This window comes from Hibiscus syriacus, unplaced genomic scaffold (genome assembly GCF_006381635.1).
Source record: "Hibiscus syriacus cultivar Baekdansim isolate YM2019G1 unplaced genomic scaffold, ASM638163v2 tig00010865_pilon, whole genome shotgun sequence".
Lineage (NCBI taxonomy): Eukaryota > Viridiplantae > Streptophyta > Magnoliopsida > Malvales > Malvaceae > Hibiscus > Hibiscus syriacus.
The window spans coordinates 29,149-90,096 of record NW_024062233.1 but is presented as its reverse complement, the minus strand read 5'-3'; the positions used below and the strand labels follow the sequence as shown (position 1 = coordinate 90,096).

Genomic DNA, 60,948 nt, shown 5'->3' with positions numbered 1-60,948 from the left:
GGTGACTGTTTTTTGGAGAGTCTAAAATGAACACCTAAAGGTGTACTTACTGGTTTAGCATCTTGTATGTTGAACCTGGAGAGTACTTTGTTGATGTACTCAGCCTGTGATAATATCAAAGTCCCCTACTTTGTGTCTCTCTTGATCCTCATCCCAAGAATTTGCTTTGCAGCGCCCAGATCTTTCATTGCAAACTGCTTCGACAATTTTTGCTTCAAGTTTATAATCTCTTGCATGTCTGAGCCTGCAATGAGCATGTCATCAACGTACAACAATAAAATAATAAAGCTATTGTCGAACCTCTTGATGTAGCAATAATGATCTGCTTGGCAACTGGTAAAACCATTTCTACCCATGAAACTATCGAACTTCTTGTACCACTGTCTAGGAGCTTGTTTTAAACCATACAAGCTCTTCTTCAACATGTATACCAGGTTTTTCTTGCCTGCCTCTATGAAGCCTTCTGGCTAACAAACTACAATTTTCAACACCAGTCTAATTGTAGATAGCTTCACTACTGGAGAGAAAATTTCATTGTAGTCAATACCTTCTTTTTGCTGAAAGCCTTTGACAACCAATCTTGCTTTGTAGCGTTTGCTCCCATCGTGCTTTTCTTTGATCCTGTAAAGCCACTTGTTATGGAGCGCTTTCTTGCCTAGTGGTAATTCAACTAATTCCCACGTCTGATTTGACATAAGCGAGTCCATCTCATCTTTCATGGAAGACTCCCACTTGACTGAATCCTCCACCTGCATTGCTTCATCATAGCACTCTGGTTCACCATTGTCAGTCAACAACAAGTAGTGGAAAGAAGGCGAATAATGTTGGGTTGGTTTAGGGATTATGGAGGAACGTCTCAGTTCTGATGTGCCTGGTTCTTCTTGAACTGCTTCAGGACTGATTTTAACATCATTTCCAGAAATCTCCTCGAACTCAGCAAATTCTTTTTCTTCAACTTCGGTATTGGAGCTACTTGATTCTATGGTTGCCCTGTCTTTGTACATCACATTCTCATTGAAAATGACATCTCTGCTTCTGATGATCTTCCGATTTTTATAGTCCAAAAATATGTAACCGAACTCATCATCACCATAACCAATAAAGACATATTTGTTGGACTTGGCATCAAGTTTACTTCTTTCAGCAGAGTCTATGTGTACATAAGAAATAAAACCAAACACTCTTAACTGTGAAAGGTTTATTTCTTTCTTGCTCCAAACTTCTTCTGGTATTCTATCATCCAAAGGAACTGAGGGTCAACGGTTGATCAGGTAAGCTGCAGTGTTGATAGCTTCAGCCCATAGAAATTTGGGTAATCCGACATGTATCCTCATGCTTCTGGCACGTTCATTCAGAGTTCTGTTCATGCGCTCTGCTACGCCATTCTACTGCGGTGTCATGGGAACTGTTGTCTCCATCTTGATCCCATTGTTTGTGCAGAAATATCTGAATCTATGATTTCTGTACTCTCATCCATTGTCAGACCTCAACCGCTTGACTTTCAGACCAGTCTCATTTTCCACCATGGCCTTCCATTTTCTGAAGGTATCAAAAACTTCTAATTTTTTCTTTATAAAATAAACCCACACCTTCCTTGTAGAATCATCGATGAAGGTGACATAATATAATGAGCTTGTAAGAGATGGAACTGGAGATGGTCCTCATACATCAGTATGAACCAACTCTAACTTTTCTGCCTTGGGTATCTTGCCAATCTTTACAAAACTGATTTTCTTTTGTTTGCCAAAGATGCAACCTCGCATAGTCCGAAATCTACATTCTTTAGATCCGACAACTTCCCTTTTGATAAAAGTGTCTTCATCCCTTTCTCGCTCATATGACCAAGCCTTTGGTGCTATAGGTTTGATTTTCCATCAGTATCTGTAGTAATGATATTCTCTAAATGTCAGGTTACATAGAGAGTACCAGTCTTCTTACCACGGGCAATGACGAGTGCTCCTTTGGTAATCTTCCATTCACAGCCTGAAAAGGTTGTACTATAACTTTCTCCATCAAGCTGTCCCACAGAAATCAAATTTCTTTTGAGGCCAGGAATATGTCTTAATCCTGTCAGCTTCCAGGTGGTTTGGTTTGAAAACTTTAGTCGGTTGTCTCCTCTTCCGACGATCTTCAAGGTTTCATCATCAGCTAGATGAACCTTCCCAAAATCACCACTGACATAGTTCTCCATGATTTCTCGGCATGGAGTGGAGTGGAAAGATGCCTCTGAATCCAAGATCCATGATTCAATCGGACAGTTGACGCTTAGAATCATGGCATCACCTGTCTCCTCTGTCACGTTGGTAGATTTCTGTACGCCGGTATCTTTCTTCAGTGCTCGACAATCTCTTTTAAAGTGACCCTTCTTGCCACAATTATAACAGGTAAATTATTTCTTTTCTGTTATTGATTTTCCCTTCTGGATTTCGATCTGCCACGATTTGAATTTCTTTATGAAGTTATCCCTCTAGACTCTGTGTGCAAGGCTGAGGAGGTTGATGCTTCATCCGATTATCTCCGTCGAATTTCTTCACTCAATACCAGATCCCGAACATCGTCGAATTTTAATTTGTTGTTTCCTGACGAGCTGCTGACTGCTGTAACAGTAGCATTCCAACTGTCTGGTAGAGATGATAAGAGAATTAAAGCTCAAACTTCATCATTGAATTCTATTTCCATTAAACTCAACTGGGTTGTGATTGTTTTGAGTTCATTTAGGTGTTGAGCCACTGATGCCTCTTCCGTCATCCGCAAATTGAATAATCACCTCATCAAATGAACTTTGTTTGAGGCCGATGACTTCTCATACATACTGGAGAGAGCCGCCATAAGACCCGCCGTGGTCTTTTCCTTTGCTATGTTGAAAACAACATTACAAGATAACGTTAGTCGGATAACTTCGAGGGCTTGTCTGTCGAGAAGAGCCCAGTCTTCATTCTTCATGCCCTTTGGTTGTTTTCCTGAGAGAGGTTGATATAGATTTTTCTGGTACAAAAAATCTTCAATCTGCATCTTTCAAAAGCCAAAGTCCGCACCATCGAACTTTTCAATTTTCACCTTCCCTTCGTCTGTAGCCATCGCTCCCACTCGAATCTGGCTTTTTTTGGATCGTTTCTGACAATTTCCGTGAACCGTCGTGTATTAGAACACCTCTGTCGACAAATTCGTATCGCCAACAAAATTTCACTATTCATGAAATTTACTATTCACATCAATAGTAATAAATACTAACCTCGCAAAAAATTGACAAAATTCACAACCAAAAGCTCTGATTACCAGTTGTTGGGAAATAAACCGAGTAATTTCCCTATAACCATATTAGTGAGAATACAAAATAAAAGCGGAAAAATAATACCCGAAATTGATAACGGAGTTCAGCCAATTTTGCTTACGTCTCCGGACTGCTGCAGATCTTTTACTAAGAGAGAAAATTTACAAGTGTTTACAAAACACTCACTACTCACAAGAAACTCTCTAGTATTGGGAGAAAGAAATGATTTGGGATTTTGGGATGATTTTGAAGCTAAATGAGCTATGGTATTTATAGTTGAAACTTAGGGATTAATCTTTGAAAATATCCTAAAGTCTAATGAGTAAAAATAATTAACCCTTGCTTAAATTCAAAAAATATGGGATGCCTAACTTTGAAATTTAAGGCAGCCCCCTACCTTTGAAATTCAAGCAGCCACCGGCTGCTATTATTTAACCAACATGATTGATTTGTAAGTACAAATTTATGGTGATACATAATTATGTATGCTCCTTTCAGTGAACTTATTTCCCTGTTTCAGACCAATGATTCTTATAAAAATACTGACAAATTAACAATTTCTATCACTGTGTGCTCATCTTTGACATGGATGAAAAGTATATTTTATATGTTGTTAATGATCTGTTGACTAAACTCTTATGACATTTTATGCATTAGCCTACAAGCAACCTCTTCATTATAAGTCAATATTGCAAATAATCTTAGCAGATTCATTCTTGTGAAAGGTCTCCCCATAAACTATTGCTTAATGGATGATTAGTTGTGGATTACGGCAGAAAATGGAGATATTGATGCATTGTTTAGAAGGCTTGCCCAGGATCCATACATATTGGATCATATCAATCGATGTCGTTTATTGAATCACCCTTGCACCAAGCTGCCAAGGTAGGGAAACCCCATTTTGCAATGGAAATTGCAAATCTGAAGCAATCACTTTACTGCAAGCTAAACCATGTGGGACGTTGTCCTCTCCATCTTGCTTTGCAGGATAATTGCAGTTTAATGGTTAGAGGACTAATCGTCAACGATAGTCAGATTATCCAAGTCAAAGGAAAAGGGTCGATTACACCTCTACACTATTTAGCCCAGACTGAAGGTGCTGATCCTTTAGTTGAATTTTTACTTGCTTGTCCATCATCTATCGAAGAAACCAAAGTTAAGTTTGAGACTGCAGTGCACATTGCCGTGAAAATCCATTCAGTTAGAGCTTTCAAAGTTCTTTAGGGATGGCTAAAACGAGTTGACAAAACATACATTCTAAACTGGAAGGATGAAGATGGTAACACTGCTTCGCATATTGCGACATCTAGTAATCAGCCAGAGGCAAGCTTTATAGATATTAGTATTTGATATAAATGATTTCGAAACACAATTATAGTTAATTAAACACAATGATAGGCTTAAAAACCGGGTAGACTCAATAAGAGGAAACAAGGTAGTTGCCTAACTTAAAACATGAAGAACAACAAACCTATGTACTTGTTTCTTATATCATATATGTTGAAATCAGTATGAAATTTGAGTGAAATGACTCATCAAGCAAGCAAAGCATTTACTAGTATGGTTAAATGTTGTCATTGTCAAGCTAATATGACTTTGTTATCCAATTTTTTAATAATTTCAGTAAGCTTCTTTTTGGTTTCAAACCAAGTATTATCAGGATGAATTTCCATGGAGAAACTCGAGTTAAATCTTTGAATAATACTAACAAATTAACAGTGCCACCTCTTTTGCACATGTATATTTATATTCTTTTAGCTTACATTTTATGCATTAGCCTACAAGCAACCTCCTCGTAATAAGTCGACCATATTCAGCCCAGACGGAAGATGCTCATATTTTAGCTGAATTAACTAACAAACTCAAAACTAATTTTCTATTCTCAACACTCATCCTCATGTTATGGCTGAAATTTAAGCCCAAACTGAAAATCAAGTATTCATGTCTCTAGAACAAAAAACACAAAAATACGAAAATAATGGCGCACGTTTACGAAATTCTCTGGGTGCACGTTAGCGGGGCTAATGGAACCAGATATTTCTACTGACTCGCCAGTGAGATTTGTCCAATTTCCACATCAAGATCTCCGTTGTTGTTGTTTCTTTCCTAGTATTGCTGTTTTTTCGCTTGATGGACTGGCGTAAGCTTTTTGGAGGTCCTGAAACCCATGACCTAAAATATTTTCCCCCAAATCTTCGCAATGGAGTTCCGACCGTCCTTCCACCTCCTGAAATCTTTGAAGCCGGCTCTTCTGATTGGAGATTGTCCCTTGTTGGCCAATTCTCATTTAATTCTGAGACTGCTAGGGACTGGGTAATTGAGAATGGCCCATGGCATATTCACAATAATCCTCTTATACTTAGAAAATGGGAACCCAATATGAGGAGATTGAACTTTAGCTTATCTAAGATTCCAGTGTGGGTACACTTGTTCAATGTACCCTTAGAGCTTTTCAACCGTTCTGGCCTTAGCTATAATGCAAGTGCCACTAGAAAACCTCTCACAATGGACACTATAACTGCTTCAAAAACTAGGCTAGAGTTTGCTAAAGTCTGCGTTGAAATTGGAGCAGAGGATGTCATTCCTAAATTTATATATGTAATTATTAATGATGGACAATCTACTTCCATCTTCGTGGAGGTTCCCTGGATTCCTCAATCTTGCAAGAAATGCAAGGTTTATGGCCACAATGATAAAGGTTGCTCTCTGAAACCTTACCCTGCTTCTAACGTCCCTCAAGTCTGGAGAATAAAAGGCGATCATAAAATCAACCCAGCTCCTCCCTAAGTAGGTGGAGTTGAAGTTCTTCATGAGCAGATTTTAAATGTTTCAAATGTGGCAGTTGTTGCTCAGACAGTGGAGATTGAAGCCACTATTCCTGATAATCATGAGATTAACACATCTTTAGATGCTATTGTTGCCCATGCAAGAATAATATTAAAGTCACTGCTCCAGACATTGACATTTCTGTTAACACAGTTGACCTTCCTACTATTGCTGCTTCTGTTAGCAATATTCCCTCTACTGAAATTATTGAATCTTCAAATAGTACTAATACCATTCCTGTAGTTTCTAAAAAGGGTAGAGAAAGACCTCTAAAAGAAAAATCTAAGGTTTCTCTTTCTACATCTAAGAATAGATTCGACCTTCTAAACTCTGTAGAATATGACATTTCTAACGTTGGAATCAACTCCAGGAAACCTCGGGTTGCCTCACTAGGAGTTGTTGGTTTGGTTAATGAGCTAAAATCTAAAAAGAATGAGAAAATTGACAAGGTTAAAGGTATTCCTGATGAAAGTAAAGGGGGTACTGGGGGTTCTTCTTCTCAGTGATAGTAAGTTTTTGGAACATTAGATGACATAACAGTCCTCTAAAATAGAAGAAAGTGGTTCAAAGAGCCAATCTTCTTAATTCTGATGTTCTTTGCCTCATGGAAACCAGAGTTAAAGAAGACAAATCTGAAGCCATCCTCAACTCTCAATTTTTAAATTGGAATGCTTGTACAAATTATGACTTAGCTACTAATGGTAGGATATGGGTACTTTGGAGAAAGGGAATAGACTTTACTATTATCCAAATCTCAGACCAATGTATTACTATCAAAGGATCTTCCTTGGGCTCTCCAGTCTTCATCTCGGCAATTTATGGGAGTAATGATGGGAGTGCCCGAATGCGATTATGGCAAACTATTAGAGAAGTAGATCACATTGTCAACCAATCTCCTTGGACCTTGGGTGTTGATTTCAATATTTTCCTTCACTCTGAGGAAAGTTCGGATCATGAGCTTCTTGGCAACTATGTTACCCCTGACATGAAAGACTTTCAAGATCTTTCTCAGGATATTGACATTATGGATCACCCTTATTTCGGTCCAACTTTCACTTGGAGCAACAAGCAGCAAGAGTTTTTCCTTGCTAGGAAACTTGACAGGGTCATGATAAATTCAACTTGGGCTTCTTATTTCCCTCACTCTTTTGTTGAATTCCTTTCCCCTAGTATCTTTGATCACTGTATGGCCACTATGTGGCTATCTAAAGACTCCCCAATTAATAGGCCTAAACCATTCAAATTCTTCAACTTCTGGGCTGCTCATTCTAATTTTTTGAATGTTGTTAGGCACTCTTGGCTTCCTACTATTCATGGAAATCCTATGACTACCCTTATTACTAAGCTCAAGAGACTTAAAATCACTCTCAAGAGCTTTAATAAAGACAATTTTAGCAACATTTCAGACCGAGTGAAGCTTAAGAGATTAGAGCTGGAGCAACAACAAATTCTTACATTGAAAGGTGAGGAAAGCATTGTTAAGGAAATTGGCCTGCAAGAGGATTTAATCTTACTGGAGGAAGCTGAAGCAGAATTTCTCAAACAGAAAGCTAAGGTTCAGTGCATCCGTGACGGAGACAAAAATTCTAAATTTTTCCATTCTATAGTTGCCTCTAAAAATAAAAGAAACATCATTCGTGTTCTGGTGGATGATAGTGGATGTATATTAGAATCTTTCGACTCAATGTCTCAAGAAGTGCTTTCGTTCTACTCTAATATGCTTGGTTCTGCTGATGCTTCTTTAAAAGAGGTTGATCCAAATCTCCTTAAAGAGTTGATTGACTATTCCTTACCTTCTGAAGCTTCAACCAATTTCATTAGGGATATTACTGATGAAGAAATTCATAATGCTATTTTTTGTCAAGGAAACGATAAGGCCCCGGGACCGGATGGCTTCACGCCCTTATTCTTCAAGAAAACTTGGCCTATCTTTGGAAGGGATATCATTGCAGCTGTCCGTTATTTCTTTTCCCACATCTTTATTAATCCTGCTTTTAATTCCACGATTATTGCTCTTGTGCCTAAAATTCCCAACCCAAGCACTGTCAAAGACTTCAGACCAATATCCCGTTGTTCAGTAATCTATAAGGCTATTTCTAAAATCCTTGTTAGTAGGCTAAATTTTTACATTCCAGATATTGTTTCTTTGAATCAGTCTACTTTCATCAGAGGAAAAAGTATTATGGATAACACATTCCTCACTCAATAAATGGTTAAAGGTTATGGTAGGAAAACCATTTCCCCTAGGTGCTCTATGAAAATAGACCTCCACAAGGCTTTTGACTCCCTTGATTGGAGGTTTATTTCTGTTGTTCTCAAAGCTATTCAACTCCCTCACCAATTTATTGCTTGGATTGAAGAATGTTTTACTCAAGCCAGATATTCAATAGCTTTCAATGGTACCTTGATTGGTTATTTTAAAGGGGCTAGGGGGCTTAGACAAGGTGATCCACTCCCCCTACTTATTTGTTCTAGCCATGAATATCTTAACTAGAATGCTTAACTTGGCAGCAAACAAAAGAATCTTTGGACTTCATCCTAAATGCAACAAAATAGGCCTCACGCACCTTTCTTTTGCGGATGATCTCCTGATTTTTTGTAAAGGTAATGTGGAATCGGTTGTTGGTATTCTTAGTGTGCTTGATCAATTCCATCAAATCTCTGGTCTTAAACTTAATTCCTCCAAATCCGAGCTTTTTGCTGCTGGTATTCCTAATGGCATCATGGACAAAATCAAAAGGATTTCAGGCTTTAAAATTGGATCCCTTCATGTCAAATATCTTGGTATTCCCCTTGTTTCTCGCAAGCTCACGGATAAGGACTGCGAAGCTCTAATCACTAATATCAAACAAAAACTACAGTCCTGGTCATGTAGGAATTTAAGCTATGCAGGAAGACTTGAATTGATTAAAATAGTCCTTTATAGTGTCTGTAACTATAGGTGTAGACAGCTAATGCTTCTAGCCTCTATTTTAACCAAGGTGGAGCAACTTTGCTCCCGTTTCTTCTGGAAATGAGCTGATAGAAAGGCTACTGGAGCTAGAGTTTGTTGGGCTCGTATCTGCCTTCCAAAGTCTGAGGGAGGGCTTGGTTTGAAAAACTTAAAGGACTGGTGCAGGGTCTGTAATTTTAATCTTATCAGGAAGATCCTTGCTGGTAACGACTCCCTCTGGGTAGCTTGGCTCAACAGTTTTGTTCTTAAGAACCAAGACTTTTGGCTTTTTCAAGCTGGAGCGAATGTAAGTTGGAGTATAAAACGGATTTTAAAACTGAGAACAACATCTTCCCCTTTTCTCACTGCTGGTTTGCAACCCAAAGAAATCTGGGAAATATCCCGTACGCATGAACAAAAGGTTTCTTGGCATCGTTTAATCTGGTTTCCGCTGCATATTCCCAAGCATAGTCTGTTAGCTTGGATGGTTCTTCCCGATAGTCTTCCTACCAGAGATCACCTCCAACGAATGGGAATCTGCTCCGAAGGCATTTGTATCAACTACAACCTTTTCCAAGAGTCTCGTGACCATATTTTCTTCCACTGCCCTCTAGCAGCTGAACTCTGGAGTTCTATTCTGCAGCTTACTGGTATGAACTCATCTTTCATGTCTTGGGATGACTTTATTGTTTCGGCTTGCTCTACTTGGAAAGGGAAATCTCTTATCACTGTCCTTTTGAAGCTTGCGTGGTCTGCTTTCATTTATTTTTTGTGGCAAGAACGCAATAACATAATTTTCCTTGGACATCGGAGAAGCGTTGAAGCTTTGCTCGAAGAAATCAAGAATGTTGTAGGCATTCGACTAAGGGGCAAATCCATTAATAGATTAGATAGTATTAACCTTTCTCTTTGTAGTGCTTGGAATATAACCTAACCAATCTTTTGGTTATTTTGTATGTTCATATTTCTTTTGTTGTATCATTGGTTGATTGATTGTAGCAAACTTTGCTAGTTGGGTAACAAAATTTGAATTATCCAAAAAAAAAAGTATTCATGTCTCAAAGCTTTTGTCATAACATCAGCTAAGTAACAGTATATTCAGTTTGAATAAGACCTTATTTAATCTTGCCTTCTACAAAATGACAAAGTATATTAATATGTTTGATTCTCTCATGGAAAACTAGATTTGCAGCAATCTGTAAAATTGACCTCGTAGTATGAACGCCAAGCTCCCCTAACATCCCTTTTAAGCAAATGAACACTAGAAGATCTTGCCATAACATTAGAGCATGGTTTTCAGAACCGGACCGGTTAACGAACCGGTCCGACCGGTCGGAATAACCAGATGATGTCATAATTATTTAAAAAATTAAATAAAAATACCAAAAAATTCTAATAAAAAATAATTTTTTATATCACAAGTCATATTCAAAGCAAGTCATAACATATATAAGTTAAAAACCATAAAATCAAGTGAAACAAAATGATTCAAATTAACTACAACATAATATGTAAGGTAAAACATATTAAATAATAAATATAATTATATAACTATAATTAAAAAATAAATTTGGGGCTAAAAAAATCATAACAAAAATGATATTGTTTGGTTTAATTTTTTTTAAAAACAATCCCACATGGCTAAGAAACATAGAAGAGCATCCCAACTAACTTCTATAAATAATAGAGGTAAATTGACATTCAAAATAATAGAGCCTTTTGGTGAGCATTGAGTGAGCTATTCTTTCACTTCAATAAAGTATGAATTTTAGGCTTCAATCGAGCTTCTATTTTTTTTTGAGTTCAAGCCTTTTCGAGTTCAAGTTTCAATATTATATTTCGAGTTCGAGTTGAACTTGATAATTTTTAGCTCGTGAGTTTGAGTTGAGTTGAGCTTACTTTTAAAGTTTTCAAGTTCGAGTGGAGCTCAACAATCAAGTTCGACTTGGCTCGTTTAACAAACGACGTCGTTTGGTTTAATTTTTTTTAAGAAAAACAAAATGGCGGTTTTTCGATTTTTTTCGGTTTCGGCCGGTCCGGTTCGAATGATTCAGCAGTTCCGGCCGGTGCACTAGTAGCGGTTCAACCAGTGTAGATTGAACCTGACTAGGCAGCGGTTTTCGGTTGAACCGATTGAATCGATCGATCCGATTTTCAAAACACTGCATTAGAGTCCAAAGTCCTTATATTTTTATATATTTGAGAACTATTGTTACCTGATTTATTGTAGGTTAGAATATGGCCCAAATCCTTATACTCTTAATATATTTGGAATTTAGTTTCTTACATTTACTTTTAGGAATTTAATGTATATTTTTTAGATTTAAATATTCAAATTCAATTGTTAAAATTTATCAATTAAACTCAAGTCCATTACAATATTATTCTTTATTTTCGTGATTGCCGAGTTAGTAACTTTTAATTGGCTTGATACAAAAACAAATACATGAATTATACATCGAAGTGTCTAATTTTTTTTTCGCTAAAAATATATGTCTAATATTTTCTCTGTTATATTTTTAGGTGTCTACCATTATATTTTTTAATAATAAAAATTAAAAACTCAAATTTTTACTAAATTATAAAAAACCCAAAAGATTAAAAAATTTTCATTTCAACCCTATTACCAACTATCGCCAACATTCTCAGGCCATCATCGTCATCGTCGAACGGTTGGGTTTTGATCGGAATTTTAGGGTGGTTCGAGTGGTGGTGGTAGTGTGGCTTATGGACGTTGGAATTGGTCGGAATTGACGAAGAATAGCGATGATGACTTAACATCCGACGAACATTTGAATGCTTCTCCATGTCAAATGGTTGAATATTACGACGAAAGGCCATCGAGGGTTTGATCAGGGGCGACGTCGGTGCTGATGACGGTGGCGGTGGCGGTCACGACTGGCTTGTCGGCGGCTATGGAAGGGGGAAGGGAGAAGGGAGGGAGCAATGGCGGATCTAAAAATATTTTTCAGAGTGGGCATACATACGTTAACAACATAAAAATTTTAAATGGTATTGGTACAAATAAAGTTTCAGGGAGGACACCGTACGTAAAATAAGTAGCTAATCGAAGAAAACTTAGATTTCAGAGTGAGCACAAAAAATTTCAGGGTAGACACCATCAGTAAAATAAGTAACTAATCAAAAAAAATTAGGATTTTAGGGTGGGCACGTGTCCACCCTCACCAAGTTGTGGCTCCGCCAAGGGAGGGAGCACGGCCACGGGTTGTTCCTTTTTTTAATAAAAAAATATTTTTAATTTTTTTAAATAAATTTTCAAAATTATCAGAATGTGACACATGTCACTTAATGAAGATTTTTAACGACAGATGACGGCCAGACACCTAAAAATATAACGTTTGAAACATTAGTCTCATATTTTTAATGAAAAATTCTTTAGACACTAAAATGTTTTTTCAATAGATAATTTAGAGACTTATTTTTGTATTAACACATTTTAATTTAATAACATTTCAGCTAGGCTCCCTCGACCCTCATGCTCTAACCTTTCGGACTTGAAAAGCGAAAAACATGAAATTTTTTAGTTTGTTCGACTGATGTCTTTGACTGCAACATTGTTCTAGTTGCATATGTTTATGTTTAAGATGATAGTAGTTGATTACCTATGCAATTCCTCTTGTTTTTGTTATTATATTTTATATTTTTACTGATAATTTATTCTCACCCTCTGAAATTTTATTAGTTCACTCTCTTCTAAAATATAATGTTTATTTTATAATAAATTCATTTTATAACTTTAAAAATTAGAACAAGAAGAAAAACCGTTTAGTGTGTGTCCAATTTAGCTAAAATATATTATGGGTTTAAAGATAGTATTCTACGGCCGGTTAAATCAGGTGAAAATGTGGGATTCTTTTGATTGATAGGTGGAAGAGGAATAAGAATACCAAAAAAAAACATCTTCTTCTCCACTGTTATACCTTAATGGATGAATAGCAATTATAGCATAAACAAATAATATAATATAGCAATTTGTCAGTACAATTCATCTTAATCCTACCCCATTAAACCCTTTAGTCTTGATTAGTGGAAGAGAAAAGGTATAGCAATTAGCTCAACAGCGCCCTCTTCCCCTACAAATAGGACACTCTGATTTCTCAGCTTCTCATTCAATATCTGTCTTCTCTTTGTAGCTGAAAACATGGGGTATTCATTTAAGTTTCATTGTTGCTTTGTGTCGATCATCGTGCTTTCGTCTACACTGTGTTACTCTCAGGACGATTTCGTTAAGACCAGACCAACTTATTATGGCAGCCCTGACTGTTTAGGGACTCCAAGTACGTCCATTGCTCCTGCATAATCTATTCATGTTTATTTATTTAATTCCTTCGTTTCGCTCGAAATATCCATGTCCGACACATATTTGAACTGTGATAAATTTCAGGAGGAGCATGCGGGTATGGAGAATAGGGAAGGACTGTGAATGATGCGAATGTGGCTGGGGTTTCGTACAGGCTCTACAAAAATGGAAGTGGCTGCGGTGCTTGCTATCAGGTTAGGTGCACAAACCCTCAGCTCTGAACTGATGATGGGGTGAACATAGTGGTGACCGACTACGGTGAAGGCGACAACACCAATTTCATCCTCAGCCCCCGCGCTTACTGTAGGCTGGCGCAATCGGACAAAGCAGGCGAGCTGTATGCTTACGGAGTCGTCGAAGTTGAATACAAGAGAATCCCCAGCTACTACGGCGGTTACAAGCTGCAGTTCAAGGTTCATGAACATAGCAAGTACCCCAATTACTTGGCCACTGTGATCTTGTAACAAGCCGGCAGAACCGAGATCCTTGCGGCACAAGTTTGGCAGGTAATTGAAATGCTGTAATAAATTCAGTAACTTTGAAACATTGGAATTTGTTGTGACGATACTGATGCGTATGAAAATCGATCAGTGCAGGCGGATTGTAAGGAGTGGATAGACATGAGGAGGGCATACGGGGCGGTTTTCGACATGACAAGTCCGCCGTCGTCGGGATATGTGAGTTTGAGGTTCCAAGTGAGTCGCAGCGCTGGGGTGTACTGGGTGGAGGCATCAAATGCCCTCCCCAGTAACTAGGAAGCTGGAATTGCTTATGAATCCGATGTTCAGCTTGAATGAAGCACCGGAATTGTATTTTGAGAAAAAAGAAAGTCTTTTAAAAGATAATTAGTTTCCTCAATTACGGTTGCTTAATTAATTAATAAGTAGGTGTTTATAAGTCGGAAAGTGCTCAAGCTTTGTCTTCCGCTTGATAAACAAATACTTGGGTGCATGTACTTTTGCTTGATGTTTGTGTATCATTATCGATCAATAAATGTTGGTACTATGGACGGATATTCTCCTTAAGAAAATTTATTAGTCAATGCGATTATAAGACGATATATATTCGAAATATTCTCAACTATTTGAAAAGGAATACACAAACACCTCTACACACATTGTGTTTAACTCGAGACCTTTAAAGATAAATTACTTGCAGGAATCTATTTCGATGACTAAAACTAAAAATTTTATATGATCATTAACAAAATTGTTGACATAACAATTAAGTAAATTTTTGTAACAATACATTTGATCTTCATTATTTATATATTATATCAACTTATTATCAATTTTAGTGAGAGTTAGAATATAACAATAAGTATATTGATCGTACAATAAAATAAACATCAAGATTTTATGTAAAAAATTATTTTGAAAAAAAATACAGGCAGAAGAAGAAACTAAGAAGAATACAAGAGGGATTTAAGAAAAACAACTTTTTGACTCTAATTTCTAGTATCCATTCATATGGAAAGTTACTTGATTATAAAGGAAAGTTACTTGATTATAAAGGAAACTTAAATGATGTTTGTATTCGTTTGTTTTAAATGAATCGAACTCGAACGAAGAAGATTGTGTATGTATTCATTTGTTTATTTTTAAAAGTGTTCATATTCGTTTGAATTTTTAATATTGTTTCATTTAGCATTCGCAAACATGTTTGTTTAACATTTGTGAGCATGTTCGTTTATATGTTTATGAATATATTTATTTAGCATTCACGAACACGTTCGTTTAGTGTTCGTGAGCACATTCACGAACATATTTGCTTAACGTTCACAAATATGTTCATTTAACGTTAGCGAAAATGTTGATTTATATATTCAAAAATTAAACAAAACCAAGCGACCATGAATGTCGAGTGTGAGCGTTCAATGTCAAAAGAATTATCTTTGAACAGAAATTACATTATATTTACCCTATATTAATAAAAAAAAAATAAACAAAACCATCTAGTGCTAAAGAAAGATGATAAAATTACACCACTAATGCTTAAACTCCTCAAGTTTCACAGTTTAAATTCTAAAACTCACCATAGGTTTAACTTAGTTCTTAAATTCACTAATGTTTAAAATGTAAAAAATAATAAAAAGTAAACAAACTTGTTTACGAACATAATTGAATGTGTCAATAAACAACTTTGCTCGTGAATATAAACAAACCAAACATACCTTTATTCGTATTCATTCATTTATTAAATAAACATAATTTTTTTTTGGTTATACTTATTTATTTATTTTAACAAATAAACATAAATGAACATTATATGAACTGTTCACCAAACACTGTTCACTTATGCCGCTAATTCTAATCAATAGATAAAAAAACAATAAAACTAAATTATTATTACATAGACTGACCAATTACTAAATTATTAGAACATAAACTGATAAAATTGGATACAGTAACCAAGTCTACAACTTAAAATGGTACACGTCCTCTTAATAGAATTTAACTTATATATTTAGAGATCAAATTTAATTTTTTTTTAAAAAAAGATAAGGATTAATTACGCACAATAAACAGAGAATAATTTGACCTTTCTTAGTTCTAATTCCTGGCGAGTTTGTAAGACAGCAAAGTGCTCGAACAGTTGCTGCATGATTATTCACTGAAATTGTTCCAAACGTTAAAAAGAAAAAGTAAGGCATCAAATATGTAAGAAGTTATAAGAAGCTCCCGAAATTCTCATGAATATTATAAAGCATAAACATGCTTAAAGAATTCGAATTCAACAAAACAGTCGGAACTCAGAAGTTATAAGTATGATTTAATGTTCAAGGTGGAAAACATATTCTGCCAGTCGCTGCAATTTGCCCGGCTCTAGTTTCCGCTCTTTCACGATAGCTTGTTTCGTCACAGTTAGCATTCGAGAAGTAGGATCGACTGTCCATCCTTGCCGGAGTACATCTGCACGTGACAACCAAAATCAGCCCAAACAATCTTCAAAAGGGTCTATTGGATACTTGGAAAACCTGGTAAGCACCAAGTAAACAACCTCAAAGAGTTGGAAAGATCAAATATTACTGTCTTGGACCGTTTAAATCCCAAACGGAAGCTAAAACAACCCTCAAAAGAGTCGGTTGGAGGTTCGGAAAAACCTTGCAGTCTACAATCCTCTTTTGCAGATAAAATCTATGACCTACAAACCACATAAACCATGGCACCATAGTTTCTCACCTGGTTAACGATCTTGAGTGTGTGGAAAGTTAAATGGTACTTAAACTATCCGCATAACTGGACTTGGATAGAAATCCAAATGATTATCATTATCCTAGCCTAGAGTAACATTATCAACAGCACAAGTTCATTGCTTTTCAATGGGTTGAAAAAAATAGCTGTCGTTTGCCACAATGTTCGAGTCTCAAGCATTATGCATGTTTCGCAAGCATTTGAAAGGCAAAAGTTTCAAAGCCCAAAGACGTCGCTTTCTAATAAATTCATAAGCAGAAGATGCTTTTGACATTGTTGTCACTGATTTATTATATAAACCAGACATGTCCCCGGCCTGTACTAAGGCAGTCTCTTTCTACTACCTATTCTTCTTTCAGATAATTAGGACTTGGTTGGGATTCCAGCCAAGGTCTCCACAGGCGAAAACGTAGAATTCTTAACCTAAACTACATCCATAAGTCATCCTCTCAGATAACATATGTTTCTCTTTACACTACAAAGACACTCGACTAATAAAAGATGCTTACGCAAAACATCTAATAATTAGTAAAATAGTACAAATTTCACAACATAAACATGATAAACAATGTGCATACTTACAATTTGTGGCATCTTCCTCACTCATTCCAAGAAACCTAGCCGCATCTTGGATGCTTATAGTCGAATAAGCAGATTGCAGCAGCTCAAACATCCTCTTAGTGTATAACTCTACAAAACAGGCAGAAAAATAATCACCTCAACTGCTACATTACCTAAATCTTTATAGTACACAATAAGACTTTTTAAGATGTAAAGTCGCAAGATTTTACACGATTTCACTCCTATTTCATGCCATAACATATGAGATAACAAATATGGGTTTCCTTCAAAATTACTTCAGGGTTCGGTTCATCTTTTCACACACACACACACACACAAAGTTACTTAAATTACTATGAAAACTATGATTCGAGAAAGCTTTGCCTGAGAAAGCAGCAACAAGAACTTTTGTTTGTTGAGTCCAATCGAAGCCGCGAATAGCCTCGTAGACACCAACATAGTCCCTCGTCCACAGCTTTTGACCTATTTTCCAGGCCGCAACCAACTCCGGTTGGCTCTCCTTGACTGTAGCAGGTATTGATTTCCAAAGAAACCTCGCACTATTACTTCAAAACCATCCACATCCAAGTATCAAAATCCTACACTGAGTCTACATATTCTTGAAAACCAACAAAAACCCAAACTAGAATCACGTATAAATGTATTCCCAAAATATACAAAGAAAGAAAGAAAAATAAAAGAAGCTTAAACATCTTCAACATAGATGTGGCCCAAAAGATGAACTGCAAAAGGCCATTCGTCTCATAAAGGAACGCCCTCCGCAGCTACCTGGTTTTATCATTTTTCAACATAAAGCAAAGCTTTTATTTCAGAAATTCGATTTAAGGCTTGTATCATAGGATTTTGGGGATTTTAAGAGGAAATTAAAGAAAATGGAACCTGAAGCATGAGGGAATCGCATATATCGGCGACCTTATCGAAGGATTTGGAGGCCAGGGCCTCGTTGAGAAAGCTAAAATCCATTTCTGCTTCTTCGCTGCTTTAGCTCTCGAAATTTTCTGGCTTCTACAAATACCTTCGTGAATATTTTTTAAATATTTTTTAAAGATCATTAGATCTTGATTCTTCTGGGCCTTAGTGAATCAAAGCCATGTCCAGATCTTTTGTTAAATCTCCGGACTTAATTTTTTATTTTAATTTGATAATTAATTTTCTCTTCTAATTATAAAAAAATCATCAATCAGTTTATCTTGAATTTTATTCTAAAAATTGAAACCCAAACTTGTATTATTTAGTATAAATTACATGGATGGCCACTTAACCCTGGAGGATTCTAATATAGTTATTGATATGTTAACTATTTTTAATCAGATCACTTAATAATTTAAATAATTTCAATTAAGTTACAGACGTTAATATTGATGGATGAGATAAAGTGACAGTAAAAAGAATTGTTTTACATTTCGTGTTCATCAATTCTAAAATTAGGATTAAATTGATAGGATTTATAAGTAATGAGAACTAGATGTATAATTAACATATTAAATCCTTTTAAATATCACATCAACTACTCAATCAAATAATGGTAGATAGTTTAATTGACATCATTTATACATAATTAATTATCTTATTAAAAAACTAATGGATCATTAATTAGAAAGAATATTTTCATAAGTATATAGTTATTCGTGTAATTTATCCGTTATTTAAAAGATAGAAATATTATTATCCTTTGAGAGAAATTTGTAGCTCAATCTCACAAAGTGAATTATATTTTATTAAATTCCACGTCAGACCTCATAGCATAGTTTCTACTGTATTAGAAAATATAAAAATTAATAATAACAAAATTAAAGCATGGAGAGTGTATAAAGATCTGTATTTTGGGCTTTTTTTTAATTATATAATTTACACCTCTATTAAAGGCCCGTTAAGTTACGTCATCAAACGGTCAATGTCAATGCTAATAAAGAAAAAGCGGGAAACCTCTTAAACAAAATAAAAATTTAAAAAAATCAGTTGGTATGATCATTTTGGCGTCGTCTGATTCCGATGACTCCAACTCGAGCTGGTGGATTCCGGCCGATATCCCGAATGCTCCTGTCGGTATCATATCGTTTCTCCCTTGAATTTGCAGTGAGACAAGCTACTAAATGACTTATATATCCTTCCTAATTACTAGGAAATCTTTTACCTCCCCAGGGAGGACCAATGAATTTTAATGCCCTAGATGAGATAATAATTTTATGCCCATATACGTGTACCGTATAATAAATAAAATATAAATCTATTCCATGTGCCAGATGGACAAAACAAGAAAAGGAAAGAGGGGCACTGGGCACAAAAAGTTTAGATAAACTATAGTTCATCACACTATATGGGCCTAAAACTCCTATCCATTCCAATGCTGGGGAAAATCAGTTTCAGTTCCTAAGATTATAAGTTCTTATATGAATCTAGGTAGCTAGTAAGCAGTTTCTAGTTTTTCAAACCCAACGGCAGATTTCTGCCAAGTCCTTGATCTTAGAGCATGATAGGGAACTATATAGATTAATCAAACAGTGTTTCTTACTATCTTATGATTACTCCCAAGAAATATTTTTGCACATTCATACTATTCCATCACTTTAGCTGTAGAGATTATTTTGGTTGCATTTGGTTAGTAAATGTTTTGTTTAGAGAACTTTCAAGTTCAAACCTCTTACAAAAACATTAATGATGGAATAAACATAGATAGGAATCTTATTGGATCACAAGCTCAACTTGCCAAGTAATCCCATCTTGGAATGAAATCCAGTACTCGAGGTGCAACTATAAGTCCCATAGGACCAAAAACACTAAATTCTAAAAAGAAAGACATGAAATAGAGAGAGGTGTTACCTGTTTTGCAAGCTAGTCTTTGCCATGGAGTACATGAAAATTGACGACATACATTTTCCAAATGAACGACAAACAATCATAGGAATAGAAGAATTGACACAATGCTAATATAAATTTAAAAATAATCACCTAAACCATAGATTAAAAAAAGAATAAGGATTTGGAATAAGAGCGCTCACCGATGGTGGGAATAGTGGTGATAATCTCTCCAAGCTTGAGCTTGTACAAGATAGTAGTCTTACCAGCTACATCAAGGCCCACCATCAAAATTCGCATCTCCTTCTTGGCAAAAAGTCGGCTGAAAAGCTTTGTGAATGCCAGTCCCATTTCTCTTCTCTACCTGTTGATCCCTGGATATAATGCAAATTCACATATATTATATTCCATCCAACCAAAAAACAAAGAAAACTGAAATATACATCAATACTCAAATTCAACATATCAAATAGATCTGAAGGCAGAGGTGCGAAAAATCTATGCCATGAAGAAATTTCCATAAACCTCATCGAGAATTTTCTTTTAAAATCAAATATAAACAATAGATCTAGAATAGTTCATTGGAGGAATATTCAGATCAGAAAGGAAAGCAAAAGAAATTCTCAAAACATGACACAAAAGCCATTTAATGAACTAGTAAATAAGGAAATCAAGCCACGAATCGTTCTTAACCAAACGAAATCTAAAAGATAATGAAATCGTTTCAAAGCCTGACATCTAAAGCAAAGTGAAAGAATCCAGTAAAGTGCTTACATACAACACTTGCGAGATCGAAAATCAAAATAGAGATTATTATCATTTTTATTACTACTGCTACCTTTGGAGATAATCGCAGAAGGATGCAAGAGAGAAATTTGAATTTGAACCGAACGCGAGAAAAGCGAGTTGGATAGAATTTTGAGAACCGAGATCAAAGCTTACTATGGGGTAAGAAACAATTCGGTTGGTTCTAAAATGATGATGTCAAGAACCGCTGATCTGGTAATCCAATATGACGCCATCCATGTATAGGCGTGTAACATCATCAATACCGAGTTAGTGATCAAATTGTAAAGTTTCAGAATTTGGTGACTAGAGTAGAACCATGGATTAGTTCAATGATTTATTTGGAAATAAATCATAAAAGTTGTTGGTAATTATTAAATGAAGTAAAGGGTAAAATGGTCAATTGAAAAGGAAAGATATTTTCTCCCCTTTATTAGGAGATTAACACGTGGGGGAGAGGAAGATGAAAACTCTCTTCTTCTTCACTTGCTTTCTTCTTCTCCAACGTGCTCAAACTAGGCAAATGTGAGTTTCTTTATTTGTTGATTATTAGCTGAAATTTAAGGTTGAGTTTTGATTATTAGGTGATAATTAAGCATAAGAAGAGCTTAAATTATCTTGAAACAATAAGATGAAGAGAATAGAGGGGATTAAAGAAAAGAGAGGAATAAGTGAAATCTTGAAAGAGGGTTCTTTAATGAGGTTTTAGAGTGAATTTGACTTGTCATCAATCTAATTAATATGTATGGAGTATTAGAATTGGATTTGTAACATGTTAAAATTTGGGTATGATTCTTGAATTTCTTAAAGAGAATAGGATATGGAGATTAAAGAAGTGATTATTGAGTAGAAATGAGGGCAAATATGTATATGTAAGTAAGGAATATGAAAGGGGATGAAATATGAAGCATTTGAGTTGAATTAAATGGATTTTCGGGCTTAAAATGCAAATTCTAGGCAAGGTGTATCGATGCACATTGAATGTGCATCGATGCACTATTTAAAGAAGAAACATCGAATGCAAATGGTGCATCGATGCATAAGGAGTGCATCGATGCATCCCTTTAAAATGAAAACATCGAAGGTAATTTGTGTATCGATGCATGGGTAGTGCATCGATGCACATGTTAAAGAATGCATCGATGAACTTCAAGGGGAAATTGAAATAGACATTTCTTCTGGTCTAAGAAATGATAGATTAGATTATAACAATGGGATACTGATATGTATCAATATATAATTATGTAGATATCGAACACGAACAAGTTCCAGGTTGTGTAGTTAAGATTCGATCGGAAGAGAGGAAATCATAAAGTGATTGAAACTTAGTGAGGCCAAGGTGGGTGCACATTATTTAGTATATGATGTTAAATGGAAAATAAGACTTATGATAAGTCTATTTCCAATAGTAAAATGCATGAATTCATAGAGGTATGTGTTTTCTATGATTTATATGTGTGCATGAGTATATGTGTTATTGATATGATTATATGATCATAGGATGTAAACTATGTGATAAGTGATAAGTGACTATACAGAATTATATGAGAACAAGAGATGACAATGATTTACATGTCATATGAAAACCAGAGAAGTGTTATAAGCAAAGTGACATATATGTGATAAATAAATGATATGAAAAGTGAGATAAACAAAGTATGGTTGATATAGGGTAATATAAGAATAGCTCATAGGTAATATAAGTTATAAGATGAGAATATATATGAATATCAAATAAGTTATGAGATAAGTTATATGACATTGATATATAGGCTAGATGAAAGTATACACATGAATACATATATAAGTTTATATGTTATTTTATATGATATGGGATATACCCATGAACATATGTGATGTGATATATGTTATGAGAAATGACCCATGTGACTAAGTGAGAATTGATATAAGTATGTGATATGAAGTTATGGGTATATGTGTATATGTTACATGATATGACATGCGAGTTACATGAACAAATGAGAAATGATATAAGTCATATGAAACGATCTACGTAAATACATGCACTTGTGATACATGTGATATGATATGAGATATATGGTTACACATACATGTGGTATGTGACAGAAGAGAAATAACAAGTGATATGAAATGTTATAAATGATAATGCCATGTTATGTGATATGAGAGCTAGGGGTATAGTTGGCATGCCAAGAGTCGAGGGTTTACCTATGTCTTTCGAGACATATGGACAGTTTACCTAGGTTCTTCGGGACCTATGGACAGTTTACTTAGGTTCTTCGGGACCTATGGATAATTTTTGAGGTTCTTTATGACCTCTGGATAGTTATCGGGGTCTTTTTGACCTCTGGATAGGTCCTTCGGGACATTTATACGAGCTGTGGTGACAGCATAGTGGTGCACAACCTCAATAGACTCACGTATCTACAGTTCTCACATGTGTACCATGGGTTAATAAAGAGATAATATTAATAAACTGAATATGATGATATGTTTGTTTTCTTATGAAATGTTATGTGTGATATATGATGGTACAAATGGTAATTATAAGATTATATGATAAAAGAAATCAATGATAGTGATAAGAATGATGATGATGATATAGTTGCTTGTGTGTTTGATTTACGATAGTATATATGTTTTACCTAACATGATATATATATATATGTTATATGGCATACGTGAGTACATGTTAAGGTATATGTGAATGAGTATAATTGATTGATATGATGATATAATAACAAGTCTATCAGATATATAATGTGGACATAAAAGATCATAGGAACAGGAGATAAGAGATATGAATGATAATGACATATATGTATGTATGTATGTATGTATTTGTTACATATAACAGTATATGAGTTGTAAGAAATGATTACTAGTAAATGTTTATATTATATGTTTATTGCCTCACTAAGTCATAGACTTAGCGTGTGATTGTTTCACACGTAGGTTACAGAAGTGAGAAGAGTAAGGAGTAATGTGGATCAAGACAAGTCAGTTCTCCTTACCGAAGGTTAGATTAGAATAAAGATGAACAATATGTATGTTAACAACTAAAGCTTTAGTTGACATGTATTCAAAATAATGTATTGTATAAGCTCTGAATAGTTTTGTAAAAGTTTTGAATAAGTTATATGTTATAAAAGTTTTAAATTATTCATTAATTTTGTACAACCAAAAGTTTTGAAAAGTCAATGTGATACCTCAGACTCGGATCCGGGTCGGATACGGGTTGGGGGTGTTACATTTAATGGTATCAGAGCTAAGGTTTAGCCGATTCTAGGCTTAAACCGAAGTCAAATGAGTTTTAAAAATGTGTACATGCCAATATAGAGTGAAAATTTCTGATCTGATAAGGTAAGGAGGGTGTTGTCTTATTAATAGAGTTAAATTGTTATGTTATATAAGATAAGTGAATATTTGAGAATGATTTAGGAGATATATATGATATATGATATGAATTGGATGATCATATGCACACGTGATATGTGATAGAAGAAATAATATGAGCACATGAATATATGAGAGCTTCCAAAGTAAATCACAAGGCGATAGACCTGAAGGTAATAGCATTCACCTGCCCTGGACAGGCTGGGAGAAGAGCGAAAACCTCAAGGAATGCCTGTATAAGATTAGAGAATGTTTCATGATGTTGAATGAATGTATAGAAATAGTTAAAAGAGTTAAGAGCACCTGAGTTCAAGGGTGAATTCGAGAAATGTTCTGTTGTTACAGACCTTTGAATAAATGATATGAAGATAATGTTAGATGGTTGTTATTTCTCTAAAGTGGAGAAGTTAAATTGAGAAGTTTCGTTATTATGAGAGAAAGCTAGAATATGATGGACAAATGTCACCATAAGAACGTTAAAAGATCAAATGATGTGGTTAGAATTGTAGAAGAGTTTAACAATAAGTGCATCAGTGATACGTTTATAAAATGAATGAAATCAGAGTTATGGATTTGAAACAAAGAAATAGTATGGTGTATAAGCAAGAGTGTGGATATGATAAGGGTTTGTACTCTAGAAGAAAGAGTTAGCGTTGGCTAACGAGATTATATGCTGAAAAATATGTTGATCATATGAATGAGATATAGTGAAGGAAATAACGATACTTATGGTTGAGGGAAAGTAAGGATTGAAAGAGAAGTATAAAGTAATATGAAAAGATCATGTGTATTAAAGTACAAACAAAGATTAAGAAATGATGAAAGGTAGGATGTATATGATTGGTTGACTAGGGTTTGTGCCCTAGATTGAACAGATGTTATTGACTATATATTAGAGTAAAAGTGATAGAGTTATAAGATTGGAGGAAAAGATAGAGATGAGTATAGGTGATAAGATAATAGTATATGAATATGAAAGGAAATATATGATTTATGTATAAGGAGATTTCAATTTGGAACAAATAAAGGAATAATGGAATAAAGGAAGGAAAGATTAAGTAAAGGAAGTAGCATGAGAACATTAGAATATATGTTCTTACTGATATGTTCAGTGAAAATTCGAGGACGAATTTTCTTTAAAGGAGGGGAGATTTGTAACATCCTCAATACCGGGTTAGTGATCAAATTGTAAAGTTTCAGAATTTGGTGACTAGAGTAGAACCATGGATTAGTTCAATGATTTATTTGGAAATAAATCATAAAAGTTGTTGGTAATTATTAAATGAAGTCAAGGGTAAAATGGTCAATTGATAAGGAAAGATATTTTATCCCTTTTATTAGGAGATTAACACGTGGGGGAGAGGAAGATGAAAACTCTCTTCTTCTTCACTTGCTTTCTTCTTCTCCAACGTGCTCAAGCTAGGCAAAGGTAAGTTTCTTTATTTGTTGATTATTAGCTGAAATTTAAGGTTGAGTTTTGATTATTAGGTGATAATTAAGCATAAGAAGAGCTTAAATTATCTTGAAACAATAAGATGAAGAGAATAGAGGGGATTAAAGAAAAAAGAGGAATAAGTGAAATCTTGAAAGAGGGTTCTTTAATGAGGTTTTAGAGTGAATTTGACTTGTCATCAATCTAATTAACATGTATGGAGTATTAGAATTGGATTTGTAACATGTTAAAATTTGGGTATGATTCTTGAATTTCTTAAGGAGAATATGATATGGAGGTTAAAGAAGTGATTATTGAGTAGAAATGAGGGCAAATATGTATATGTAAGTAAGGAATATAAAGCATTTGAGTTGAACTAAATGGATTTTCGGGCTTAAAATGCAAATTTTGGGCAATGTGTATCGATGCACATTGAATGTGCATCGATGCACTCTTTAAAGAAGAAACATCGAATGCAAATGGTGCATCGATGCATAAGGAGTGCATCGATGCATCCCTTTAAAATGAAAACATCGAAGGTAATTTGTGTATCGATGCATGGGTAGTGCATCGATGCACATGTTAAAGAATGCATCGACGCACTTCAAGGGGAAATTGAAATAGACATTTCTTCTGGTCTAAGAAAATGATAGATTAGATTATAACAATGGGATACTGATATGTATCAATGTATAATTATGTAGATATCGAACACGAACAAGTTCCAGGTTGTGTATCAAGTTAAAATTCGATCGGAAGAGATGAAATCATAAAGTGGATTGAAACTTAGTGAGGCCAATATGAGTGCACATTATTTAGTATATGATGTTAAATGGAAAATAAGACTTATGATAAGTCTATTTCCAATAGTAAAATGCATGAATTCATAGAGGTATGTGTTTGCTATGATTTATATGTGTGCATGAGTATATGTGTTATTGATATGATTCTATGATCATAGGATGTAAACTATGTGATAAGTGATAAGTGACTATACAGAATTATATGAGAACAAGAGATGACAATGATTTACATGTCATATGAAAACCAGAGAAGTGTTATAAGCAAAGTGACATATATGTGATAAATAAATGATATGAAAAGTGAGATAAACAAAGTATGGTTGATATAGGGTAATATAAGAATAGCTCATAGGTAATATAAGTTATAAGATGAGAATATATATGAATATCAAATAAGTTATGAGATAAGTTATATGACATTGATATATAGGCTAGATGAAAGTATACACATGAATACATATATAAGTTTATATGTTATTTTATATGATATGGGATATACCCATGAACATATGTGTGATGTGATATATGTTATGAGAAATGACCCATGTGACTAAGTGTGAATTGATATAAGTATGTGATATGAAGTTATGGGTATATGTGTTATATGTTACATGATATGACATGCGAGTTACATGAACAAATGAGAAATGATATAAGTCATATGAAACGATCTACGTGAATACATGCACTTATGATACATGTGATATGATATGAGATATATGGTTACACATACATGTGGTATGTGACAGAAGAGAAATAACAAGTGATATGAAATGTTATAAATGATAATGCCCATGTTATTTGATATGAGAGCTAGGGGTATAGTTGGCATGCCAAGAGTCGAGGGTTTACCTATGTCTTTCGAGACATATAGACAGTTTACCTAGGTTCTTCGGGACCTATGGACAGTTTACCTAGGTTCTTTGGGACCTATGGACAGTTGCCGAGGTTCTTTATGACCTCTGGATAGTTACCAGGGTCATTGTGACCTCTAGATAGGTCCTTCGGGATATTTATACGAGCTATGGTGACAGCATAGTGGTTCACAACCTCAATAGACTCACGTATCTACAGTTCTCACATGTGTACCATGGGTTAATAAAGAGATAATATTAATAAACTGAATATGATGATATGTTTGTTTCCTTATGAAATGTTATGTGTGATATATGATGGTACAAATGGTAATTATAAGATTATATGATAAAAGGAATCAATGATAGTGATAAGAATGAAGATGATGATATAGTTGCTTGTGTGTTTGATTTACGATAGTATATATGTTTTACCTAACATGATATATATATATATATATATATATATATATATATATTATATGGCATACGTGAGTACATGTTAAGGTATATGTGAATGAGTATAATTGATTGATATGATGATATAATAACAAGTCTATCATATATATAATATGGACATAAAAGATCATAGGAACATGAGATAAGAGATATGAATGATAATGATATATGTGTATGTATGTATTTGTTACATATAACAATATATGAGTTGTAAGAAATGATTACTAGTAAATGTTTATATTATATGTTTATTGTCTCACTAAGTCATAGACTTAGCGTGTGATTGTTTCACACGTAGGTTACAGAAGTGAGAAGAGTAAAGAGCAATGTGGATCAAGACAAGTCAGTTCTCCTTACCGAAGGTTAGATTAGAAGAAAGATGAATAATATGTATGTTAACAACTAAAGTTTTAGTTGGCATGTATTCAAAATAATGTATTGTATAAGCTCTGAATAGTTTTGTAAAAGTTTTGAATAAGTTATATGTTATAAAAGTTTTAAATTATTCACTAATTTTGTACAACCAAAAGTTTTGAAAAGTCAATGTGATACCTCGGACTCGGATCCGGGTCGGATACGGGTTGGGGGTGTTACAAGGCGTCTAAGGCCATCGATCATGATCCCCCCACCTAACCCAAACATGTTGCCCTGGTTTAATGCCCATCTGACACATGTATTGGGTCGACCCTGCCTCCACCCTTTCAATAACTGCTACAGTGAGGGAATCAATGACGAATTCACATAAGAAGAAAAATAGCAAGTTGAAGAATAAGAAGAAAAAAGTGAGGTGAGAATCGGTCAAAATGATATTGCGTGATCAAATGATGTCCAAAAAGTTATATTCATGTGTAACATTAACATTTTGTTACTTTAGTAACGACTATTAATAGTAGAGTGACTAATTTATTATAAATCAATAATATTAGTGATCAAATTATTATTTTTAAAACATAGATATAAAATAAAAACGTATTCAAACATTAATAATCATTTGTATAATTTTTCAAAAAACATAATTTGAATAGACATCAATAAAGCTGAAAAAGTGTATTCAACAGCACATATGCAATATATTCTCAATATTCTCAATACAATATATATATATATATAACATTGAGATCATTTAATGATAAAAAATATTTATTATTTGTGGTCAACGAGTATTGGTACAAGTGATTGAGATTTAAGAATTTGAGTTTGTAAGGTCAAGTTTGAATTCATAGTCACTCTTAGTGGCTGTAAATTCCTATATAAATCCCAATTAGCTCTTAGGTATGTCATGACCTTATACTAGGGAGTCACCCCTAACTTAAACTTTATAATAAAAAAACTATTATTTGTGATGAAAATATGTATTATCTTAATTTCCCTCGTTATAAATAACACATTGTGATCCTTTAATTATTTCACTATTTATATTTTTAATTAAATTCTTACTTTACCAAATAAAAATAAAAATGAAATATATTTATATTGAATCGAGTTAGATACAAATTTTATCTTAAAAGTCACATTCAACTTTAAGAAATATGAGATTTTCTTTAATCAAATCAGTTGTCGAATAAAAAATATATTATATTCAAATCAAGTTCGAAAAAATAAAATCCAACTTGACCTATAATCAATACAAATGAATAATAAAAAAATATACCACAAATTATTTTAAATAAGAAAAATAAAATTATTAATATAATTTAAGCATTTATTAAATATTTTTTAATGGGAAAGAAGGCAAGAGTCATTACATAGAATTATTCATCCGACTGGACGGAGAACCGTAGTAGTCTCTATAAATTAGATCCAGAAGACAAGGCGGAAAATCATTAAAAGAAAAAGAAAAAGAATCAGCGAGGGGGGTCATCTTCACAACGAAGTCAGCGGCCGCATTAGCTTCACTGTAAATCTTCTGAAAATTGACGTACCAGGCTCTTCTACACCATGATGCAATGCTACGAACCAAGCCAAAAAGACTCAAGAGAGAAGGGGGAAAGAAGTTGAATTGCATCACTGCTGTCGGATTGGATCACAACAAGCTCAAAACCAAGCTCCCACGCGATCTTGAGGTCTTCGAGATTGCCCCAGAGCTCCGTTTCCAAAACAGTAGAAAGACCAAAAGAACGGCGGTAAATAGCCAAACATTCACCCGATGATTCCTCAATATACCTCCTGCAGAACCATAGTCGGAAGAAAGTGCAAGTGCTCCATCAAAATTAATACAAATCCAACCAAAGTCGGGTGGAGTCCATTGAACCGTGATTACTCCGGGAGAAGTAGAGGGGTTCAATTTAACAGAAGATTCATAATAAATATTGCTCCAATGTAAACAGCGTGGAAAGCCCGATCATGACCAGGGTGGTCTTGGAAGATCATATTGCTCCACCTCTTCCAAATTTTCCATACATTAGAGGCAAAATTGCCGCGCTAAGGAGCTTTGATTCCAGGAGAAAGATCACTAGAATTCAAATTTGAGAGTAGCCAAGGTTCTAGAGAATCATCGAAAGAGGCCAGACCAAATCTGTGGACCAAAAGACGACACTGTTGTTTTGTCGAGGGGCAATCGCGTAAAATATACAGTAGCGTTTCAGAAGGTGATTACACAATCGGCAGCTCGGGTTCGACCCAATACTCCTATTGCAACTTGTTGAAAAGTCAAGTCAAAAATTTTGACAAATTTGGCTGGAAATTAATGCATCAAATTCGGTGCTGTTTTTTTATAGATATTTTTGGGATTATTACACATTTAGTCATTGCATACTTTAGGATATTTATAAGATTAGTCCCTAAGCTTCAACTATAAATATCCTAGCTCATTTAGCTTCAAAATCATCCCAAAATCGAAAATCATTTATTTCTCCCAATACTAGAGAGTTTTCTTGTGAGTAGTGAGTGTTTTGTAAACACCTGTAATTTTCTCTCTTAGTAAAAGATCTGCAGCAATCCGGAGACGTAAGCAAAATTGGTTGAATTCTGTTATCAATTTCGGGTATTATTATTTTGCTTTTATTTCACATTCTCATTAATCTAGTTATAGGGAAATTACTCGTTATTGTTTATTTCCCAACAACTGGTAATCAGAGCTTTTGGTTGTGAATTTTGTCAATTTTTGCGAGGTTACTATTCATTCATACTCATTATTATTCACGTGAATAGTGAATTTCGTGAATAGTGAAATTTTGTCGGTGATACGAATTTGTCGACGGATGTGTTCTAATACACGGTGATTCGCAAGAATTGTCAGAAACGATCCAAATGAAGCCATATTCGAGTGGGAGCGATGGCTGCAGACGAAGGGAATGTGAAAATTGAGAAGTTCAATGGTACGAACTTTAGCTTTTGGAAGATGCAGATTTTTTGTACCAGAAAAATCTATATCAACCTCTCTCAGGAAAGAAACCAGAGGGCATGAAGAATGAAGACTGGGCTCTTCTCGACAGACAAGCCCTCGGAGTTATTCGATTGACGTTGTCCTGAAATGTTGCTTTCAACATAGCAAAGGAAAAGACCACGACGGGTCTTATGGATGCTTTCTCCAGTATGTATGAGAAGCCATCGGCCTCAAACAAAGTTCATTTGATGAGGCGATTATTCAATTTGTGGATGGCGGAAGGGGAATCAGTGGCTCAACACCTAAATGAGCTCAACACAATCACAACCCAGTTGAGTTCCGTGGAAATTGAATTTGATGATGAAGTTCGAGCTTTAATACTCTTATCATCTCTACCAGACAGTTGGAATGCTACTGTTACTGCAATTAGCAGCTCGTTGGGAAACAGCAAATTGAAATTCGACGATGTTCGGAATCTGATACTGAGCGAAGAAATTCGACAGAGAGAATCAGGTGAAGCATCAACCTCCTCAGCCTTGCACACGGAGTCTAAAGGGAGAACTTCAGAAAGAAATTCAAATCGTGGCAGATCCAAATCCAGAAGGAGAAAATCAAGAACATGAAAGAAAGATTTTACCTGTTATAACTACAGCAAGAAGGGTCACCTTAAAAGAGATTGTCGAGCACCGAAGAAAAATACCGGCGCACAGGAATCTGCCAACATGACATAGAAGACAGGTGATGCCCTGATTCTAAGCGTCAACAGTCTTATTGAATTATTGATCTTGGATTCAGGGGCATCTTTCCACTCCACCCCATACCAAGAAATCATGGAGAACTATGTCAGTGGTGATTTTGGGAGGGTTCATCTAGCTGATGATGAAACCTTGAAGATCGTCGAAAAAGGAGACATCCGATTAAAGTTGCCAAACTAGACCACCTGGACGCTGAAGGGAGTGAGACATATTCCTGGCCTCAAAAGAAATTTGATTTCTGTAGGACAGCTTGATGGAGAAGGATATAGCACAACCTTTTTAGGCTGTGAATGGAAGATTACCAAAGGAGCACTCGTCATTGCTCGTGGTAAGCAGACTGGTACTCTCTATGTAACATCAAATTTAGAGAATATCATTACTGCAACAGATGCTGATGAAAAATCAAACATATGGCACCAAAGGCTTGGCCATATGAGCGAGAAAGGGATGAAGACACTTTTGCCAAAAGGGAAGCTGTCGGATCTAAAGAATGTAGATGTCGGACTATGTGAGGATTGCATCTTTGGCAAACAAAAGAAAGTCAGTTTTGCAAAGATTGGCAAGACACAGAAGGCAGAAAAGTTAGAGTTGGTTCATACTGATGTATGGGAACCATCTTCACTTCCATCCCTTGCAGGCTCACTATATTATGTCACCTTCATCTATGATTCAACAAGGAAGGTGTGGGTTTATTTTCTGAAGAAGAAATCAGAATTCTTTGATACCTTCAGAAAATGGAAGGCCATGGTGGAAAACGAGATTGGTTTGAAAGTCAAACGGTTGAGGTATGATAATGGAGGAGAGTACATAAATAGTAGATTCAGATAATTTTGCGCAAACAATGGGATTAAGATGGAGAGAACAGTTCCCATGACACCACAGCAGAATGGTGTAGCAGAGCGCATGAACAGAACTCTGAATGAACGTGCCAGAAGTATGAGGATACACGTCGGCTTGCCCAAAATTACTATGGGCTGAAGCTATCAACACTGCAGCTTACCTGATCAACCATGGGCCCTCAGTTCCTTTAGATGGCGGAATACCAGAGGAAGTTTGGAGCAAGAAAGAAAAAAAGACGGATTCTTCGCTAGATTGATATCACTTTGACTGTCGCAATACAAGACATTGTTTTCTTGTTTCTTACCTAACTCTTCCAAGAAACTTTGGAGTCAAACTATCTCCTTGCTGGCTTCTGTAACAGTGACATATTCTGCTTCAGTTATGGAGAGAGCAACTATCTTCTGTAGTTGAGAAACCCAACTCACTGCAGTTCCTCCTAGAGTATAGACATACCCTGTAGTGCTTGCTTTCAACATAGCAAAGGAAAAGACCACGGCGGGTCTTATGGCGGCTCTCTCCAGTATGTATGAGAAGCAATCGGCCTCAAACAAAGTTCATTTGATGAGGCGATTATTCAATTTGCGGATGGGGACCATCTCCAGTTCCATCCCTTGCATGTTCACTATATTATGTCACCTTCATCAATGATTCAACAAGGAAGGTGTGGATTTATTTTCTGAAGAAGAAATAAGAAGTCTTTGATACCTTCAGAAAATGGAAGGTCATGGTGGAAAACGAGACTGGTTTGAAAGTCAAACGGTTGAGGTCTGATAATGGAGGAGAGTATAGAAATAGTAGATTCAGAGAATTTTGCGCAAACAATGGGATCAAGATAGAGAGAACAGTTCCCATGACACCACAACAGAATAGAGTAGCAGAGCGCATGAACAGAACTCTGAATGAACGTGCCAGAAGCATGAGGATACACGTCGGCTTGCCCAAAATTTCTATGGGCTGAAGCTATCAACACTGCAGCTTACCTGATCAACCGTGAGCCCTCAGTTCCTTTAGATGGCGGAATACTAGAGGATGTTTGGAGCAAGAAAGAAATAAACCTTTCACACTTAAGAGTGTTTGGTTGTATTTCTTATGTACACATAGACTCTGCTGAAAGAAGTAAACTTGATGCTAAATATGCCTTTGTTGGTTATGGAGGTGATGAGTTCGGTTACCGGTTTTCGGACTATGAAAATCGGAAGATCATCAGAAGTAGAGATGTCATTTTCAATGAGAATGTGATGTACAAAGATAGATCAACCATATAATCAAGTAGCTCAAACACCGAAGCTAAAACAAAGGAATTTGCTAATTTCGAGGAGATTTTTGGAAATGATGTTCAGATCAATCCTGAAGCAGTTCAAGAAGAACCAGGCACACCGGAACTAAGACGCTCCTCCAGAATTCCTAAACCAACCCAGCGATATTCTCCTTCTTTGCACTACTTGTTGCTGACTGACAATGGTGAACCAGAGTGTTATGATGAAGCGATGCAAGTGGAGGATTCAGTCAAGTGGAAGTCTTCCATGAAAGATGAGATGGACTCGCTTATATTAACTCAGACATGGGAATTAGCTAAATTACCACCATGCAAGAAAGCGTTTCATAACAAGTGGATTTACAGGATCAAAGAAGAGCACGATGGGAGCAAACGCTACAAAGCAAGATTGGTTGTCAAAGATTTTCAGTAAAAAAAATGTATCGACTACAATAAAATTTTCTCTCCAGTCGTAACAAGTGGAGGATTCAGTCAAGTGAGAGTCTTCCATGAAAGATGAGATGGACTCGCTTATGTCAAATCAGACATGGGAATTAGCTGAATTATCACCAGGCAAGAAAGCGCTTCATAACAAGTGGATTTACAGGATCAAAGAAGAGCACGATGGGAGCAAACGCTACAAAGCAAGATTGGTTGTCAAAGGTTTACACAAAAAGAATGTATTGACTACAATGGAATTTTCTCTCCAGTCATAAAAATGTATACAATCAGACTAGTGTTGAAAATTGTAGCTGCAGAGAATTTACATCTTGAGCAGTTAGATGTGAATACAACTTTCCTTCGTGGTGATTTGGAGGAAGAAATCTATATGAGGCAGCCAGAAGGCTTCATAGAGGCAGACAAGAAAAACCTGGTATGCAGGTTGAATAAGAGCTTGTATTGTTTAAAACAATCTCCTAGACAGTGGTACAAGAAGTTAGATAGCTTCATGTGTAGCAGTGGTTTTACCATATGCCAAGCAGATCATTGTTGCTACATCAAGAGGTTCGAAAATAGCTTCATTATTTTATTGTTGTACGTTGATGACATGCTCGTTGCAGGCCCAGACATGCAAGAGATTATAAACTTGAAGCAAAAATTGTCGAAACAGTTTGCTATGAAGGATATGGGCGCTGCAAAACAGATTCTTGGGATGAGGATTAAGAGAGACACAAAGTCGGGGACTTTGATGTCTGAGTACATCAACAAAGTACTCTCCAGGTTCAACATGCAAGATGCTAAACCAGTAAGTACACCTTTATGTGTTCATTTTAGACTCTCCAAAGAACAGTCACCAAAGACGGAGGAAGAACGTGCACACATGGTGAAGGTGTCGTATGCCTCAGCAATTGGAAGTCTGATGTATGCCATGGTTTGTACCAGACCAAATATTGCTCATACAGTGGGAGCTGTTAGCAGGAACATGAATAATCCGGGCAAGGTATACTGGGAAGCAGTCAAATGGATCCTCAGATATCTGCGAGGTACCACAAACAAAGCACTTTGTTTCAAAGGTGGAGATATGATACTGACAGGCTATATAGATGTTGACTTAGCCGGAAATGTTGACATCAGAAGAAGTACTACATGATATGTTTATACTCTAGGAGGAACTGCAGTGAGTTGGGTTTCTCAACTACAGAAGATAGTTGCTCTCTCCACAACTAAAGCAGAATATGTCGCTGTTACGGAAGCCAGCAAGGAGATGGTTTGGCTCCAAAGTTTCTTGGAAGAGTTAGGCAAGAAACAAGAAAACAATGTCTTGTATTGCGACAGTCAAAGTGTTATCCATCTAGCGAAGAATCCGTCTTTTCATTCTAGAACGAAACACATACAATTGCGATATCATTTTATCCGGTCTCTTCTGGAAATGGGATTTTGAAACTTGAAAAGCTTAGTGGAGCTCAAAATCCGGCAAACATGTTGACAAAGACGGTGACCACGGAAAAACTGAAGTTGTGTTCAGCTTCAGTTGGCATGCTAGAATAACGAGACTAGAAATGTTGCTGCATTGATCTAGGTATGAAGACAGATTAAAATCAGTCTTCAAGTGGGAGATTGTTGAAAAGTTAAGCAAAAAATTTTGACAAATTTGGCTGGAAATTAATGCACCGAATTCGGTGTTGTTTTTTATTGATTTTTTTTAGATTATTACACATTTAGTCATTGCACACTTTAGGGTACTTACAAGATTACTCCCTAAGCTTCAACTATAAATATCCTAACTCATTTAGCTTCAAAATCATCCCAAAATCGAAAATCATTTCTTTCTCCCAATACTAGAGAACTTTCTTGTGAGTAGTGAGTATTTTGTAAACAACTGTAATTTTCTCTCTTAGTAAAAGATCTGCAGCAGTCCGGAGACGTAAGCAAAATTAGCTTAACTCCGTTATCAATTTCGAGTATTATTTTTCCACTTTTATTTCGCATTCTCACTAATCTGATTATAAAAAATTACTCGCTATCATTTATTTCCCAACACAACTAACCTGATTCGTAAGTAATTTATCACAGATTGCAAGCCAAAGAAAACCGCGGATGCGCTCCGGTACATTGAGCTTCCAAATGATTTTCCATTTCGAGTTTTGTTCATTCCAGTTTAACTTGTCGAGAGCAGTAAAAGCACTGCGAACAGAAAAGCGACGTTTGACATCTTCCTTCCAATAAATAATATCCGGTCCAGAGGATAGAGAAGGAAGGTGTATATTCTGCACATACGGTAAAACCGAAGGTCGAAGTAGAGAATGAAGAAGCTGCCAATTTCAAGTGCCATCAGAGAGGGCGACGGCCTTGAGTTTCAGCTCATCATCAATCGTGGCCATTTCATTATCATAATCAGAAAGCCTTCCCAGGTTCGACAGCCTCAAATCCGACCAAAATTTAATGTCATCTCCATTCCCAACCGACCATGCGATATTGCTATAGAAAGAGGGCCAAATACCGGCTACGGATCGCCAAAAGGAGGAGCAAGATCCAGGGATTGGATTAAAGCATTGCAAATTTTGAAGAGAAGTGCAAAATTTTGAACACTCAGCTTCCGAATCCCTAAGCCTCCATTAGCCGATGGTTGACACAAGACATCCCATTTAACCAAAGACATTCGGGGGCAAGAAGAGAATGAACCCCAAATGACGCGTCTGATCAACCGTTCAATTTTTTCACAGATTGAAGAAGGAAGTTTACAGGTTTGCATGATGAAAGGCGGAATGTTCAAAAGAACGGACTTTACCAAGGTAATCCGACTAGTAAACATCAAATGTCGAGCCGACCAGCTGTCAATCCGTGTTTAAACTCTCTCGATGAAATTGTAAAGTTTCTTGGTTGCCCCATAATGCCGGACAGGTACCCCAAGGTAAGTACCCAAGTTGGCGACTTCACAAAAACCAAGTTTCTCGCATATAGCAAGACGGGTCTCACTGTTGGTGTTAAGAGAAAAGAAGACAGTTTTTTTGTCCTTGTTAACTAGGTGACCGGAGTATAAACCGAATTCATCACGTATTTGTTCGATAAGAGCTACATTCTGTAAGTCGACTTTGACATAAAGAATGAGCTCATCTTTGATAAGAGCTTCATTCTCTAAGTCGGCTTTGACATAAAGAATGAGCTCATCTGCAAAGAATAAATGAAAATTTGAAAAACCATTTTGAAAGCCTTCGACATTGTAAGAAATACAATGACTAAGCCGCTCCATGACTAAATTAAAGAGATACAATGACCAAGTCGCTCCAAGGTTAAATTAAAGATAAATAATTTTACCTAGTGATAACAAATAATAGCATAAATAAAAAATGCACACAAACACAAAACACACTTGACACTGCTCTCTCTTTTCCTTTTTCTTTCTCTTTCCCATTACCTTTCTCTTTTCACAACCATTTATTAGATTCCTCTCAATAGTCTTCTTCTTCTTTTAATAAGATTTTTTCCCATTGGATTGTACAAATCCTAAGCTGAAATACCCATCTCTAAAATATTTCATATCTTCTTGTTTTTTTATGTTTATTGGACTGATAGAAGGACAAAAAGGCTCTTCTGGGTATTTTTCAATTTGAGGGGGGCGCTGCTTTGTTCTGCAAACTAAATTAGCTTTCTGGGTTGTTGCAGAAAAGCCTTTAATGCCCAGTTGAATATGTCATATAAAGGTTGAAGAAATCAATCAAATTTGTATACAAACTTTTCAATTTTTAGTAAAAGTTTTTTGTCAATAAATAAAAAAAATCCTCTTTTGTTTTTTTCTCTTAATTTTTTTGCTTTTGATTTATTTCTATTCCCTTGAGCAAAGAGAAGGATATGGGTAAGCAAGGTCCTTGCTATCACTGTGGAGTTACAAGTGAGTTATTGTTTCTCCAGTTAACTTTTTCTTTATAAAGCTTTAGAAAGACAAAAAAAAAGGACTTAATTTTGAGTTCTGGGATGTGTGTAAATGTTTTTCTTTAAGTCAATATATTTTGTGTATGATTCTATATTTGCTTGGATAAATTCATAATTATATCATTGGAATTTGGGAGGGGAATAACTGTATGAAGAAACAGATTAAACAAAATATATGGGCAAAGATAATAAATTTTAGGACATGTTATGTTCTTTGTGTTATTCTGTTTGTATATGGATTCAGAAAACAGGTGTTTGTTTTTTCAGTCCATGTGAAGCTTTGAACTTGAATTCGGTATTGAATTCATTTGTACCTTTCAACCTCATTTTCTCAGCCTTATACATCTCTTGGAGTTAGTCTTATTTTACTATTGTTCAAATTTCCAGCTTATCTCTCAAGGAAAATGAGTTTGAACTCCATTGGATACTGTGGTAATGCATATGTTGTTGAATTCTTGGCAGTTTCGGATTCAACATTTGATTGGTATTGATTTCCCATTGCTCCATTGATGTTTATAAGCTTAATCATCAAGTCAAACCTCATTTCTCTTCTATTCAATTGAATGGAATGCATTTCCTTGCAACATCATTGTTTTGATCCTTTAGTGATGCACTTGCCATGACTTGCTAAATAAGCTCTGGTTTAAAATTCAGTGTTAAAGAGGAAAGGACTCTAATGCTTGTTCCAAGACTTTTCTTTCGTTCTTTGTCGATAAGAGCTGTCCACCTCCAATGGACTCCAATACAAATGTGAAACATTTTTCAAGAACTGCACTTTATTCTTTTTAAACCATTCTTTGTTTCTTTTTATTGTTTCTGGATACCATTCAATTCTATTTTGAAGTTATTCTTGTTGACTATTTAGCCTTTAAGCAATTCAACCTCGTAAGTATCGTTTTCATTTAAACACTCTGAATGACTTCTAAGTGTTAAATTTAGTGCACCATTAACAAAATACTTCAAGTGTTTTATAGTCTTTGAACTTAGCGTGTCTTTGAACTTGCCTAAGAATGTTCTGAACTCTTTTATGCACTCTTTTGTATTCTGTTGAGGTGTTGTCCTTTGAAATATCTATAAAATTTGGCAAATGTCTCTTGGGGTTAGAAGAGCCATAAACATATCACAGTCCTTGATTGGTCTAAACTTACTGACAACACCACATTGTGATAGGCACTCCTCTTTGGCGCAACGGACCTCCTGAGAAGCCAGTTTTGTGTAATGCATGTGGATCGCGGTGGAGGACTAAAGGGACACTTGCAAAATATACCCCACTTCATGCTCGTCCTGAACCTGAGGAGAATAGGGCCAGAGTGAAGAGCATATCTATAAATAAGAACAAAGAAGTAAAACTACTGAAAAGAAAGCCAAATCATGAAACAGCCATTGTGTCCCCTGATTACAATCTAGGTTTCCGTAAATTTGTGGATGAAGATACTAGTAATAGATCAAGTTCTGGATCAGCCATATCTAATTCTGAAAGCTGTGCTCAATTTGGCAGTGCAGAGGCTAGTGACTTAACAGGTTGGACATGATGCCATCAGTGTTCCACATCAGTAACTGTGTGGGAGTAAATTGCAATTTTTTTGTCATTAAAGGGTCAGATACTGAAATTCAATGGAAATTCTGATTCCATCTTCTGAACTCATTGGAGATTCATGGCATTATCGAATGATTCTGGATATGTTTATATATCTTTGTAGAATTCAAGTGTTGTGGTTTAACACTAAAAAATGCACAATGAACAGCAGAAGAAAAAAGGTTTTCATATCTTTGAGATATTTGAATTGAATGTTTATTTTTCAGTTGGAACAACCTATTGACATGATTCAGACTATACATTCTTTTATTGTATTAAATCTTCTGCTTAGCATTCATCTTGGTGTTTTAATCCCCATCGTCGAATTTTATCTTCATTTCCCACTTAATCTTGACTAATGCTAGTCAATTCATTTAGATACAGTTTTAAAATTTTGTGGAATACTGATATAAGATGTCTTCATTCTATCTTTTTCCAGGACCTGCTCAATCTAATGTGTGGGACTCAATGGTACCTTCTAAGAAAAGAACATGCGTAAATCGTCCAAAGCCATCACCAGTCGAGAAACTTACAAAAGATCTGTATACTATTTTACATGAACAACGACAATCTTCATATTTCTCTGGATCTTCTGAGGAGGACTTGCTTCTTGAGAGTGAAACTCCCATGGTTTCTGTTGAGATTGGGCATGGAAGTGTTCTGATTGGGCATCCAAGCTCAATAGCCCGAGAAGGGGAATCAGAAGCTAGCTCCCTCTCATTTGATAACAAACAATATTCAATGAATGAGGCTTATTCACATTCATCAAACTTCCCTTCATATAGTGATAGGAAGAGCATAAAATTTTTGGGACATGGAATTGACAAGGCAAAGAACCCTGCTGAACAAGGGATGCTGCATGAGCAACTTAAGAGGTAAAACTTTTACTTTTTATTATGGCACTTCACAAGTTGCAACAGAATCTACCGCTTATGAAGCTAGCATTGGTGTGGACCATGTGAACTTTTAACTGAAAGTTTATGAAAATTTACCATGGCCACTCAAAAACCTTAAAATAAATGTATAGTATATTTCTTGCAGCAATGCAAGACATGTAACTTATCTCAAAAGCTCAATGTAGTAATATCTTGATCCCTGCAGTTTTTTCAGGAAGAAAATTTAGTTATCACGGCCTCATGGGCCATTACATAAAGCAAATAGATGCTGTGAATGTGAGGAGATATGGGAGAATGGTGCTTTCATATTGATTAATATATCTTTACTTTTCCTTTCTGACATTTGGCAGAGACAAGGCTCCATATGAAAAATCACTAATGCTGGAAAGTCATAATTCACCACTGTGTAACATTGATTTGAGTGTAAGTTCCCTTATTTCATTTTCTTTATTTGTTTCTCTGAGGGAAAGTTCTGTAGACCTCAACTTTACCGCTGCTACATTAAAACTCTCAATTGAGAACTCAGAACCATTAAGTTTGATTACATTTTATGATTTCGGATGCTAAAAAATCTCACATAACTCTTCCATCTTAAGGAAGGATTGAGTTACCTTGAACAATTTGCACTGCTGCACATATTCTTTCTCAATTATGTGATGATAATTTTTTGTCGTATAGGATATTATCAACTTTGAGGAGTTCGTCAAGAATTTGACAAAAGACGAACAACAGCAATTACTGCAGTATCTACCTCCACTTGACATTGCCAAACTCCCCGAGAGGTACCCTTTTTTTTACTCTTTTTTGAAGAGGGAAAATAATATATTTCTATTTTATGTTTTGTGTGTAGTGGAATGCATTTTGGGTAATAATAGTAGTTTGATAGTATCCGGTGCACATATAGTGGAAATCAGGTAAAAAGGGGAGAAGGAGAAAAAAAAATCAGTAACGGATATTATTCATTTAAAGAGATGAGAATAACTGAAACATGATGTGGAAAATGGACTTGCTGATAGTTGTCTTTGCATCTGCAGCCTGAAGAGCATGTTCGAAAGCCCTCAATTCAAGGATAACTTATGTTACTTTCAGCAACTGCTCGAGGAAGGGGTATTTGACATCTCTGTTCCTGGGATGAAAGCTGAAGATTGCAAGACTTTAAAAAGACTTGCATTATTCAATTTGACGAAATCTCTCTGGGTGGAACGCCGTAATGGACTCAAGGTTTGAATTGGTTATCTTTAGTGGTGACACTTGACATGAACTTCTTGTGCTCAGTGCATAAAAACATTTCTTTGGCTGCAGAAATGTAAAAGTAATGTTGGAGGGTCGGTTGTTGCTAGAGGACCAAACGCAATAACATTGAATAATTCGGTAACAACGAAGAGATCACGGGACAGTCAAATTCCAGGTTAGAAAATTTTCTCTGCTAGAGTTGCACTGCATGAAACTTTTTTTGGCTCAAGCTATGTGTGAAATAGATCCTGTTAAATTATATTGATGACTTGGTAGTAACATTGAATGTGAAAGTGAAAATAACCCAGATGAGCTTTTATGATAAAAGGAAGTAAAGAATAGTTAATAAACTGGATGAAAGAAATATAATTGCAAACATGAAACATTTTGAAGAAAACTTATCTGCAACTAAATGAATCTCATCTTTAAGTTGAGTGCTAATCTTGTGAGCATTTTGAATTATCATGAGTTACACTGTCATTTTGTTCAAGAAAAAAATTCTTCGTTTTTCAGAAGAAAAAACATTAAAGAGTCCAAAGAGAGGGATCGTGAAGGCTACCTACGGAAACAAAGAACACATAGAAAGCGATGGTTCTTGCTTTAGCCCCAGAAGCCTGTTTGCGTTGCCTCCCGATGATAGCTCTCTAATGCTGGACTCTCTCCATTTTGTTGATGAATGTTCAGACCAAGATTTGCTGCTGGATGTGCCGCCCAATGGCTCATTCCCACAGGCAGAGCTGCTTCATCCTCCTTCAAGTTTAGGGCAACAGGCAAGCACTAGTAGTAACTCGCCGCACCCACATCTTGTCCATCCGTAGTAATGGGTTATTCATTACTAGATTTGCTTTGTGGTTGTCGAGAAGCAACTAAGAGTTCATCATCATTGTATTCATCTTCTTAAGTAAAATTTGAAGTTTTATCTCTACTCTTAGATTTCAGTCTCTCTTTATTTCTGCTGCCATAAATCCATTCTTTTTTCATTTCTTATTTAGTATCAGTCATTCTATGAGCAACCATATTTCTGCTTGAGATTCACATCTAACTGCAAGGTGTTTCATCTCATCATGCGAGTGCATGGAATCATATCATGTACTCCAGTAACAATAAGAGTTTCGCGACTGTACATAATAATATCTTTAAAGGACGAATAAGGAGATAAAGAACATAGCTAAATCAACCCTAAATCTACTTTTTACCATACTTCACCTCCAAGGCCTTTAAATAGAGACGAACCTTCTGTCAGTTTATGTGAATAGAGACAATTCTTCACATGTAACTTACTAGTTAATGTTTTTCTCCTGCAAAGTTGTTTCAATTTTGTCCACAAAGAATCAACTATCTTTTCTCTTAATACATCCTACAAAATTTAATTAATAAGTATAAATAAATTTCATAGGACATTAAATCAAACTCAATAACTTGTATTCTATGGTAATTCGGGTAATAATGTTAATACAATAATTTTTAACATTACTCTAAGTCATTTCAAATTATGGATTGAATGAAACATATTAAAAAAATGCAGCCGATCAAAGGGGGAAAGATCAAATATACAGAAAGGAAAGGAAAAGGGAAGACTCCTTCAAGCAGAACAGTAACATTCAGCATTATACAATGAACATCACTGGTTCCCACCATACTCGTATTTTCCTTTTGTCAACGACCAAGCCAAGGAAAGATTTTACAGAAAACCGATCATTATTCCTATCAGTCCGACAAAGGATGCAAACATGAAGGAGAAGCCGGTGTTGTTCCTACGTTTTCTTTGCCTCTTCAGAAAATCCTGTTGAGAGAAAACAAGATTGTTTACTTATCCATCATGGCTGTAAAACGAGTTGTAGGACACCGTAACTCAAAATCATAAACATGGATGGATTGAAAAGTTGTATGATTTATTGGCACTTTTACATTAGGGCAAACTAAAAGATAGCAAATTAAACCATGAAATTCCAAATTAGGAAAGCTGGATTTCTCTTATCATCTTCCCTGTATTCGTGTATCAGAGATTATTATTGGGTCATCAACTTGTGATCGGAACTAAGACCACGATGTCAGAAAAAGAACCGTACCACTTCTTGTTGCAGCTGAACTGTTTACCGAACTGCGGCATTTCTTTAATCCTTAAGGTGCTGTATGGTCTGATTTCAATGAAAAAAAACTGAAATTTAGAAATTAAGACATGGGAACCGGACACAGGGTTCAGGTTTTCAAGTTAGCAACACCAGAAAATATCATGAAAGGTAGAAAAAACTATGATCTTCAATATCTAACTAAACATTTTTCGGGGAGGGGAGCTCTCCACGTCGGTTCAGATTTCAACAACTATTCCAAACTTCAAAATGTGCGATAAAAAGGCCTCAATCGAACCATTACTCGAAACCTCAAAGAAGGATGTGTAAACATGATGTGAGACTAAGCATTTGTAACATAATATTTCCATTAACAAACAAAATACACCCTATTCCCCCTCCAAGAAAAAAAGAGCAGATAACCAACAAGACTCTCAGAGTTTGCATCAGGGTTTTGTGGTGTGAAGCTCTTTAAGCCTCCGTCTTCTGAATTTGCTTGACCCGAAGGAGATTCGTAAAAAACTTTAAGCTTGCGCTCCTTTATCTCCTTAGTACCATCCTTGTTAAACTGGAAGTAAAGACAGATAGCATTCCAAAACTCAAATTTGTTTTAGACAGTATCATAAAGGTAGTCAATTGAAAACATTAATCTCCATGTAAGCATTCTTACAGTATATGCCGGTGGATCATCCACATCGGTATTCGGAGGGACTATAATACTCTGTAGCAGAAATTTGTCCTTGCATTGCATATCAGGAGGATATTCCCTTTGGGCTTGGAGAGTGACTGATAGGTCAATGAAACTGGTATCATACATAAGGTCATCTCAATGCACTAACAGAGAAATGAAATGGTTTGTGGGATCAAAAGCAATACCTCTGATGATACATGAGTCCCGAGGCATTACAACTCCAGTGTTCGGTCGCACAAAGTACTTCTTGGGTGAACTTGTTTTAACCTAACATGATAACAAGTTGGGAACATTAAAAATCAAACAATCACATCTGAGAATTCCAGAAAGTAAGGAGAATTACACATACACCTAACAAGATTTCATGAACAAATGCAACAATGACAGAAATGGTACCTTAAATGCCACATGGTCATCCGTGTTGTTCGTCAACTGAAGATTGCAAAAACTAGGCTTGTCCAGCTCAACTGAAAACATGAATCACATGAACAAAAGTAAGCTAAAACCTGTTTAACAAAAAAAAATACCGAAGAAAAATGAGCATAATAACGTCTAAGAAGGATCTTAGCAGTTGTGCATTAGAAATAAAGAGGCTCCCATATGCAGAAATCAAGATAGCTAAACACCGATGTGCATCGACATGTAAGAAAGACTAATAAACTTAAAAAAAAAAAAGAACACCCAGAACTGCTTTCTTTTCCCTGAATCTTTTAAAGAACTATATGTTAACCTTACATCACCAACTATTTATACAAGTTAGCATCCGAAAAACATCAGCAACGATTGCCAACAACAGATCAAGGGACCCCCAATGAAGTCAAGGATTTTAAACATAAGAAGCAAAACAATAAAGAAATAAACCAGCCAATGAAAATAGGGATCATCTCCATTCCAACCAAAACCTAAAATTCAACACAAGATTAATCCTTTGCTAGTTCATCACATAACCATGCAGTTGTATCATGAACATCCATATGGATGAAGCCATGATTTTATGTTTGGGGACGAACTTCTAAAATTTTAGGAGGAGCCAATTTATAAAATTCTAAGCTGCGAACACTGGCGGATGCATGTTGAACTCAGGGTACCCACCCAGGATCCCGAATTTCTTTTCCTACCCTGGATGCCAAATTTCTTTACCTTCATTGTTTATTTTATTAAAGGTGACTACCTAAAATTTTATTTATGTTCACCCTCAAATCCGAATTTCTTTATGTTAGTTGTTCATTTTACTATACTCCTGAAATTTTATTTTTGTCCATCCATGCTAAAATTTTCCATTAATAATACAATGTGCCCAACCTAAAAACATATTTTTGGATCCGCCCACTGCTGCGAAAACAACTATCAATAGAAAATAAAAAATTTAAAATATTATATAATTTGAAATTTTCAGGACTACATGCCCACTCTTCGGTCATCCCTGTCCATATGCATATCCAATGGGACTCTGCATATGTACATACATCATGCATGCATGCAAGTTTGAACATAGATAAGACATGGACTTACAAAGGAACTTGAGGTCGTTGGGTTGAACAGATATCAACTGATTAGCGTCACCAGCAGTCATAATGAACTAAAAAAAATCAAAGCAGAACCGACAAACAATCATTAACAAACCTTTAAGAAAAAATCAAATCAGAGCAAAAAGAAAAGGATAATATAAAGCCTTATAAACCAATTCTCCAATAGAATTTCTACTTCAGATTTTTCATATAAGAGAGAGAGAGAGAAATGATTTGGTTAATATTAATCACCCAAATTAGTACGAATTACGAACTAACATGTGGCGCGAACTGCAACTGGTTCGGCCTTATGCTAAAGGAGTCGCCGATACAGTCGCCACCGAGGTTGGAGGTTTGTCGGGGAACCGACGGTAGTTGGGAGATTCTATGCACCGTGGGTCTGCTTTGGAGGAAAAAGGAAGGAAATAAATGTTGACACATGTCAATTTAACATGGAGTGGAGCCCGGTCCTAATGTAACAGCCTGGGGATGGGACCCATCGACGTGGCACTAATTAAAAATAGGGTAAATTACGAGTTTAGTAATTAAACTATCAGTTTTGGTTTGGTTTAGTACCTAAACTTTTAATTTTTTATAATCATACCTAAAATTTAGTTTTGGTTTCATTTTAATACCCCATTCGAAATTCAATGTTAAGTTTTGAAAAAAGTGAAAGTTAAAGGTACTAAAACAGAATAAAATTTATAGTTTATATACAAAACACGTTAAGTTTTTAATAATAGGATACTAAATGAAACAAAAACTAAAGGTTGGGTATGATTTTAAAAAAATTAAAAATTTATGTACTAAAACAGACCAAAACTAATAGCATAGATATTAAATGCATAGTTTACCCTTAAAAGTAAACCTCTTACCTGCCACTTTAATGTTAATAAAAGAAAGTTAAACTTTCTTTTGGATAAACTAAAAGTTTATTATCTAAATTATTATTTTTATTTCGCTTTAGTACTGTGTTATTTTTAGTTTTTTTAATGATGACATGACATTATCTTATGATAACACATCAACATCGCTGTTAAATTTTTAACGGTAGGATGCCAAATTGAAATCTAAACTAAATGTTATGTATGAATGTTAAAACAAATAGAATTTATGTACCAAAACAAAATAAAAATAATAGTTTAAGTATTTTTTATGTTTTTATTAATCTATGGTATAATAGTTTAAGTACTAAATATGTAGTTTACCCTATAATTTTTGGTCCTTCAGTATATTAAATTAATATTTTATTTTAACTTTTTTCATATTTATTTTTATAATGTTGGTGTTATTTTAAGAGTAGAAAAAGGTTGTTACGTTCGAATGCAAAACCTATGTCAGAAAAAGTTGTAATAGCATAAATCATGCAGTGAATTGACTATAATATTATTAATTTAAATTAGTAATTGTTCATATTTTTATATATCTATATGCATATATCAAAATAAAGGTAAGATATGAATTGATGAGAAAGCAAAATAAAGGTAATGGACAACTCTGACTTAGGCACATGACAATTATTCTTAAAAGTAAACTTTGGAGTTCCATAATCATGACTCCGTGAGACGTAACAAATTGGGACGTGAGGTGCATCATTACATCAATATAACAATAATTGGATATCATCTTCTAAAATTTCAATTTCCACCGTAGCTTGCTCGTGTTGAGAATAATGCCGAGGCTTAAAGTAGCATTTTCCGCTTTTTTAACTGAAGATTCTACATCTTATCTTAAAGAAAACAGAACCTTTAATCCTTGTTTAAGTTGTACAGAAAATGGACATAAAGTTTAACACAGAAATGAAGGTAATGGTCTTATGAAGGAGTATGCCTGAACCAAATATGTAAACACCATGGAGAAGTTTTCCAGAGCTTAGTTACACATGTTCTCTTGGAGGACATGATGAACTTTTCTTGAAGCTTATAATGTGTAGATGATGATTCTCTCCTCCTTCAACCCCAGATGATTGATTTAAATGTAAAACAACTCTTTAGTGCCTAAACTCTTGTTATGCGAGCAGTTAAACCATGGTTTAATCTGGAATTCAGCAAAGAAGAACGCAAAATTCCTTAAATAACTCCTCAGTCACAGATTGTGGTTAGGCCATGAGTTGCCCCACTCTGGGCATTGGTCCCTGCCATTGATTTTCTGGTGGGCATGCTACCCTATATTCCATTTCCTTTTTCTTTAAGGATGGGCTTCGAACTCTTTACATTTTTTTTCTTTTAAACATTTGTATTTTGAAAAAACTATTTTTTAATAATTCAGGTGATATAAGATAATAGGGTAAAATACACAAATGGTCTTAATTATGACTATAAAATGTTACTTCGTTGAGTCGCTCGACTATTAAAAGTTACAAAATAGTCATTTGACTATTCATTATATTCCAACTCATCATTTTCTGTTAAAAATTAACAAATTTTTAAGTTGGGCGTTAATATGATGAATATGATATGGTAGTCTTTTGAGAATTTAGGATCATATCTTGTCATATTATAGTCAACAAGTTATTGTTCGGCTCAGAATTTCATCCATTTTTATCGAAAAAGTACGAGCTTGAAACATAATGAATAGTCGGATGACTATTTTTTAACTTTTAATAACAAGGGGCTTAATAAAGCAATACATAGGGGTGTTCATTTTTCGGTTTTAACCGAATTAACCGACCGAACTAAATTAGTTCAGTTAATTCGGTTGGCCACCGAATTGGTTCGGTCGGGGAACAATTAATACATTTTTTAGAATTCAATTAACTGTTAATTCGATTCGAAATCGATTAATTAACCGAATTAACTGAAATTAAATTTTAAATATATTATATATAACTTATGGGTTCAGGCCAAACCATTTAAAACTCAATTAATAATTTAAGATCTAATAACTTTTAAATCTAAATCAATATTAATTAATTAAAAAATCCATATAAAAATTTTATTTTATAATTATATATTATTTAAATTAATTGTAAACTATTTTTTTGAATTAAAAAATATTCAATTTTGATATAAATTAGAAAATTTTAAAAAATTTCGGTTAATTCGAAAATTAAACGAATAAACCGAAATTTATTTGGTTCAGTTAATATTTTTTTTAAAAAATTTCTGTTAATAATAATTCGATTCGGCCTATTACCGTTTTAACCGAATGAACACCCCTAATAATACCTAATACTTAGAGACTATTTATGTTCTTTACCCAATATAACATATATTTATAATTCGTCTTAATAGTTGACAACAGACATCTCATAAACACAGCCCTAAAAAAGCAGAAATGCCTTCCACGTCTCATCTGGAATTAAAGGATTCTTATAATGTTGGACTTCACCAACCAATTATTAACCATCAAAACAACTGCCATTCTCTTCACTCTTTATCTTCTATGCTTAAACATACATCAATTGAGTTAAGAGCGTATTCATTATATAAAATATGTTGATTCAATATATAGTAATTCGATTAATGTTATTCTTATTATAGTAATATAGAGAGAAAAAATAGTAAGTTAGAACCGGTTCAACTTTGGTTGGTTCGTTGAACCGTGTCTTTTTACGTGAATGTCTCCCCACTCCACCATAAACTCAAAAAAGAGACCACAAATTCCTTTGGGGTACACAGCATGAAATGCCTTCACACTTTATGTTCGAAAAACATCAAAATTAACCTCTAATATTTATCTATCTATTTTGAAATATTAATGGGTTTATTAACTAACAGTTTTTTATTTATGAAAGACTCTTTTATCTCAAAATAAAACTCTCCAAATAAATAATAGGAATTAAAATGATTATCTAATCAAATATTAGAGATATTTTTTTGACATTATTCCTATATATATATTGAAAGGATTCTTCAATGCCCTCTGTATATATAATCAACCTTAGGAGAATCTTCGGTTTCTCTCACTTAATCTCATTAACTCAGCTCTTCCAGGCTCAGCTCAATGGCTCAGTTCCAAGTTATAACCGCATTGACTCTTCTACTTGCTTTGGTATCAAACTCGATAGCTCAAAGCCCCTTCTCATCACCAGCAATGTCACCCTCCGCCGCCGGCAACTCCAACGTCGTCACCCATGTCTAGCCCTCATCCCATGGTTCCGACAACTTCAAGCCCATCAATGGCTCCTACACCGTCCCCATTAACCCAATGGCACCAATCCCATCAATTAGTTCACCACCTTCACCCATGGGAATGGCTCCTTCGCCATGTATTGCTTCTCCCCCTGGATCACCTGTTTCCTCCCCCGACAACGCACTCCGGTTATGTCCTCACCGAGTTTTGCTGCTTCTACGTATGAATATAACATGTCCTTGTCAAGGTCGGCCCAATACATGAGCCAGATGAGTTTTAACCCAAGACAACATGTTTGAGAGGCATCAATTTTCATTTTTTTGTACAGGGATTGTTGGAACATCATTCGCTGCATCACCGTTGGTTAAATCAATTATGCTGCCTCACAATTATTAATATTTGGCTGTAGAATGTTATTTCAGGTGCCTACAGCATTGGTCAGTTGGGCAGTAAAATTTTAATAGTAAAAAGGTAATATTGAGTTGTCTTCCACTTTTTCACTTCACCATCATAACCGTCCAATTAAACTTATACTTACTGTCAATTCAAATTTCTTTTCATTATCTCTCCTTTATCCTTATCCAACCATACAATTTCAAAATAGAGAGATAAAACATTATCATCTTTATCCCATTTTTTACCAAAGCATTAAAACCCCGCCAACCCTAGTAACTCACCTTCACCTTTCTCTTATCCTTTTTCTTTCTTCTCTTCCAGCCGTTACTTCTCAAAATCTTAAAGTTAACATTTTTCTTTTAATAGAAAATAATTTCAGTTACCGAAAATATCTTATAATATACGATTTTAATTAATTTTTTTTGGATTTACGAAAATAACCAACAAATTCGCAATGCGATCTCAAAATCGCAACGCGAACACCAGTTTCGCAACACAGTTTTCAAATTTGCAACACGATTCTCCAAAATCGCAACGCGATTTTCAAATTCGTAACGCGATTCTCCAAAATCGCAACGTTAATTATCAATATAGGTAAACACGCAACTCAGCTTTTAAATTCGGAACGCGATTCTCCAAAATCGTAATGCAGTTTTCAAATTCGCAACGCGAATTTTGATTTCACAACACTAATTACCGATATAGGTAAACACGCAACGCGATTTTCAAATTCGCAATGTGATTCTTCAAAATCGCAAAGCGAATTTCGTTTTCGCAACGCTAATTACCGATATAGGTAAACACGCAACTCAGTTTTCAAATTCGCAACGCAAATTTCGTTTTCGCAACGCTAATTATCGATATAGGTAAACACACAGCGCGGTTTTCAAATTCGCAACGCGATTCTCCAAAATCGCAACGCGAATTTGTTGAAACATTTTAATATTTCGATATAACAAATTAAGTTAAATGGATTTTAAGATTTTCCAAATGATTTTCTAAGTATATTCGATATAACTATTCGAATATCAAAACATTACTCCAAATATTTCAAAAATCATTTTTGATCCTTACTTAAGTGTAAAATTAAGTTTTAATCATAAAACAATTTCAAAATATTTTACAAAGTATTTCGAACCAATTCAAAGCCAAAAATTCCAGAATACTCAGAGGGAACCGATTCCCCCCCATAGGAGGAACCGATTCCCCCCTGAATGGTTTGGCTCCGAGATTTCCAGAATGCTCGGAGGGAACCGATTCCCCCCAAGGGGGTACCGATTCCCCCCCTGTTCAACGGTCGAAATATTTGAATTTTACACTTAGGGAACCGATTCCCTATGATAGGGAACCGATTCCCCCCACTGTCCAAGCTGTTTTATTAAATGTTTTCACACTAAAACGGCTATAATATCTTCTCTAATTATCCCCAACGTTCAGAAGTGATCCAAGGTGTATTTAAGCAAGCTTATAAGCCATTGATCAACAACAAGAAACATCAAGCAACTAGAATCAAGAGAGAATCAAAGAGAAAGCATCAAACCTCAAGTTTGAGCATTTCAAGCCCATTTTCATTCAATATTCATTTTGCTTTCAAGAACACTTTTTGTGCTCAGTTGTATTCATCTTTGAGTGTTCTTTTCTTTGTTCTAGAATTGTGCAAACATCTTACCTTGTGAGGTTTTCTTGTAAGTTTGCAAATTTGTAATCTTCTCTTTGAGAAAAGAGTGTTCTCAAGAGTTGGGGTATACTCTTGAGGGAATTGTAAGGTTATCTCTTTGGCCTCAAAAGAAAGAACAAATTAGTGAATTTGTTGGAAAATCCTTAGTGTGGATAGCTAAGGTAGTGGACGTAGACTTTGTTTGAGAAAGTCGAACCACTGTAAATCGCTGTGCAATTACTTTCAATTTTCTGCAAAAGCTTCCACAAAATTTTTATTGCCAATTCACCCCCCTCTTGGCCAATTTCGTCATTCGATTAACTCAACAATTGGTATCAGAGCCTAACTCATTTGAAGGTTTAATCGCCTCTTGAGTCGATCCGGGAAGAGTTACATCGATTACAAAGTCATCAATGGCCTCCACTTCAAACTTCGACTCCGGTCTTGATTCGATGCCCGTCAACAAGCCTCCTTTCTTCAATGGAGCTAACTATGCCTATTGGAAGAATAGAATGATGTACTTCATTCAAGCAAGTGACATGGGAGCATGGAATGCTGTAGAAGAAGGATACATCAAACCTCTCACTCATCCAAGGTTGTGGAGTGAAGGAGAGACAAGAATGTTCCAGCTCAACTCCAAAGCCATCCATATTATTTTTGTGCTCTTGGACCAGATGAATACGGAAGAGTTTCATCGTGTACAACCGCCAAAGAAATATGGGACAAACTTCAAGTCACACATGAAGGTACAGATGAGGTAAAGAAATCAAAAATTAGTATTCTAACACATAGCTATGAAAATTTCAGGATGAAACCAAATGAAGACATCAAAGCTATGACGGATAGATTTTCAACGATTGTCAATGGTCTCAAATCATATGGAGAGATCATCTCAAATGAAAAGCTTGTGAGGAAGTTAGTCTACTCCCTCCCAAAATCATGGCAATCAAAGAAGACGGCAATCATCGAGTCTAAGGACCTATCGTCCTTAACTCTTGAAGAACTTATCGGTTCACTCCTCACTCATGAGATGATGCTTGAAGATGAGGTGGACCTTGATAAAGTTGAAGAGACACCAAAGGAGAAGGAGAAGAAGAAAAACATTGGAGTTGCTCTCAAATCCACAAAAGATGAGAGTGATTCTAATGATGATGACGACGAGGAAATGGCATTGTTTGCCAAACGGTTCAGAAAAATGATGAGACCTTACCAAGGAAGAAAATTCAAACGAAACGAAGGCCTCAAAAATGAACCAAAAGAGAAGGACCCAATCATTTGCTATGAATGCAAAAAGCCGGGGCATGTCAAATATGATTGCCCACAATTGAAGAAAAAGGGTCAATCAAAGAATAAGCACAAGGCTCATGTGGCTACATGGAGCGATAAAGAAGGTTCCGATGAAGAGGAACAAGAAGTAGCAAACTTGTGCTTGATGGCATTCGGGGAAGATTCTAAGGTAACCTCTAACTCATCTGATTTTGATGATTTATCTTATGATGAGTTATTTGAGGAGTACAATGGGTTGGCTTCGGATTATGAGAAATTGTTTTTAAAATATAAAAATGATGTTTCAAAATTGAAAAATGAAAACAAACTCATATCCAAAACCAACAACGATCTTGAAAGTAAAATCAAAAATTTGCAAATCAAACTAGAAGAGTTTGAAAAGAAAAATTTAGATTTGCAAAATTTACTTTCAAAGATCAATGATGATCATCAAAAGAAAATTGATGATCTTAAAACTTCTTTTGATAAAGTTGGAACAAAACATTTTGAAAAAGGTGAAAATTCAAATCCAACTTTGTTAGAAAAGGTTTTAGAAACTACAATCATAGAGGTCCCCAAAGAACCTCAAATGGAAAAATCATTAGAAGTGTGTGGGTTCCTAAAGAACTCATTACTACTAAAGATAAAAATATCCTACACAAATGGATACCTAAAGGGACTAGGATTTTGGAAACTAATGAATATGGACCCAAAAGAATTTGGGTACCAAAAATCAAAAATTAATCTATGTTTGTAGGGAAAGGAGCATTGCTACAAGGCACGGGAAACAAATTCAAACTCATGGTACCTTGATAGTGGATGCTCAAGACATATGACCGGAGACAAAAGCCGGTTCATTGAGCTTAACGCCAAAAATGGAGGAGAAGTGACTTTTGGAGACAATTCAAAAGGTCACATTGAAGGTATTGGTACAATAGGTAATACCTCTTCCATACAAATTAAAAATGTTTTATATGTGAATGGATTAAAGCATAATCTATTGAGTATTAGTCAATTATGCGATAAAGGATTCAATGTCTTATTTGAAATTAATGGTTGTAAAGTCATTGACATTGCATCTAATCGGATTATGCTTGTTGGTCATAGAATAGGAAACATTTACATGGTGCATTTAGATTCTATTGATATGACTAATTTATGCCTAGTTGCTAAGGATGAGCATGATAGTTGGTTATGGCATAGGAGACTAGGTCATGCTAGTATGAGTGTTTTGCAACGGCTAATTCAAGGTGATTTAGTTCGAGGGTTGCCTAAGCTTAAATTTGATAATGATAAAATATGTGATGCTTGTGCTAAAGGAAAACAAAAACGAGTTTCTTTTAAATCTATTAATGATGTATCAACTAGTAGAGTATTACAATTGATCCATTTAGATCTTTTTGGGCCAACTAGAACTACTAGCTTGGGAGGAAAACAATATGCATTTGTCTTGGTAGATGACTATTCTAGATACACTTGGGTTCTATTCTTAAGTACTAAAGATGAAACATTAGAAAATTTCATCACATTTTCAAAAATAATCCAAAATGAAAAAGGTTACTCTATCACTAGTGTTAGAAGTGATCATGGAACTGAATTTGAAAATCTTGGATTTATTGAGTTTTGTAATTCTAACGGTATTAGCCACAATTTTTCAGCACCTAGAACCCCTCAACAAAATGGAGTTGTTGAGAGGAAAATCGAACTTTAGAAGAAATGGCTAGAACCATGCTTTGTGAAAATAATTTGCCAAAATATTTTTGGGCGGAAGCCACAAATACCGCTTGTTATGTTGTAAATCGAGTAATGATTAGGCCAATTTTAAAGAAAACTCCATATGAAATTCTCAAAAATAAAAGCCTAACATTAGCTATTTTCATCCTTTTGGATGTAAATGTTTTGTTTTAAACAACGGTAAAGAAAATCTTGGTAAATTTGATGCTAAAAGTGATGAAGGAATTTTTCTGGGTTATTCCTTAAATTCTAAAGCTTATCGTGTATTTAATAAAAGAACTTTAGTTGTAGAAGAGTCTATACATGTTGTTTTCGATGATAATCCCCTTCCGAGGAAGGATTCTTCTGTTAATGATGATGTAGGTATTGTACAAGCAAATGACGTTAGACATTACGTTGGAGAATCATCATCAAAGGAAGAAACAAAAGATGAGGAAACTCATGATCCCCTCGAGAATCCAACCATTGAAGAAAGGGAAGTATCTTTTCCAAGAGAGTACAACTATGTCAAAGATGGTGAAATTATAGGTGATCCATCAAAAGGGGTAACTACTCGATCTTCTCTTAGAAATATCTGTAATTATGTTGCATTTATTTCATGCATAGAGCCTAAGAACATCAAAGAAGCATTAACAGATGAACATTGGATTATGGCTATGCAAGAAGAATTAAATCAATTTGAGAGAAGTAAAGTATGGACATTAGTTGAAAGGCCTAGTGATAAATCTACTGTAGGTACTAGATGGGTTTTTAGAAATAAACTTGATGAAAGTGGTAATATAGTGAGGAACAAGGCTAGACTTGTTGCTCAAGGCTATACTCAAGAAGAAGGCATAGACTATGATGAAACATACGCTCCCGTAGCTAGGATGGAAGCAATTAGAATGTTATTAGCATTTGCATGTTTCAATGAATTTAAATTATATCAAATGGATGTTAAAAGTGCATTTTTAAATGGTTTTATAAAAGAAGAAGTGTACGTGGAACAACCTCCAGGTTTTGAAGATTCAAATTTTCCGGATCATGTTTTAAAATTGACAAAAGCTCTTTATGGTTTAAAACAAGCTCCTAGAGCTTGGTATGAAAGATTGTCAAATTTTTTAATTGAAAAAGGTTTTTTAAAAGGAAAGGTTGACACTACATTGTTTTTAAAGAGAAAAGGTAAAGATTTATTAGTAGTTCAAATTTATGTTGATGATATATATTTGGTTCTACTAATGATGTTCTTTGTCAAGAATTTTCTAAGCTAATGCAAAGTGAGTTTGAGATGAGCATGATGGGGGAGCTCTCATTTTTCTTGGGACTCCAAATCAAGCAAAGAAAAGATGGCATCTTCATTAATCAAGCTAAGTACGTCAAAGATATGCTCAAGAAGTTTGGACTGGAAAATGGGAAACCTCATAACACTCCAATGAGCTCTTCAACAAAGCTTGACTTGGATGAAGGAGGTAAATGTGTAGATGTTAAATTATATAGGTCAATGATTGGCTCTTTGCTTTATCTAACTGCAAGTAGACCGGACATTATGTTTAGTGTTTGCTTATGTGCTAGATTTCAATCATGTCCTAAGGAATCACATTTACTAGCTGTTAAGAGAATCTTTAGATACCTTAAGGACACTCCTAGTTTAGGACTTTGGTATCCAAGAGACTCTAGCTTTAGCTTGCATGCTTTTTCTGATGCGGATTATGGAGGATGCAAATTAGATAGGAAAAGCACCTCCGGTACTTGTCAATTCCTTGGAAATATGTTGATTTCTTGGTTTTCAAAGAAACAAAATTCTGTTGCATTATCTACCACTGAAGCAGAATACATTTCAGCCGGTAGTTGCTGTGCACAAGTTTTATGGATGAAACAACAACTTTTTGATTATGGAATTGAAGTAGGTACCATTCCTATCAAGTGTGACAATACTAGTGCTATTTGTCTCACTAAAAATCCCATCCAACACTCTAGAACTAAGCACATTGAAATAAGACATCACTTCATTAGAGACCATGTCACTAAGGAAGATGTAGTTCTAGAATTTGTTGATACTTTGCACCAATTAGCGGATATCTTTACAAAACCCTTAGACAAGGAAAGATTTTGGACACTTAGGAGAGAATTAGGTTTGACCAACCTATCTTCACTTAGTGTTTAAAATAATTGTAGCACTTTTAATAAATCTTGAAAAATGCTTATAATAATAATTTTTGATTGCATTCTTGCTATTAGTTAGGGGGAGTTTGTGATTCTTAATGAAAATTAATTTTATGTTCAAAAACAATTAAAGACTAATTTAATTATTTGAACATAATTAATGTTTGATATATGAGTTGCCAATACCACTAGAAAAGATTAATTTAGCATTTTGTGCTTAAAAAATCGGATTTTAGCATTTTGGTGCAGAGGGAATCGATCCCCCCAATGAGGGAACCGATTCCCCCTTTGAAGGGGAACCGATTCCCCCCACAGGGGAATCGATACCCCCCTGGGGTTCTGCTAAAATCGGGCAGAATCACCCCAAACTCTCAAAAACCCTCTTCCTCTCTCTCTCCGCCGTTCTCACCCTCTAAACCCCTCAAATCTCCATTTTTACCTCAAATCAACGATATTAATCGGAATTTACTTCATAAATCATCTTCCAAACCTGTTGGAATCATTAAAATCGTGCAAACAACATCTAAATCCCCTCAATCTTCATATTTCAAGGTAAATTTTTCTAAACTCTTTATTTCATTATTTTTGAACTTAGGATTAGTTTCAATTAGTTCTAGGTTGAAATAGTGATCGGGCATTGATTATTTAGTGATTAGAAACTAGATGTTACAACTAATTTCATCAAAAACACAAGAATTTTTCAAATTTTTAAAATTTTCGAAATAAAAAAAAAAAAAAAAAATTTGTTATTATTGTGTTTTGATCAAATTATATTGTTGTTATGCAAAACTATACATATATTGTTTCTCAAAACCATATTTTTCAAAAGCTTTTCAAAAACTTTGCCCATTAGGATTGATTTAGAGAATCTTGAAATATTGAGGACTCATTTGAGTTTTGGGATTAATTGAATTGCATACACTTGTTTTAAAATTGCAGGTTATTATATCTATTCCGATTTCCTTCACCATGTCAAATCCTAAACGTCCTAGGTCTTCATCTAGTCGTTCCAGTCGTCAACCAAATCCACCTCCAAATCCTCATTCTATTCCAATTTCTAATCCCAATCCCACTGATCCTAACTTGACTATCCAAAATTCGTGTTTCAATCATCCTGGGTCTAGAAATCACCGATATTGGTATTATCAGTATTTCGATTCTTACAAAATCCGGGAAGAACGTATTCCTTCTCGTCAAGCTATGTTAGCTATCGATTTTAAATATCTTCCCATTTTACAAGAATGGAAATTTGATAAACTATTTGATCTTGAACCCATCGTTTACCATCAACTTGTTCGTATATTCTACTCTAATGCTGTATGTGTTAAAAACCAAGCTGAAACAGAAACCATAGGAATTCGTTCCTACCTCCTAGGACAATTCTTATATATTGACCCGGCATATATAGCCAATACATTTGGATTAGATAATGATGGTATCTCGAATGAAAAACAAATTTTAGGTTCTCGTTACAAAAGAAGAGATAGTGCGAGTGTCTTAGACCTACATGAGCGTTTTCTTCATCTAATGATTTCTTGGTGGTTTCGACCATCCGGAGGTCGTTATTCTACTCTTAGAGCTTTGGATCTTTGGTGGTTACATTGTTTCGAAAACCGTATTAAAATTAACCTACCTCAGATTATTTTTGCTGAAATTGTTGAAACCGTAAATCTTGTTCCTAACAAGAAACACTGTTCATCTCTAGTTTACGGTTGCTTTTTGAGTAATCTGTTTTCCAAAGCTGGGCTTAGAGTCAGTCTAGATGCCGTTTTTCCTCTTAAGAAATAAATAAATCTTCTTTCCTTAACGAGAGCGGGATGGGTAAAGGACAAAGAAACCGGTGAATGGGTTCGTTCTTCTACTCCGGGAGCTAGTTCTTCACAAGCTCCACCCGAAGCTGACGAAGATCCCGAGTTTGAACAATTAATGAGGGATATTGATGAAGTTGAAGAAGAACCTGATCAGCCCGAAGAGCAGCCCGAGGAGCAAGCACAACAAACGCATCAAATGCCTCCATATTTTCAATCCTTTATGGAGACATTCGATTTCCGATACGCTACCATGGACTCGCGTTTTTCCTCTATAGAGTCTCATTTATCCACAATGGGAGCTCAACAATTAGAGATTCTTCGGGAGATGCGTGCAAACAATGAATCAACCAACGCTCGTATCAATGAACTCACACACGAGATGGCCGCTATGCGAGCCCGTTTTCCTCCTACCGATCCGGATGCTTGATTTTATGTTTAGCTTTAAAACTTTGAACAAAATGAATATTGTTTCAACATTTTGATATGTTTGATTTTGTGGATTGTTGGATTTTGGATATATGAATGGTGTGAACTTATATGTTTGGTTTGTTTTATTCATTTTTGCATCATTTACATTATCATTAGCAATATGACCAATTTTGTCATATCACATTATTTATGAATATTGATTTATGAAACTAATGGCTAACCTCTCTTTTGATTATGATCTTAGCAGCTAAAGCTTATAATTAATAAATCAATTGGCTAAATGATTTACAAAACCTTGTTTTACAATGTCTTTTTGATTTAACAAAAAGGGGGAGAAGAATAAGTGTTAAAGTAAGGGGGAGTAATTTCTAAGTAATTTCTAATTTCATTTTTCTAATTTCAAAACTTGATTTCAAAATCTTAAAATTACTAAAATGTTTTGTTATATCAAAAAGGGGGAGATTGTTGAAACATTTTAATATTTCGATATAACAAATTAAGTTAAATGGATTTTAAGATTTTCCAAATGATTTTCTAAGTATATTCGATATAACTATTCGAATATCAAAACATTACTCCAAATATTTCAAAAATCATTTTTGATCCTTACTTAAGTGTAAAATTAAGTTTTAATCATAAAACAATTTCAAAATATTTTACAAAGTATTTCGAACCAATTCAAAGCCAAAAATTCCAGAATACTCAGAGGGAACCGATTCCCCCCCCATAGGAGGAACCGATTCCCCCCTGAATGGTTTGGCTCCGAGATTTCCAGAATGCTCGGAGGGAACCGATTCCCCCCAAGGGGGTACCGATTCCCCCCCTGTTCAACGGTCGAAATATTTGAATTTTACACTTAGGGAACCGATTCCCTATGATAGGGAACCGATTCCCCCCACTGTCCAAGCTGTTTTATTAAATGTTTTCACACTAAAACGGCTATAATATCTTCTCTAATTATCCCCAACGTTCAGAAGTGATCCAAGGTGTATTTAAGCAAGCTTAGAAGCCATTGATCAACAACAAGAAACATCAAGCAACTAGAATCAAGAGAGAATCAAAGAGAAAGCATCAAACCTCAAGTTTGAGCATTTCAAGCCCATTTTCATTCAATATTCATTTTGCTTTCAAGAACACTTTTTGTGCTCAGTTGTATTCATCTTTGAGTGTTCTTTTCTTTGTTCTAGAATTGTGCAAACATCTTACCTTGTGAGGTTTTCTTGTAAGTTTGCAAATTTGTAATCTTCTCTTTGAGAAAAGAGTGTTCTCAAGAGTTGGGGTATACT

At 35.1% G+C, this 60,948-nt stretch overlaps 5 protein-coding genes, 1 long non-coding RNA gene and 2 pseudogenes across 8 annotated transcripts; 5 read left to right on the top strand and 3 right to left on the bottom strand.

Moving 5' to 3' along the window:
• The first annotated feature begins 5,401 nt into the window (after window positions 1-5,401).
• On the top strand, window positions 5,402-6,603 carry LOC120204347. The gene is made up of 2 exons (XM_039204440.1): window positions 5,402-6,010; window positions 6,202-6,603. The coding sequence occupies exons 1-2, from the start codon at window positions 5,402-5,404 to the stop codon at window positions 6,601-6,603; spliced, it is 1,011 nt and encodes a 336-aa protein (XP_039060371.1).
• Window positions 6,604-6,701: 98 nt separating this feature from the next.
• LOC120204346 lies at window positions 6,702-8,306 on the top strand. The gene has a single exon (XM_039204439.1). It carries the CDS (start codon window positions 6,702-6,704, stop codon window positions 8,304-8,306), a length of 1,605 nt encoding a protein of 534 aa, XP_039060370.1.
• LOC120204345 lies at window positions 8,307-9,963 on the top strand. Its single transcript, XM_039204438.1, has 4 exons — window positions 8,307-8,541; window positions 8,702-8,963; window positions 9,079-9,141; window positions 9,240-9,963. The coding sequence occupies exons 1-4, from the start codon at window positions 8,307-8,309 to the stop codon at window positions 9,961-9,963; spliced, it is 1,284 nt and encodes a 427-aa protein (XP_039060369.1).
• A 3,216-nt stretch (window positions 9,964-13,179) lies between these two features.
• LOC120204333 lies at window positions 13,180-14,147 on the top strand (annotated as a pseudogene).
• Window positions 14,148-16,018: 1,871 nt separating this feature from the next.
• LOC120204332 lies at window positions 16,019-18,206 on the bottom strand (annotated as a pseudogene).
• A 397-nt stretch (window positions 18,207-18,603) lies between these two features.
• On the bottom strand, window positions 18,604-20,855 carry LOC120204342. The gene is made up of 3 exons (XR_005523929.1): window positions 20,761-20,855; window positions 20,126-20,296; window positions 18,604-18,614 (listed from the first exon to the last, which is right to left on the bottom strand). It is a non-coding gene; the product is annotated as an uncharacterized LOC120204342 (long non-coding RNA).
• A 16,778-nt stretch (window positions 20,856-37,633) lies between these two features.
• LOC120204361 (GATA transcription factor 26-like) lies at window positions 37,634-42,810 on the top strand. 2 transcript variants are annotated; one of them, XM_039204454.1, is made up of 8 exons: window positions 37,634-38,139; window positions 39,351-39,701; window positions 40,196-40,631; window positions 41,003-41,075; window positions 41,331-41,434; window positions 41,687-41,873; window positions 41,955-42,060; window positions 42,399-42,810. In XM_039204454.1, exons 1-8 carry the CDS (start codon window positions 38,100-38,102, stop codon window positions 42,701-42,703), a joined length of 1,602 nt encoding a protein of 533 aa, XP_039060385.1. In that variant the 5' UTR covers window positions 37,634-38,099; the 3' UTR covers window positions 42,704-42,810. The 2 variants fall into 2 exon arrangements, with proteins under 2 accessions (XP_039060385.1, XP_039060384.1); XM_039204453.1 differs by lacking the exon at window positions 37,634-38,139 and adding an exon at window positions 38,576-38,664.
• Window positions 42,811-43,427: 617 nt separating this feature from the next.
• LOC120204331 (vesicle-associated protein 2-1-like) lies at window positions 43,428-46,565 on the bottom strand. 2 transcript variants are annotated; one of them, XM_039204429.1, is made up of 8 exons: window positions 46,433-46,565; window positions 46,158-46,224; window positions 45,042-45,112; window positions 44,831-44,912; window positions 44,625-44,740; window positions 44,382-44,522; window positions 43,955-44,023; window positions 43,428-43,668 (listed from the first exon to the last, which is right to left on the bottom strand). In XM_039204429.1, the coding sequence occupies exons 2-7, from the start codon at window positions 46,216-46,218 to the stop codon at window positions 44,000-44,002; spliced, it is 495 nt and encodes a 164-aa protein (XP_039060360.1). In that variant the 5' UTR covers window positions 46,219-46,224; window positions 46,433-46,565; the 3' UTR covers window positions 43,428-43,668; window positions 43,955-43,999. The 2 variants fall into 2 exon arrangements, with proteins under 2 accessions (XP_039060360.1, XP_039060361.1); XM_039204430.1 differs by having other exon boundaries at window positions 43,429-43,668; window positions 44,391-44,522.
• Window positions 46,566-60,948: the final 14,383 nt, after the last annotated feature.

Bases quoted from the DNA above. Each gene is read 5' to 3' on its own strand.
- LOC120204347 (XM_039204440.1), top strand. From the start codon at position 5,402: ATGGACTGGCGTAAGCTTTTTGGAGGTCCTGAAACCCATGACCTAAAA. The intron at 6,011-6,201 runs GTCTGGAGAATA...TGCCCATGCAAG, and splicing joins CTGCTTCTAACGTCCCTCAA to AATAATATTAAAGTCACTGC.
- LOC120204346 (XM_039204439.1), top strand. From the start codon at position 6,702: ATGGAAACCAGAGTTAAAGAAGACAAATCTGAAGCCATCCTCAACTCT.
- LOC120204345 (XM_039204438.1), top strand. From the start codon at position 8,307: ATGGTTAAAGGTTATGGTAGGAAAACCATTTCCCCTAGGTGCTCTATG. The intron at 8,542-8,701 runs GTGATCCACTCC...TTTTTTGTAAAG, and splicing joins GGCTAGGGGGCTTAGACAAG to GTAATGTGGAATCGGTTGTT. The intron at 9,142-9,239 runs GTTTGTTGGGCT...TAATCTTATCAG, and splicing joins GAAAGGCTACTGGAGCTAGA to GAAGATCCTTGCTGGTAACG.
- LOC120204361 (XM_039204453.1), top strand. From the start codon at position 38,616: ATGCATATGTTGTTGAATTCTTGGCAGTTTCGGATTCAACATTTGATT. The intron at 38,665-39,350 runs GTATTGATTTCC...ACATTGTGATAG, and splicing joins TCGGATTCAACATTTGATTG to GCACTCCTCTTTGGCGCAAC. The intron at 41,874-41,954 runs GTTTGAATTGGT...CTTTGGCTGCAG, and splicing joins AACGCCGTAATGGACTCAAG to AAATGTAAAAGTAATGTTGG.
- LOC120204331 (XM_039204429.1), bottom strand. From the start codon at position 46,218: ATGACTGCTGGTGACGCTAATCAGTTGATATCTGTTCAACCCAACGAC. The intron at 45,113-46,157 runs GTAAGTCCATGT...TCATGTTTTCAG, and splicing joins CAACGACCTCAAGTTCCTTT to TTGAGCTGGACAAGCCTAGT. The intron at 44,523-44,624 runs GTAAGAATGCTT...CTTTACTTCCAG, and splicing joins ATGATCCACCGGCATATACT to TTTAACAAGGATGGTACTAA.